This window comes from Oncorhynchus kisutch, unplaced genomic scaffold (genome assembly GCF_002021735.2).
Source record: "Oncorhynchus kisutch isolate 150728-3 unplaced genomic scaffold, Okis_V2 Okis03b-Okis08b_hom, whole genome shotgun sequence".
Classification (NCBI taxonomy): Eukaryota; Metazoa; Chordata; class Actinopteri; order Salmoniformes; family Salmonidae; genus Oncorhynchus; species Oncorhynchus kisutch.
This window is the reverse complement of record NW_022261980.1, coordinates 5,694,323-5,765,939: the sequence shown is the minus strand read 5'-3', so window position 1 is coordinate 5,765,939 and position 71,617 is coordinate 5,694,323. Positions and strand designations below refer to the sequence as shown.

The window sequence follows — 71,617 nt, the reverse complement described above, 5'->3', positions numbered from 1 at the left end:
CAAGAGGTCAAGGATCATATCTAGCAGCCACTCTCTATATTCTGTATGTACGTAGATGTGAACGTTGTCTTGTTTTCCAGGTAGAGAACAGGATGGCGGTGAAGAGATCTTTCTCTAGTGCCATCGTCTACAGCATGAGACTGGCCAAGGGGAAGGTTGACCTGCTGGTGCTGTTTATGGTGGAAAACCACTGTGACGTCTTCAAGGTGTGTGTGCACTCATCTTTTATCAGACTGTGTGTGAATAGGTGAACAGGTAGGCGTGTGTGTGTGTGTGTGCGTGTGTGTGCATGTGTGTGGGTAGGTGGGGGATTAATATGATGTTTTGCACTTGTGTCTGAACTATATAGACTAAAGACATCTGGGTCAGTGTGCTGAGACTGTTGACACAGTCTGTTAATAGACTGTTTACTACTCAAACTGTCTGTTAATAGACTGTTTACCGCTCAAACTGTCTGTTTATAGACTGTTTACTACTCAAACTGTCTGTTTATAGACTGTTTACTACTCAAACTGTCTGTTAATAGACTGTTTACCGCTCAAACTGTCTGTTAATAGACTGTTTACCGCTCAAACTGTCTGTTAATAGACTGTTTACCGCTCAAACTGTCTGTTAATAGACTGTTTACCGCTCAAACTGTCTGTTTATAGACTGTTTACCTCTCAAACTGTCTGTTAATAGACTGTTTACTACTCAAACTGTCTGTTTATAGACTGTTTACCACTCAAACTGTCTGTTAATAGACTGTTTACCGCTCAAACTGTCTGTTAAGACTGTTTACCTCTCAAACTGTCTGTTAGACTGTTTACCGCTCAAACTGTCTGTTAATAGACTGTTTACCTCTCAAACCTTCTGTTAATAGACTGTTTACCTCTCAAACTGTCTGTTAATAGACTGTTTACTACTCAAACTGTCTGTTTATAGACTGTTTACCTCTCAAACTGTCTGTTAATAGACTGTTTACCTCTCAAACTGTCTGTTAATAGACTGTTTACCGCTCAAACTGTCTGTTAATAGACTGTTTACCTCTCAAACTGTCTGTTAATAGACTGTTTACCTCTCAAACTGTCTGTTAATAGACTGTTTACTACTCAAACTGTCTGTTTATAGACTGTTTACCTCTCAAACTGTCTGTTAATAGACTGTTTACTACTCAAACTGTCTGTTAATAGACTGTTTACCTCTCAAACTGTCTGTTAATAGACTGTTTACTACTCAAACTGTCTGTTTATAGACTGTTTACCACTCAAACTGTCTGTTAGTTTGAGCGGTAAACAGTCTATTAACAGACAGTTTGAGCGGTAAACAGTCTAATGTCTGTTAATAGACTGTTTACCGCTCAAACTGTCTGTTAATAGACTGTTTACCGCTCAAACTGTCTGTTAAGACTGTTTACCTCTCAAACTGTCTGTTAATAGACTGTTTACCTCTCAAACTGTCTGTTTATAGACTGTTTACTACTCAAACTGTCTGTTAAGACTGTTTACCTCTCAAACTGTCTGTTAATAGACTGTTTACCGCTCAAACTGTCTGTTAATAGACTGTTTACCACTCAAACTGTCTGTTTATAGACTGTTTACTACTCAAACTGTCTGTTTATAGACTGTTTACCGCTCAAACTGTCTGTTAATAGACTGTTTACTACTCAAACTGTGTGTTAATAGACTGTTTACTACTCAAACTGTCTGTTAATAGACTGTTTACCGCTCAAACTGTCTGTTAATAGACTGTTTACCTCTCAAACTGTCTGTTAATAGACTGTTTACCTCTCAAACTGTCTGTTAATAGACTGTTTACTACTCAAACTGTCTGTTAATAGACTGTTTATTACTCAGTCTGTTTATAGACTGTTTACTACTCAAACTGTCTGTTAATAGACTGTTTATTACTCAGTCTGTTAATAGTCTGTTTACCGCTCAAACAGTGGGATGAACTTTGAGTAGGACTCCATGAAAGACACTGATCTGAAAACTCTTAGAAAAAAAGGTGCTATCTAGAACCTAAAAGGGTTCGTCGGCTGTCCCCATAGGAGAACCCTTTGAAGAACCCTTCTTGGTTCTAGGTAGAACCCTTTTGGTTCCAGGTAGAAACATTTTGTGTTCAATGTAGAACCCTTTCCACAGAGGGTTCTACCTGGAACCAAAAATGGTTCTCCTATGGGGACAGCCGAAGAGCCCTTTTTTGGTGTAAAGTGTGTAATGCCTAGCCAGGCTACCATATCTCTGATAGCTTTAATATTGGAGTCGAGCTCAAACAGTGAGTACAGTTTGTAAACAGAGTTGTGTGTGTGTGAGTTTAAACAGAGGAAGCAGCACTGATCGGTTGGTTTAACTTATATGATCCTCTCCTTTCAGATTCCAGTGTCGTTGCACCAACTTGTGAGCGACAGACTGACCAACATTGTGAAGGGGAAAGACCCACACGTCTTAACATGTATGGGAGCTTTTGGTGTCTGTTTTGTTTGATTGTATGTCTGTCAATCTGTACTAATATCTGACCTTTACCTACCTTCTGTGTTTTGTGTGGTGAATGAAGACATAATGCCCTCTATCTTTCTCTTCACTCAGCCTCTACATATTGCAGGCGAGTTAATGGAAGAGTGTACGTGGAGAGCAAACAGAAGACCACCAAAGAGGAACTATGGGCTCTACTGAAGACAATCCACGAGAACCCCAAACTGTCCAACAAAGAGAAGAGACGCTTGCTGGGACAGTTCTACAAGGGGCATCCTGAGATCTTTGTCCAGTACTTTGGAAGCAGATTGTCAAGTGATGATCTGTAGCTAACTAGGGTGATATTTAAGTGAATAACTAATGTATTATTTGTAAAAAATAATAAAAAGACAAAGGTGATGTAAATGTTGTAAAAATGCAGTGTACTAATAGATTTTATTTACTTCACTCATGTGAAGAGTTGAATGTGAAAGCTTTAATAAAATGTGAGAATGGTTTTTATAAGTTAATGTGGAATTCTCTTCTTTTGACTGTTACAGGGCCAATCATCTCTGATGACATTTTGATAATAGAATTTCATGCTCAAATTGGATGTCAGCCTTATGAAGTAGAGATTGTCTCAGAAAGAAATTAACCCATTTGTCCTGTCTTCCAGTGCAATTGGGACATTCAACAATTTGTTCAGAAATAAGTTCAGAAAATTACAGTCCTAGACAACTTCCCAGAAATATATTTTAAATACACCGTTTAGAGACTACAAGTGTCTGTCAAAATATAATAGATATTATTTGACATTTATACGGTTCCTATGGAAACAGGCTGAACAAAAAGTGTTATTGAGAACTCTAATTGTGTGACAGATGCACATGGCTTCTAGTGTTCTATTCCTCAACAAAACCCCGGGTCTGCTGCCACTTTGGGAGAAGGTCAGAAGACGTTCTGCGTATCCTGTTTCAATGAATGTATTCTTTCTCTGTGGTTACACAATACAGAGATGGTGTGGGGAATAAAGATGAAGGGTTTCAGAATAGGCTGACGTGAGGCCGTCCAGTCTAGTCCACTCTGTCATGTGGTTTGCTCACACAATATCCTTCAAAGTATAACAATGTCCAGAGATTGAGATCAGGCCGGAGGAAATTTGAAATCCACAAATTTGAGTCCTATTTCTTTTCCCACTGTTGTAAACATTCATTGAAATTCATATCCATATTCATAACATCCCTCGAGTTCTTTCTGGTCTCTGTAGCTCAACCAACACAGTAGCTGCCTCAGCAATAGAGAGACTATTGTTACTCAACAGCTGACAGTTACATACCTAGACTCATTCATTCTCTGGGTTTCCATATCCCATATTGTTCCAGAGAAGACAGACTTCTTAGCCTGCATTCCCCAACGCTACATCGTGTTTGTCAAGGCAGCAACAACTTGGCTTCAGGAGAAAGATTGTCAATCAGTATAGGGACTCCTAATTGGTTAAACAGGTTCTGTGATACGGATGTGACTTAATGGCCTAGTTTAGCCTACTAGATCAGGAAAGTGCTTGTCACAGTTTTCAGGGTCCCTAACCGCATCTCACTAAGTTAATTTAGGTTACCAATAACTGTATTTACACATGTAGACACATTACTGGCTGAACTGGTCATTACCCAGAGTTCTAAGAAAACTGCAAAATGTCTGTGTCATCAGTATTCTTAGTGAAATTAGGAATCTGACAAGATATTCCCAGTCCACACAGTATTCATTTAGGTTAAGTTACCAATACTTGTGTTACCTGCTGTTGAAGTATTACTTTTATAAATTGGACATTCACCAGATTTTGAGGAGAGGATATAATGTTGGTGTCCATCACTGTGTCTAGTGAAGTGAGGAATCTGACTAGACCTTCCCAGCCCACAGACAGTACTCAGGGTTTCTCAATGGATGGTCTTGTCCGTTCACAGACAGTACTCAGGGTTTCTCAATGGATGGTCTTGTCCGTTCACAGACAGTACTCAGGGTTTCTCAATGGATGGTCTTGTCCGTTCACAGACAGTACTCAGGGTTTCTCAATGGATGGTCTTGTCCGTTCACAGACAGTACTCAGGGTTTCTCAATGGATGGTCTTGTCCGTTCACAGACAGTACTCAGGGTTTCTCAATGGATGGTCTTGTCCGTTCACAGACTACTCAGGGTTTCTCAATGGATGGTCTTGTCCGTTCACAGACAGTACTCAGGGTTTCTCAATGGATGGTCTTGTCCGTTCACAGACAGTACTCAGGGTTTCTTAATGGATGGTCTTGTCCGTTCACAGACAGTACTCAGGGTTTCTCAACGGATGGTCTTGTCCGTTCACAGACAGTACTCAGGGTTTCTTAACGGATGGTCTTGTCCGTTCACAGACAGTACTCAGGGTTTCTTAACGTATGCTCTTGTCCGTTCAGACAGTACTCAGGGTTTCTTAACGTATGCTCTTGTCCGTTCACAGACAGTACTCAGGGTTTCTTAACGTATGCTCTTGTCCGTTCAGACAGTACTCAGGGTTTCTTAACGTATGCTCTTGTCCATTCACAGACAGTACTCAGGGTTTCTTAACGTATGCTCTTGTCCGTTCAGACAGTACTCAGGGTTTCTTAACGTATGCTCTTGTCCGTTCACAGACAGTACTCAGGGTTTCTTAACGTATGCTCTTGTCCGTTCAGACAGTACTCAGGGTTTCTTAACGTATGCTCTTGTCCGTTCAGACAGTACTCAGGGTTTCATAATGTATGCTCTTGTCCGTTCAGACAGTACTCAGGGTTTCTTAACGTATGCTCTTGTCCATTCACAGACAGTACTCATGGTTTCTTAACGTATGCTCTTGTCCGTTCAGACAGTACTCAGGGTTTCTTAACGTATGCTCTTGTCCGTTCACAGCTGCAGTTAAGGGAGATGCCCGTCATAACCCGACAGCACTTCACCTTTACATATTTAGAAACTTAAACATAAGTCCAGTACAGAATCTTGTTGCCCGTTTTGACTTGAGTCATATTCAGGTCTCGATACATGACTGATTTGTAGAAGCGGAAGAGGCCTGGTCTCATACTCTCTTGATAAAGCTACTGAATTCCACACATTGATGTGGGAATGAGCTCTTTGGGCCAATTGTAAAGAATTAACTAGCAACAGATAAATGAAGCAAAACAAATTCGTAGTCCTCCCGTGACCCATAAGTGGGTCCCAACCAACAGTTTAGGAACTACTAAGATACCGAATGCTGCATAACAATCCAGTTGACATAAGGGTCTGATTAGACAGCAGAGACACACAGTAGCTACAGTGTTTGACACCCGGGTTACACAGCACATCCTGATGTAGAGGATCCACAGTCCTGTTTGAAACTGGACATCTTACAGACTCTTCTGTTTACTTGACTAATTAGCAGTCGCTTCAAAAGAAACTCTTGTAAAAACCATTCAGATGGGGTAGCATACTAATGTAAAAACCATTCAGATGGGGTAGCATACGAATGTAAAAACCATTCAGATGGGGTAGCATACTAATGTAAAAACCATTCAGATGGGGTAGCATACTAATGTAAAAACCATTCAGATGGGGTAGCATACGAATGTAAAAACAATTCAGATGGGGTAGCATACGAATGTAAAAACCATTCAGATGGGGTAGCATACTAATGTAAAAACCATTCAGATGGGGTAGCATGCTAATGTAAAAACCATTCAGATGGGATAGCATACTAATGTAAAAACCATTCAGATGGGGTAGCATACTAATGTAAAAACCATTCAGATGGGGTAGAATACTAATGTAAAAACCATTCAGATGGGGTAGTATACTAATGTAAAAACCATTCAGATGGGGTAGCATGCTAATGTAAAAACCATTCAGATGGGATAGCATACTAATGTAAAAACCATTCAGATGGGGTAGCATACTAATGTAAAAACCATTCAGATGGGGTAGCATACTAATGTAAAAACCATTCAGATGGGGTAGCATACTAATGTAAAAACCATTCAGATGAGGTAGCATACTAATGTAAAAACCATTCAGATGAGGTAGCATACTAATGTAAAAACCATTCAGATGGGGTAGCATGCTAATGTAAAAACCATTCAGATGGGGTAGCATACTAATGTTGTTCTTCAAACGGAAGGGAACGCATGTAAAATAGAGAGGAATAAAGGAGAAAGGAGAGTGGTGGAGAGAGAGGAGTGGAGGAGAGAGGAGTGAAGGAGAGAGAGGAGAGGAGAGAGGAGTGAAGGAGAGAGAGGAGTGGAGGAGAGAGGAGTGAAGGAGAGAGAGGAGTGGAGGAGAGAGCAGTGAAGGAGAGAGTGGAGTGGAGGAGAGAGCAGTGAAGGAGAGAGGAGTGGTGGAGAGAGAGGAGTGGAGGAGAGAGCAGTGAAGGAGAGAGAGGAGTGGAGGAGAGAGGAGTGAAGGAGAGAGAGGAGTGGAGGAGGGAGAGGAGTGGAGGAGAGAGCAGTGAAGGAGAGAGAGGAGTGGAGGAGAGAGGAGTGAAGGAGAGAGGAGAGAGAGGAGTGGAGGAGGGAGAGGAGTGGAGGAGAGAGGAGTGAAGGAGAGAGAGGAGTGGAGGAGGGAGAGGAGTGAAGGAGAGAGAGAGGAGTGGAGGAGGGAGAGGAGTGGAGGAGAGAGCAGTGAAGGAGAGAGAGGAGTGGAGAAGAGAGGAGTGAAGGAGAGAGGAGAGAGAGGAGTGAAGGAGAGAGTGGAGTGAAGGAGTGGAGGAGAGAGAAGTGGAGGAGTGGAGGAGAGAGAGGAGTGGAGGAGGGAGAGGAGTGAAGGAGAGAGTGGAGTGAAGGAGGGAGAGGAGTGAAGGAAAGAGTGGAGTGAAGGAGTGGAGGAGAGAGAAGGAGTGGAGGAGAGAGAGGAGTGAAGGAGAGAAGAGTGAAGGAGAGGAGGAGAGAGGAGTGGAGGAGTGGAGGAGAGAGAAGTGGAGGAGAGAGAGGAGTGAAGGAGAGAAGAGTGAAGGAGAGAGAGGAGTGGAGGAGGGAGAGGAGTGGAGGAGAGAGCAGTGAAGGAGAGAGGAGTGGTGGAGAGAGAGGAGTGGAGGAGAGAGCAGTGAAGGAGAGAGAGGAGTGGAGGAGAGAGGAGTGAAGGAGAGAGAGGAGTGGAGGAGGGAGAGGAGTGGAGGAGAGAGCAGTGAAGGAGAGAGAGGAGTGGAGGAGAGAGGAGTGAAGGAGAGAGGAGAGAGAGGAGTGGAGGAGGGAGAGGAGTGGAGGAGAGAGGAGTGAAGGAGAGAGAGGAGTGGAGGAGGGAGAGGAGTGAAGGAGAGAGAGAGGAGTGGAGGAGGGAGAGGAGTGAAGGAGAGAGAGAGGAGTGGAGGAGGGAGAGGAGTGGAGGAGAGAGCAGTGAAGGAGAGAGAGGAGTGGAGAAGAGAGGAGTGAAGGAGAGAGGAGAGAGAGGAGTGAAGGAGAGAGTGGAGTGAAGGAGTGGAGGAGAGAGAAGTGGAGGAGTGGAGGAGAGAGAGGAGTGGAGGAGGGAGAGGAGTGAAGGAGAGAGTGGAGTGAAGGAGGGAGAGGAGTGAAGGAAAGAGTGGAGTGAAGGAGTGGAGGAGAGAGAAGGAGTGGAGGAGAGAGAGGAGTGAAGGAGAGAAGAGTGAAGGAGAGGAGGAGAGAGGATGGAGGAGTGGAGGAGAGAGAAGTGGAGGAGAGAGAGGAGTGAAGGAGAGAAGAGTGAAGGAGTGGAGGAGAGAGGAGTGGAGGAGAGAGCAGTGAAGGAGAGAGTGGAGTGGAGGAGAGAGCAGTGAAGGAGAGAGGAGTGGTGGAGAGAGAGGAGTGGAGGAGAGAGCAGTGAGGAGAGAGAGGAGTGGAGGAGAGAGGAGTGAAGGAGAGAGAGGAGTGGAGGAGGGAGAGGAGTGGAGGAGAGAGCAGTGAAGGAGAGAGAGGAGTGGAGGAGAGAGCAGTGAAGGAGAGAGTGGAGTGGAGGAGAGAGCAGTGAAGGAGAGAGGAGTGGTGGAGAGAGAGGAGTGGAGGAGAGAGCAGTGAAGGAGAGAGAGGAGTGGAGGAGAGAGGAGTGAAGGAGAGAGAGGAGTGGAGGAGGGAGAGGAGTGGAGGAGAGAGCAGTGAAGGAGAGAGAGGAGTGGAGGAGAGAGGAGTGAAGGAGAGAGGAGAGAGAGGAGTGGAGGAGGGAGAGGAGTGGAGGAGAGAGGAGTGAAGGAGAGAGAGGAGTGGAGGAGGGAGAGGAGTGAAGGAGAGAGAGAGGAGTGGAGGAGGGAGAGGAGTGGAGGAGAGAGCAGTGAAGGAGAGAGAGGAGTGGAGAAGAGAGGAGTGAAGGAGAGAGGAGAGAGAGGAGTGAAGGAGAGAGTGGAGTGAAGGAGTGGAGGAGAGAGAAGTGGAGGAGTGGAGGAGAGAGAGGAGTGGAGGAGGGAGAGGAGTGAAGGAGAGAGTGGAGTGAAGGAGGGAGAGGAGTGAAGGAAAGAGTGGAGTGAAGGAGTGGAGGAGAGAGAAGGAGTGGAGGAGAGAGAGGAGTGAAGGAGAGAAGAGTGAAGGAGAGGAGGAGAGAGGAGTGGAGGAGTGGAGGAGAGAGAAGTGGAGGAGAGAGAGGAGTGAAGGAGAGAAGAGTGAAGGAGTGGAGGAGAGAGGAGTGGAGGAGAGAGAGAGAGGAGAGGAGTGGAGGAGAGAGGAGTGTAGGAGTAGAGTGGAGGGGAGGAGTGGAGGAGAGAGAAGAGTGGAGGAGAGAGAGGAGTGAAGGAGAGGAGTGGAGGAGAGAGAGGAGCGAAGGAGAGAGGAGAGAGAGGAGTGGAGGAGGGAGAGGAGTGGAGGAGAGAGGAGTGAAGGAGAGATAGGAGTGGAGGAGGGAGAGGAGTGAAGGAGAGAGAGAGGAGTGGAGGAGGGAGAGGAGTGGAGGAGAGAGCAGTGAAGGAGAGAGAGGAGTGGAGAAGAGAGGAGTGAAGGAGAGAGGAGAGAGAGGAGTGGAGGAGGGAGAGGAGTGAAGGAGAGAGTGGAGTGAAGGAGTGGAGGAGAGAGAAGTGGAGGAGTGGAGGAGAGAGAGGAGTGGAGGAGGGAGAGGAGTGAAGGAGAGAGTGGAGTGAAGGAGTGGAGGAGAGAGAAGTGGAGGAGTGGAGGAGGGAGAGGAGTGAAGGAAAGAGTGGAGTGAAGGAGTGGAGGAGAGAGAGGAGTGAAGGAGATAAGAGTGAAGGAGAGGAGGAGAGAGGAGTGGAGGAGTGGAGGAGAGAGAAGTGGAGGAGTGGAGGAGAGAGAGGAGTGAAGGAGAGAAAAGTGAAGGAGTGGAGGAGAGAGGAGTGGAGGGAGGAGTGGAGGAGAGAGAGAGGAGAGGAGTGGAGGAGAGAGGAGTGTAGGAGAGGAGGAGAGAGAAGAGTGGAGGAGAGGAGGAGAGAGAAGAGTGGAGGAGAGAGAGGAGTGAAGGAGAGGAGTGGAGGAGAGAGAGGAGCGAATGAGTGGAGGAGAGAGGAGGAGAGAGAGTGGAGGAGAGAAGAGTGAAGGAGAGGAGTGAAGGTGTGGAGGAGAGAGAGGAGTGAAGGAGAGAGAAGAATGAAGGAGTGGAGGAGAGAGGAGTGGAGGAGAGAGAGGAGTGAAGGAGTGAAGGTGTGGAGGATAGAGGAGTGAAGGAGTAGAGGAGAGAGAGGAGTGAAGGAGAGAGGGGTGAAGGAGAGGAGTGGAGGAGAGAGAGGAGTGAAGGAGTAGAGGAGAGAGAAGAGAGAAGGAGTGGAGGAGCTCTCTCACACAGTGGTGTTGGGCAACCTCTGCCTGCCTGCCAGAGAGAAAACTCCCTACTATTAACCTACAGCACAGTCTGCAATTGATTGACTTGGGGCTACAGTAGGTGTCTGGTAAAGGGCTGATTGACTTGGGGCTACAGTAGGTGTCTGGTAAAGGGCTGATTGACTTGGGGCTACAGTAGGTGTCTGGTAAAGGGCTGATTGACTTGGGGCTACAGTAGGTGTCTGGTAAAGGGCTGATTGACTTGGGGCTACAGTAGGTGTCTGGTAAAGGGCTGATTGACTTGGGGCTACAGTAGGTGTCTGGTAAAGGGCTGATTGACTTGGGGCTAGGTGTCTGGTAAAGGGCTGATTGACTTGGGGCTTGGTGTCTGGTAAAGGGCTGATTGACTTGGGGCTTGGTGTCTGGTAAAGGGCTGATTGACTTGGGGCTACAGTAGGTGTCTGGTAAAGGGCTGATTGACTTGGGGCTTGGTGTCTGGTAAAGGGCTGATTGACTTGGGGCTAGGTGTCCAGATGATATGACATTATGGTGTGGAGGGCACATCGTTAGTGTTGTGATCTGTTATGGATCTCTCTCCTATAGAGGACGTTGTCACTGTGAATAGGTTTAATAGAGCCCAGGGTAAGTGAGCTGCCAAACAACTCATTCTCAGTTGATTATCAGCCGTGGTGGAAGCAATTGTGTGCAGGGTGGATAAATATTGATGTACCTGCCTTAATGAACATCAGGAGGATTTCCTCTAGGAAGCATGTTATTGAGTGTGTCTTCCTGTCCTAGGCCATATTAAACTCACCTGTCCTCCAAACCACACAACTAGATTACAGCCAATGCACCATTAAAATGTATTCTCATGTGTATCTATGTGAAATGCACCAACACACACAGCTACGTTCAACAAGCCTATTTTTGATTGGCTAGTTTTACCGTCCATATTGGATTGTTACATATTAGGTTGTGTTAGCAGGAAATAGCAGCAGGTATTTAAATCAGTCCCCTCTCCACATCTTCTCTTCCACACCCTTAACTCATGAGGAATGTGGTCAGTGGAGATTTGGACCGGAGGGAAGAACACTATTTTTAAACTCACTGAACCAACTTCTCCCCTCCCAACACATTAGCCATCACGTTTAAACTTTGGTTTGGATGTTCTCCCAGAATCTATTCAGTTAACACAAATACAGGGCCCTTTAAAGACCCCTAGATGAGCCAGTTCCTGGATTGATCTGGGTGTGATACCGGCCTACAATGCACCCGTACGTAGATCAGTCATAGTTACTAAGTTAATAACAGGCTGGTGGAGGTGGCCAGAGGCAGACCTGTCTCAGCTCTAACAGACAGATGGGAGGTCTTGTGATGGTCTGGTACTGAGCAGGTCTCATCATCAAGGCAGGGAATATGATTAGATAGATGGAGACTGGTTTTATCAGGCTCCTCTGCTGATGCACTGATACACACAGCTGGAAATCTCTGGTCTGGACAGCACCACGCTGAACCCTAGTGGTGACTATTAAATGTGCACAGCCACAGATATATACTGTAGACTTTTACCCCTCAAACATGATTGACCTTGAAATAACATTCAAATAACCTAAGAGAACAGAAGTGATCATTTCAGTAACACACAAGACAGGAGCCAGTTTAGTTTTGGTTCTTCTCTCCTCTTTTTATTGAAAGGAAATGTATTCTCTCAATTTGACTAGAAAAACAGGTGGATTCCATTTGTCCATCACCAGAGGTTCACAAGGCCAAACAGCTGAGTGTCAAATTAAGGGTTGAATTAAAAACTTTGTACAGTATTAGTCACCCAGCTTTAAAAAATAAAACTGTTAAAAAAACACCAACAACAAAAAAAAAAACCACAGGTGTGTTTAGAGGGACCAACGATGGTTGGATATAAAGACTCTTCCAGACAAACTGCAGACGAGTCTGTTTGCCCTAAAAGGTTTGACGTAATGGGGTTACATTCCTGTACAGAGTCCATCCCAAGTGTGCGTGTGTCTGAGTGAGTGTGTGTTCACCGGATCCTCTTCTGCTGGCGAGCGCGGTAGATGTCGTGAACGGGTGGGGCCACAGCGCCCTTGTCCTCCTCTTCATCAGAGTCTGCATTGGGTCTCTTCAGTGACTTGGTCATGGCGTGGTTCTCCATGGAACCGTTCCCTTCTCCGCCGGCATCAGGCTGCCTGCCCGTTATCAACTCTACTGCTGCATCTACAGCTGAGAGAGAGATATTCACATCAACATTAAGTGTGCTATTCAGGCAAAGGAAAATCTAAAGGAGAGCTTGGTGATATCTGACAGTTTCAAAGCTACTTACTCTCTGGTAGTGTACATCTCCTGAAGCTCTCCATCAGTTCATCCACCTGCACAAAGGGCCCCTGCAGAAACACCACAACATCAGCACAACAGCCACATGATGTCACCAACAGTGAGTGGTGGGGTGTTGGTACTGTGAAGTCACCAACAGTGAGTGGTGGGGTGTTGGTACTGTGAAGTCACCAACAGTGAGTGGTGGGGTGTTGGTACTGTGAAGTCACCAACAGTGAGTGGTGGGGTGTTGGTACTGTGAAGTCACCAACAGTCAGTGGTGGGGTGTTGGTACTGTGAAGTCACCAACAGTGAGTGGTGGGGTGTTGGTACTGTGATGTCACCAACAGTGAGTGGTGGGGTGTTGGTACTGTGATGTCACCAACAGTGAGTGGTGGGGTGTTGGTACTATGATGTCACCAACAGTGAGTGGTGGGGTGTTGGTACTGTGATGTCACCAACAGTGAGTGGTGGGGTGTTGGTACTGTGATGTCACCAACAGTGAGTGGTGGGGTGTTGGTACTGTGATGTCACCAACAGTGAGTGGTGGGGTGTTGGTACTGTGAAGTCACCAACAGTGAGTGGTGGGGTGTTGGTACTGTGAAGTCACCAACAGTGAGTGGTGGGGTGTTGGTACTGTGATGTCACCAACAGTGAGTGGTGGGGTGTTGGTACTGTGATGTCACCAACAGTGAGTGGTGGGGTGTTGGTACTGTGATGTCACCAACAGTGAGTGGTGGGGTGTTGGTACTGTGATGTCACCAACAGTGAGTGGCGGGGTGTTGGTACTGTGATGCCACCAACAGTGAGTGGCGGGGTGTTGGTACTGTGATGCCACCAACAGTGAGTTGTGGGGTGTTGGTACTGACCACGAAGCAGGTGGGTGGAGGCAGTAGCTTCATCAGGATGACTGCGGCCGGGGGGACCGGGAACACCCCTCCTGGAACAGGGTGCAGTCCTGGAGCTGTGTGGAGAGACCAGAGCATGTGAGAGGAGCTGGAGTGGAGCCCAACTTGACTGGAGTGTGGAGCGAGATTCCTAAAGGCTGGAGCGTCTTAGGTCAAATCAAATCAAATTTATTTATATAGCCCTTCGTACATCAGCTGATATCTCAAAGTGCTGTACAGAAACCCAGCCTAAAACCCCAAACAGCAAGCAATGCAGGTGTAGAAGCACGGTAAGTTAGGTTAGGTAAGTTACCTACTAGCCAGGTGTGGTAGCTGGTAGGGGTAGAGGAGGGGTTAGGTACCTACTAGAGAGGTCTGGTAGGGGTAGAGGAGGGGTAAGGTACCTACTAGACAGGTCTGGTAGGGGTAGAGGAGGGGTAAGGTACCTACTAGCCAGGTGTGGTAGGGGTAGAGGAGGGTTAAGGTACCTACTAGACAGGTCTGGTAGGGGTAGAGGAGGGGTAAGGTACCTACTGGCCAGGTCTGGTAGCTGGTAGGGGTAGAGGAGGGGTAAGGTACCTACTGGCCAGGTCTGGTAGCTGGTAGGGGTAGAGGAGGGGTAAGGTACCTACTAGACAGGTCTGGTAGCTTGTAGGGGTAGAGGAGGGGTAAGGTACCTTACTAGCCAGGTCTGGTAGCTGGTAGGGGTAGAGGAGGGGGTAAGGTACCTACTAGCCAGGTGTGGTAGCTGGTAGGGGTAGAGGAGGGGGTAAGGTACCTACTAGCCAGGTCTGGTAGCTGGTAGGGGTAGAGGAGGGGGTAAGGTACCTACTAGCCAGGTCTGGTAGATGGTAGGGGTAGAGGAGGAGGTAAGGTACCTACTAGCCAGGTGTGGTAGCTGGTAGAGGTAGAGGAGGGGTAAGGTATCTACTAGTCAGGTGTGGTAGCTGGTAGGGGTAGAGGAGGGGTAAGGTATCTACTAGTCAGGTGTGGTAGCTGGTAGGGGTAGAGGAGGGGGTAAGGTATCTACTAGCCAGTTGTGGTAGCTGGTAGGGGTATAGGAGGGGTAAGGTACCTACTAGTCAGGTCTGGTAGCTGGTAGGGGTAGAGGAGGGGTAAGGTACCTACTGGCCAGGTCTGGTAGCTGGTAGCGGTAGAGGAGGGGGTAAGGTACCTACTAGTCAGGTGTGGTAGCTGGTAGGGGTAGAGGAGGGGGTAAGGTACCTACTAGTCAGGTGTGGTAGCTGGTAGGGGTAGAGGAGGGGGTAAGGTACCTACTAGTCAGGTGTGGTAGCTGGTAGGGGTAGAGGAGGGGGTAAGGTACCTACTAGTCAGGTGTGGTAGCTGGTAGGGGTAAGGTACCTACTAGACAGGTGTGGTAGCTGGTAGGGTATAGGAAGGGGTAAGGTACCTACTAGACAGGTCTGGTACGGGTAGAGGAGGGGTAAGGTACCTACTAGACAGGTCTGGTAGGGGTAGAGGAGGGGTAAGGTACCTTACTAGCCAGGTCTGGTAGCTGGTAGGGGTAGAGGAGGGGGTAAGGTACCTACTAGTCAGGTGTGGTAGCTGGTAGGGGTAGAGGAGGGGGTAAGGTACCTACTAGTCAGGTGTGGTAGCTAGTAGGGGTAGAGGAGGGGGTAAGGTATCTACTAGCCAGTTGTGGTAGCTGGTAGGGGTATAGGAGGGGTAAGGTACCTACTAGTCAGGTCTGGTAGCTGGTAGGGGTAGAGGAGGGGTAAGGTACCTACTGGCCAGGTCTGGTAGCTGGTAGCGGTAGAGGAGGGGGTAAGGTACCTACTAGTCAGGTGTGGTAGCTGGTAGGGGTAGAGGAGGGGGTAAGGTACCTACTAGTCAGGTGTGGTAGCTGGTAGGGGTAGAGGAGGGGGTAAGGTACCTACTAGTCAGGTGTGGTAGCTGGTAGGGGTAGAGGAGGGGGTAAGGTACCTACTAGTCAGGTGTGGTAGCTGGTAGGGGTAAGGTACCTACTAGACAGGTGTGGTAGCTGGTAGGGGTATAGGAAGGGGTAAGGTACCTACTAGACAGGTCTGGTACGGGTAGAGGAGGGGTAAGGTACCTACTAGACAGGTCTGGTAGGGGTAGAGGAGGGGTAAGGTACCTTACTAGCCAGGTCTGGTAGCTGGTAGGGGTAGAGGAGGGGGTAAGGTACCTACTAGTCAGGTGTGGTAGCTGGTAGGGGTAGAGGAGGGGGTAAGGTACCTACTAGTCAGGTGTGGTAGCTGGTAGGGGTATAGGAAGGGGTAAGGTACCTACCAGACAGGTCTGGTAGGGGTAGAGGAGGGGTAAGGTACCTACTAGACAGGTCTGGTAGGGGTAGAGGAGGGGTAAGGTACCTTACTAGCCAGGTCTGGTAGCTGGTAGGGGTAGAGGAGGGGGTAAGGTACCTACTAGCCAGGGCTGGTAGGGGTAGAGGAGGGGGTAAGGTACCTACTAGCCAGGTGTGGTAGCTGGTAGAGGAGGGGGTAAGGTACCTACTAGTCAGGTGTGGTAGCTGGTAGGGGTAGAGGAGGGGGTAAGGTACCTACTAGTCAGGTGTGGTAGCTAGTAGGGGTAGAGGAGGGGGTAAGGTACCTACTAGCCAGGTGTGGTAGCTGGTAGGGGTAGAGGAGGGGGTAAGGTACCTACTAGTCAGGTGTGGTAGCTGGTAGGGGTAGAGGAGGGGGTAAGGTACCTACTAGCCAGGTGTGGTAGCTGGTAGGGGTAGAGGAGGGGGTAAGGTACCTACTAGTCAGGTGTGGTAGCTGGTAGGGGTAGAGGAGGGGGTAAGGTACCTACTAGTCAGGTGTGGTAGCTGGTACGGGTAGAGGAGGGGTAAGGTACATACTAGACAGGTCTGGTAGCTGGTAGGGGTAGAGGAGGGGTATGGTACCTACTAGACAGGTGTTGTAGCTGGTAGAGGTAGAGGAAGGGGTAAGGTACCTACTAGACAGGTCTGGTAGCTGGTAGGGGTAGAGGAGGGGTATGGTACCTACTAGACAGGTGTGGTAGCTGGTAGGGGTAGAGGAAGGGTAAGGTACCTACTAGACAGGTCTGGTACGGGTAGAGGAGGGGTAAGGTACCTACTAGACAGGTCTGGTAGGGGTAGAGGAGGGGTAAGGTACCTTACTAGCCAGGTGTGGTAGCTGGTAGGGGTAGAGGAGGGGGTAAGGTACCTACTAGCCAGGTGTGGTAGCTGGTAGGGGTAGAGGAGGGGGTAAGGTACCTACTAGCCAGGTGTTTGAGTTTATTTTTATTTTTACAGGGACAGTGCACATTAATCAACATTTCAGTAAAAGTGCCGGTTTTAGCCAACCGGCTAATTTTCAACCGCAGTCCCTGGGCAGGTTATTAAAAACAATTACAATATAGACAATAGCAACATAGAACAAGCAAGACATAGCATACAGACAGAGCAACATAGGACAAGCAAGACGTAGCATACAGACAGAGCAGCATAAAACAAAAAGCAGTGTGGTAGCTGGTAGGGGTAGAGGAGGGGGTAAGGTACCTACTAGACAGGTCTGGTAGCTGGTAGGGGTAGAGGAGGGGTAAGGTACCTACTAGACAGGTCTGGTAGCTGGTAGGGGTAGAGGAGGGGGTAAGGTACCTACTAGACAGGTCTGGTAGCTGGTAGGGGTAGAGGAGGGGGTAAGGTACCTACTAGTCAGGTGTGGTAGCTGGTAGGGGTAGAGGAGGGGGTAAGGTACCTACTAGTCAGGTGTGGTAGCTGGTAGGGGTAAGGTACCTACTAGACAGGTGTGGTAGCTGGTAGGGGTATAGGAAGGGGTAAGGTACCTACTAGACAGGTCTGGTACGGGTAGAGGAGGGGTAAGGTACCTACTAGACAGGTCTGGTAGGGGTAGAGGAGGGGTAAGGTACCTTACTAGCCAGGTCTGGTAGCTGGTAGGGGTAGAGGAGGGGGTAAGGTACCTACTAGCCAGGGCTGGTAGGGGTAGAGGAGGGGGTAAGGTACCTACTAGGCAGGGCTGGTAGGGGTAGAGGAGGGGGTAAGGTACCTACTAGCCAGGTGTGGTAGCTGGTAGAGGAGGGGGTAAGGTACCTACTAGTCAGGTGTGGTAGCTGGTAGGGGTAGAGGAGGGGGTAAGGTACCTACTAGTCAGATGTGGTAGCTAGTAGGGGTAGAGGAGGGGGTAAGGTACCTACTAGCCAGGTGTGGTAGCTGGTAGGGGTAGAGGAGGGGGTAAGGTACCTACTAGTCAGGTGTGGTAGCTGGTAGGGGTAGAGGAGGGGGTAAGGTACCTACTAGCCAGGTGTGGTAGCTGGTAGGGGTAGAGGAGGGGGTAAGGTACCTACTAGTCAGGTGTGGTAGCTGGTAGGGGTAGAGGAGGGGGTAAGGTACCTACTAGTCAGGTGTGGTAGCTGGTACGGGTAGAGGAGGGGTAAGGTACATACTAGACAGGTCTGGTAGCTGGTAGGGGTAGAGGAGGGGTATGGTACCTACTAGACAGGTGTTGTAGCTGGTAGAGGTAGAGGAAGGGGTAAGGTACCTACTAGACAGGTCTGGTAGCTGGTAGGGGTAGAGGAGGGGTATGGTACCTACTAGACAGGTGTGGTAGCTGGTAGGGGTAGAGGAAGGGTAAGGTACCTACTAGACAGGTCTGGTACGGGTAGAGGAGGGGTAAGGTACCTACTAGACAGGTCTGGTAGGGGTAGAGGAGGGGTAAGGTACCTTACTAGCCAGGTGTGGTAGCTGGTAGGGGTAGAGGAGGGGGTAAGGTACCTACTAGCCAGGTGTGGTAGCTGGTAGGGGTAGAGGAGGGGGTAAGGTACCTACTAGCCAGGTGTTTGAGTTTATTTTTATTTTTACAGGGACAGTGCACATTAATCAACATTTCAGTAAAAGTGCCGGTTTTAGCCAACCGGCTAATTTTCAACCGCAGTCCCTGGGCAGGTTATTAAAAACAATTACAATATAGACAATAGCAACATAGAACAAGCAAGACATAGCATACAGACAGAGCAACATAGGACAAGCAAGACGTAGCATACAGACAGAGCAGCATAAAACAAAAAGCAGTGTGGTAGCTGGTAGGGGTAGAGGAGGGGGTAAGGTACCTACTAGACAGGTCTGGTAGCTGGTAGGGGTAGAGGAGGGGGTAAGGTACCTACTAGACAGGTCTGGTAGCTGGTAGGGGTAGAGGAGGGGGTAAGGTACCTACTAGACAGGTCTGGTAGCTGGTAGGGGTAGAGGAGGGGGTAAGGTACCTACTAGTCAGGTGTGGTAGCTGGTAGGGGTAGAGGAGGGGGTAAGGTACCTACTAGTCAGGTGTGGTAGCTGGTAGGGGTAAGGTACCTACTAGACAGGTGTGGTAGCTGGTAGGGGTATAGGAAGGGGTAAGGTACCTACTAGACAGGTCTGGTACGGGTAGAGGAGGGGTAAGGTACCTACTAGACAGGTCTGGTAGGGGTAGAGGAGGGGTAAGGTACCTTACTAGCCAGGTCTGGTAGCTGGTAGGGGTAGAGGAGGGGGTAAGGTACCTACTAGCCAGGGCTGGTAGGGGTAGAGGAGGGGGTAAGGTACCTACTAGGCAGGGCTGGTAGGGGTAGAGGAGGGGGTAAGGTACCTACTAGCCAGGTGTGGTAGCTGGTAGAGGAGGGGGTAAGGTACCTACTAGTCAGGTGTGGTAGCTGGTAGGGGTAGAGGAGGGGGTAAGGTACCTACTAGTCAGGTGTGGTAGCTAGTAGGGGTAGAGGAGGGGGTAAGGTACCTACTAGCCAGGTGTGGTAGGTGGTAGGGGTAGAGGAGGGGGTAAGGTACCTACTAGTCAGGTGTGGTAGCTGGTAGGGGTAGAGGAGGGGGTAAGGTACCTACTAGCCAGGTGTGGTAGCTGGTAGGGGTAGAGGAGGGGGTAAGGTACCTACTAGTCAGGTGTGGTAGCTGGTAGGGGTAGAGGAGGGGGTAAGGTACCTACTAGTCAGGTGTGGTAGCTGGTACGGGTAGAGGAGGGGTAAGGTACATACTAGACAGGTCTGGTAGCTGGTAGGGGTAGAGGAGGGGTATGGTACCTACTAGACAGGTGTTGTAGCTGGTAGAGGTAGAGGAAGGGGTAAGGTACCTACTAGACAGGTCTGGTTGCTGGTAGGGGTAGAGGAGGGGTATGGTACCTACTAGACAGGTGTGGTAGCTGGTAGGGGTAGAGGAAGGGTAAGGTACCTACTAGACAGGTCTGGTACGGGTAGAGGAGGGGTAAGGTACCTACTAGACAGGTCTGGTAGGGGTAGAGGAGGGGTAAGGTACCTTACTAGCCAGGTGTGGTAGCTGGTAGGGGTAGAGGAGGGGGTAAGGTACCTACTAGCCAGGTGTGGTAGCTGGTAGGGGTAGAGGAGGGGGTAAGGTACCTACTAGCCAGGTGTTTGAGTTTATTTTTATTTTTACAGGGACAGTGCACATTAATCAACATTTCAGTAAAAGTGCCGGTTTTAGCCAACCGGCTAATTTTCAACCGCAGTCCCTGGGCAGGTTATTAAAAACAATTACAATATAGACAATAGCAACATAGAACAAGCAAGACATAGCATACAGACAGAGCAACATAGGACAAGCAAGACGTAGCATACAGACAGAGCAGCATAAAACAAAAAGCAGTGTGGTAGCTGGTAGGGGTAGAGGAGGGGGTAAGGTACCTACTAGACAGGTCTGGTAGCTGGTAGGGGTAGAGGAGGGGTAAGGTACCTACTAGACAGGTCTGGTAGCTGGTAGGGGTAGAGGAGGGGGTAAGGTACCTACTAGACAGGTCTGGTAGCTGGTAGGGGTAGAGGAGGGGTAAGGTACCTACTAGACAGGTCTGGTAGCTGGTAGGGGTAGAGGAGGGGTAAGGTACCTACTAGACAGGTCTGGTAGCTGGTAGGGGTAGAGGAGGGGTATGGTACCTACTAGACAGGTGTTGTAGCTGGTAGAGGTAGAGGAGGGGTAAGGTACCTACTAGACAGGTGTTGTAGCTGGTAGAGGTAGAGGGTAAGGTACCTACTAGACAGGTGTTGTAGCTGGTAGAGGTAGAGGAGGGGTAAGGTACCTACTAGACAGGTGTTGTAGCTGGTAGAGGTAGAGGAGGGGTAAGGTACCTACTAGCCAGGTGTGGTAGCTGGTAGGGGTAGAGGAGGGGGTAAGGTACCTACTAGACAGGTGTTGTAGCTGGTAGAGGTAGAGGAGGGGGTAAGGTACGTACGGGCCAAGTGTCGTGGTTGGTAGGGGATCATCTGGCTGGTGTCAGGTTTGGGGTACTCTGGTTTGCGGTCGGCCTCGTCCTTTTGCGTGGGAGCCGATGGAGTCACCACCGTCTCTGTCTGGAGCAACGCCGCCAGTTTGGCACGGGACACGTCCTGCACACACACAGGTTTAAATCATAGAATTCTAAACAGATATCCTTTACCCTCACATGATTGAAGAGTTGAACAAGAGAGAAACACACAAATGGTCCAGTTGTTTCATAGCCATAGATTACCAGTTGTACAGACCTTGTATCCGAGGGCTTTGAGCTCGCTGGCAGAACAGGGGTACAGGTCCATGAACTTGTATCTGTCCACCAGCAGGGCTGTCTCCTTGCCTTCGTACTCATCCTTGAAGGCCGTGAAACGCCTGCGCTCCACCTTCAGGATACTGGCCAGGTCCCCGATGTTACTCTCAAAGGCCAAGAAACGTGCCCAGATCTCACTGAGGGAGAGGTGTTGACAAACACACAGGTCCGTTAATAACGCAATAACAGACAGATATCATGTGGATGTTCTATAATAACAGACAGATCTAAATGTGGCTGTTCTATAATAAAACAATAACAGACAGATATCATGTGGATGTTCTATAATAAAACAACAACAGACAGATCTAATGTGGGTTTTCTATAATAACACAACAACAGACAGATCTAATGTGGGTTTTCTATAATAAAACAACAACAGACAGATCTAATGTGGGTGTTCTATAATAAAACAATAACTGACAGATATAATGTGGCTGTTCTATAATAACAGACAGATATCATGTGGATGTTCTATAATAACAGACAGATATAATGTGGCTGTTCTATAACAACACAACAACAGACAGATCTAATGTGGGTTTTCTATAATAAAACAATAACAGACAGATCTAATGTGGGTGTTGTAGGAACATAATTCCTCATACCCAGACTTCTCTGGCGACAGGCTTCCCGAGGTGAGAACACGCTCAAACAGAACTCTGGTGTTGTTGTCCTCTGGAGGGCGGTAGAGAAAGAGGTGAGGCCTTCAAACTCATGAATCTACCACTATGTTTCAGATAATGCCTCAGAAACCGTCTCCTAAATTACAGCATAACACTATCTACACTGAACAAAAATATAAAGTTAACATGTAAAGTGTTGGTCCCATGTTTCATCCCAGAAATGTTCCATACACACAAAAAGATTATTTCTCTCAAATGTTGTGCACATTTGTTTACATCTGTTAGTGAGCATTTCTTCTTTGCCAAGAAAATCCATCCACCTGACGTGTGGCATATCAAGAAGCTGATTAATATAGGATCAGACCCTTTTTTTCAAATTTAGCCTAAAATGACATAGCCAAATCTAACTGACTGTAGCTCAGGACCTGAAGCAATATCCTACAGGGATATGCGACCCTGTAGGAGGTTTTAAATAGCATGGTCATTACACGGGTGCACCTTGTGCTGGGGACAATAACAGGCCACTGTAAAATATACAGTTATGTCACACAACACAATGCCACAGGTGTTTGAAGTTGAGGGGGCATTAAATTAGCATGCTGACTGCAGGAATGTCCATCAGAGGTGTTGCCAGAGAATTTAATGTTAAGTCACCTCCAATATCTTTTTAGTGAATTTGGCAACATGTCCAATAGGCCTCACAATCACAGACCACGTGTAGGGCGTGGTGTGGGCGAGCGGTTTGCTGATGTCAACGTTGTGAACAGAGTGCCCCATGGTGGTTGTGGGGTTATGGTATGGGCAGGCATTAGCTACGGACAACGAACACAACTGCATTTTATCGATGGTAATATGAACGCACAGATATACCGTGATGAAATCCTGGGGCCCATTGTCGTGCCATTAATCCTCAGCCATCACCTCATATTTCAGCATGATAATGCACAGCCCCATGACGCAAGGATGTGTAAACAATTCCTGGAAGCTGAAAATGTCCCAGTTCTTCCATGGCCTGCATATTCACCAGACATGTCACCCATTGAGCATGTTTGGGATGTTCTGGATCGACGTGTACGACAGCGTGTTCCTGTTCCCATCAATATCCAGCAACTTGCTCAGCCATTGAAGAGGAGTGGGACAACAGTTAACCAGCCACAATCTACAGCCTGAACAATTCTATGTTTAGGAGACTTGAGGCAAATGGTGGTCACACCAGATACGGACTGGTTTTCTGATCCACGCCCCCATCTTTTGTTTTTAAGCGATCTGTGACCAACAGATGCATATCTGTATTCCCAGTCATGTAAAATCTATAGATTAGGGCCTAATTTATTTATTTCAATTGACTGATTTCCTTATATTAAAACTGTAACTCAGCTATACTCGGCCTTGTCTCAGGATGGTAAGTTGGTGGTTGAAGATATCCCTCTAGTGGTGTGGGGGCTGTGCTTTGGCAAAGTGGGTGGGGTTTTATCCTGCCTGTTTGGCCCCGTCCAGGGGTTTCATAGGATAGGGCCACAGTGTCTCCCGACCCCTCCTGTCTCAGCCTCCAGTATTTATGCTGCAGTAGTTTATGTGTCGGGGGGCTAGGGTCAGTTTGTTATATCTGGAGTACTTCTCCTGTCCTATCCGGTGTCCTGTGTGAATTTAAATATGCTACTCTAATTCTCTCTTTCTTTTTCTCTCTCTCTCAGAGGACCTAGGCCCTAGGACCATGCCTCAGGACTACCTGGCATGATGACTCCTTGCTGTCCCCAGTCCACATGGCCGTGCTGCTGCTCCAGTTTCAACTGTTCTGTCTGTGATTATTATTATTTGATCATGCTGGTCATTTATGAACATTTGAACATCTTGCCCATGTTCTGTTATAATCTCCACCCGACACAGCCAGAAGAGGACTGGCCACCCCACATAGCCTGGTTCCTCTCTAGGTTTCTTCCTAGGTTTTGGCCTTTCTAAGGAGTTTTTCCTAGCCACCGTGCTTCTACACCTGCATTGCTTGCCGTTTGGGGTTTTAGGCTGGGTTTCTGTACAGAACTTTGAGATATCAGCTGATGTAAGAAGGGCTATATAAATAAATTTGACTTGACTAAAATCTTGGATGTTGGGTTTATATTTTTGTTCAGTATATACACGTCAATGAAATAAAGAAACACACACCAGCGTCTATAGACCGCCTCTGCCTGGGTTTGATCTAGTTTGACTATATGAGTAATTGATAGAGGATGTCACTGGGTCCATGTCATAGAGAGAATAGGATCAGCATGTTGAACAAATACACTGATATTAGATCCCCTGTAGTCTTCAATACCATCGCTTAACAACTATACAATCTCAATGACTGTTGCCATGGCAGCTACCCTTGGTTGTGTTATTGTTACACAAGAGGGTGAATGGCAAGTCTCAATAAATGAATCCGTCACTTGTCACTTACCATTAAGGTGTGAGAGGTAATCGATGTATGCAAGTATATACTCTGGAATGTCTCCATATTTCTTCAAGCCCAGTTCAAATATCTTAAAGGCCACTGATTTGTCCTGTGAGGGAAGGTAACGGAAGACCAGTCAAACATTGAGACACAGAATGTTTCCCCTTATATTCTCTTTGCACTGTTGGCATGGGTGTCAGGCTAAGGCCAGAGAGACACAGGAACACAGATTAAATCATATATGCATTCATCAATTATCAGTTTTTGTCCGTCAAACGCTATTTTCAAGTCGACTGTTTTCGGTTCTCCATCATCCGTCAACCGATGACTCCGTCCCATTGCCTCAATCCCAAATGTTCAGACAATGTTCCGTAGCCTATGTATACCCACCTTACTGCAGTAGTATTCCATCAGTGCTGCAGTCACGTAGACGTGGTGACGCGTGCGCATGTCCTCCCGGGCCTTCTTAAAGATGATGCGGCCTGATTTGATGCCCTCGGCCCGCCTGCCAAACTTCATGTACTGGATGTAGACCAGCGTGGGGTCGATGTCCTCGATGGCCAGCAGACGGTTGTAGATGCTGTGGACCTTTTCATGCTTCAATCGACTCTGAAAAGAGGAGAGATGTGGGTTAGCTCATTCATCAATTAAATGCCTGTCAAACATTTCCTGGACCTCTATTCAACATTCATTTATACTGGTTCACACTCCACAACTTTACTCAACACAAGGATTGCTCCGGAATAATCCAATTAATTAATCTTAATAGGAACGAGACGAGACAAATTAATACGTCTGCAGTGAAAGATGCACTAATCATTTATGGATGACAGTCAATTATACATTTCCTTGGCAACCCTTGACATCTTCATATTATGACCTCATGTTTTGGCAAGTGTTCCGTGACAGATGATTGGTGTTTGTGCAGCTTACCTCCTCGTAGTCAGCGAATGAGAAGTACAGCAGCATGTTCTTCTTCAGTAGAGTACCGATGGCGCGCTCGTAGATGTTAGCTGCTTCGTCACTGAACACCTTAGAGTTGTTCATGTCCTGAGGAGCGGAAGAAAGGGTTCAAGTCTGGCATTTAAAAACCAAACCAACAGTAAGGTCTAAAATAACAAACGTATCTTTTAAAATGTGGAGGAAACCCTGTTCCAATTAGGACACATTGTGCCATCAGTGGCCTCTCTTACCCCCTTCTCTGCCAGTAGTTTACTGGACTGGTCCAGATACTGGGCAGCCTCATACCACACATCAGGGTGATGACCCAGCACCAACAGACACTGCTCATAGGCAAACATCACTGCAACACGGAGCACAATTACAACGTTAGGGCTGCAATGCTAGCAAAACCTCTAGGCAACACTGGATTTCTATCAACTTTTTTTTCAAGTTCACACACCACCAGGAATCACTGTTCCTCCCACCACACACACACACAACCACTAGCTACAGTGGGGGGAAAAAGTATTTAGTCAGCCACCAATTGTGCAAGTTCTCCCACTTAAAAAGATGAGAGGCCTGTAATTTTGATCATAGGTACACTTCGACTATGACAGACAAAATGAGGAGAAAAGAAATCCAGAAAATCACATTGGACTTTTTATGAATTTATTTGCAAATTATGGTGGAAAATAAGTATTTGGTCAATAACAAAAGTTTCTCAATACTTTGTTATATACCCTTTGTTGGCAATGACAGAGGTCAAATGTTTTCTGTAAGTCTTCACAAGGTTTTCACACACGGTTGCTGGTATTTTGGCCCATTCTTCCATGCAGATCTCCTCTAGAGCAGTGATGTTTTGGGGCAACACGGACTTTCAACTCCCTCCAAAGATTTTCTATGGGGTTAAGATTTGGAGACTGGCTAGGCCACTCCAGAACCTTGAAATGCTTCTTACGAAGCCACTCCTTCGTTGCCCAGGCGGTGTGTTTGGGATCATTGTCATGCTGAAAGACCCAGACACGTTTCATCTTCAATGCCCTTGCTGATGGAAGGAGGTTTTCACTCAAAATCTCACGATACATGGCCCCATTCATTCTTTCCTTTACACAGATCAGTTGTCCTGGTCCCTTTGCAGAAAAACAGCCCCAAAGCATGATGTTTCCACCCCCATGCTTCACAGTAGGTATGGTGTTCTTTGGATGCAACTCAGCATTCTTTGTCCTCCAAACACGACGAGTTGAGTTTTTACCAAAAGGTTTTGGTTTCATCTGACCATATGACATTCTCCCAATCTTCTTCTGGATCATCCAAATGCTCTCTAGCAAACTTCAGACGGGCCTGGACATGTACTGGCTTAAGCAGGGGGACATGTCTGGCACTGCAGGATTTGAGTCCCTGACGGCGTAGTGTGTTACTGATGGTAGGCTTTGTTACTTTGCTACCAGCTCTCTGCAGGTCATTCACTAGGTCCCCCTGTGTGGTTCTGGGATTTTTGCTCACCGTTCTTGTGATCATTTTGACCCCATGGGGTGAGATCTTGCATGGAGCCCCAGATCGAGGGAGATTATCAGTGGTCTTGTTTATTTTACACTTTTATTTTACTAGGCAAGTCAGTTAAGAACAAATTCTTATTTTCAATGACGGCCTAGGAACAGTGGGTTAACTGCCTGTTCAGGGGCAGAACGACAGATTTGTACCTTGTCAGCTCGGGGATTCGAACTTGCAACCTTTTCGTTACTAGTCCAACGCTCTAACCACTAGGCTACCCTTCCATTTCCTAATAATTGCCCCACAGTTGATTTCTTCAAACCAAGCTGCTTACCTATTGCAGATTCAGTCTTCCCAGCCTGGTGCAGGTCTACAATTTTGTTTCTGGTGTCCTTTGACAGCTCTTTGGACTTGGCCATAGTGGAGTTTGGAGTGTGACTGTTTGAGGTTGTGGACAGGTGTCTTTTATACTGGTAACAAGTTCAAACAGGTGCCATTAATACAGGTAACGAGTGGAGGACAGAGGAGCCTCTTGAAGAAGAAGTTACAGGTCTGAGAGAGACAGAAATCATGCTTGTTTGTAGGTGACCAAATACTTATTTTCCACCATAATTTGCAAATAAATTCATTAAAAATACTACAATATGATTTTCTGGATTTTTTTCCTTCTCAGTTTTGTCTGTCATAGTTGAAGTGTACCTATGATGAAAATGACAGGCCTCTCATCTTTTTAAGTGGGAGAACATGCACAATTGGTGGCTGACTAAATACTTTTTTGCCCCACTGTAGCTACATGAATCACTGTCCCCCCCCCCCACCACCACCACCAGCTACATGAATCACTGTTCCCCCCCACCACAACCACTAGCTACATGAATCACTGTCTCCCCCCCCCCCACCACCGCCCCCACTAGCTACATGAATCAGTGTCCCCCCCCACCACCACTAGCTATATGAATCAGTGTCCCCCCCCCACCACTAGCTACATGAATCAGTGTCCCCGCCCCACCACTAGCTACATGAATCAGTGTCCCCCCCCCCCCACCACCACCACTAGCTACATGAATCAGTGTCCCCCCCACCACTAGCTACATGAATCAGTGCCCACCCCACCACTAGCTACATAAATCACTGTTCCCCCCCACCACCACCACCACTAGCTACATGAATCACTGTTCCCCCCCCACCACCACCACTAGCTACATGAATCACTGTTCCCCCCCACCACCACCACTAGCTACATTAATCACATTCCCCTCCCCCACCACCACTAGCTACATGAATCACTGTTCCCCCCACCACAACCACTAGCTACATGAATCACTGTTCCCCCCACCACAACCACTAGCTACATGAATCACTGTTCCCCCCCACCACAACCACTAGCTACATGAATCACTGTTACCCCCCACCACAACCACTAGCTACATGAATCCCTGTTCCCCCCCACCACAACCACTAGCTACATGAATCACTGTTCCCCCCCACCACCACCACTAGCTACATGAATCAGTGTCCCCCCCACCACTAGCTACATGAATCAGTGCCCACCCCACCACTAGCTACATAAATCACTGTTCCCCCCCCACCACCACCACCACCACCACCACCACTAGCTACATTAATCACTGTTTCCCCCCCCACCACCACCACTAGCTACATGAATCACTGTTCCCCCCCACCACCACCACTAGCTACATTAATCACATTCCCCTCCCCCACCACCACTAGCTACATGAATCACTGTTCCCCCCCACCACAACCACTAGCTACATGAATCACTGTTCCCCCCACCACAACCACTAGCTACATGAATCACTGTTACCCCCCACCACAACCACTAGCTACATGAATCCCTGTTCCCCCCCACCACAACCACTAGCTACATGAATCACTGTTCCCCCCCCACCACAACCACTAGCTACATGAATCACTGTCCCGTCCCCCCCCCCCCCCCCCCACCACCACCACCACCACCACTAGCTACATGAATCAGTGTCCCCCCCACCACTAGCTACATGAATCACTGTTCCCCCCCACCACAACCACTAGCTACATGAATCACTGCCCCCCCCCCCCCCCCACCACCACCACCACCACCACCACTAGCTACATGAATCAGTGCCCCCCCCACCACTAGCTACATGAATCACTGTTCCCCCCCACCACCACCACTAGCTACATGAATCAGTGTCCCCCCCCACCACTAGCTACATGAATCAGTGCACCCCCCCCCACCACTAGCTACATGAATCACTGTTCCCCTCCCCCACCACCACTAGCTATATGAATCACTGTTCCCCTCCCCCACCACCACTAGCTATATGAATCACTGTTCCCCTCCCCCACCACCACTAGCTATATGAATCACTGTTCCCCTCCCCCACCACAACCACTAGCTACATGAATCACTGTTCCCCCCACCACCACTAGCTATATGAATCACTGTTCCCCTCCCCCACCACAACCACTAGCTACATGAATCACTGTTCCCCCCCACCACCACCACCACTAGCTACATGAATCACTGTCCCCCCCCCCCCCACCACCACCAGCTACATGAATCACTGTTCCCCCCCACCACAACCACTAGCTACATGAATCACTGTCTCCCCCCCCCCCACCACCACCACCACTAGCTACATGAATCAGTGTCCCCCCCCCCCCACCACCACTAGCTATATGAATCAGTGTCCCCCCCCACCACTAGCTACATGAATCAGTGCCCCCCCCCCCACCACTAGCTACATGAATCACTGCCCCCCCCCCCCCCCCCCCCACCACCACTAGCTACATGAATCAGTGCCCCCCCCCCACCACTAGCTACATGAATCAGTGCCCACCCCACCACTAGCTACATGAATCACTGTTCCCCCCCCACCACCACCACCACCACCACCACCACTAGCTACATGAATCACTGTTCCCCCCCACCACCACTAGCTACATGAATCACTGTTCCCCCCCACCACCACCACTAGCTACATGAATCACTGTTCCCCCCCACCACCACCACCACTAGCTACATGAATCACATTCCCCTCCCCCACCACCACTAGCTACATGAATCACTGTTCCCCCCACCACAACCACTAGCTACATGAATCACTGTTCCCCCCCACCACCACTAGCTACATGAATCACTGTTCCCCCCCACCACAACCACTAGCTACATGAATCCCTGTTCCCCCCCACCACAACCACTAGCTACATGAATCCCTGTTCCCCCCCACCACAACCACTAGCTACATGAATCACTGTTCCCCCCCACCACAACCACTAGCTATATGAATCACTGTTCCCCTCCCCCACCACAACCACTAGCTACATGAATCACTGTTCCCCCCCCACCACCACCACCACTAGCTACATGAATCACTGTCCCCCCCCCACCACCACCAGCTACATGAATCACTGTCTCCCCCCCCCACCACCACCACCACTAGCTACATGAATCAGTGTCCCCCCCCACCACCACTAGCTATATGAATCAGTGTCCCCCCCCACCACTAGCTACATGAATCAGTGCCCCCCCCACCACTAGCTACATGAATCACTGCCCCCCCCCCCCACCACCACTAGCTACATGAATCAGTGCCCCCCCCCCACCACTAGCTACATGAATCAGTGCCCACCCCACCACTAGCTACATGAATCACTGTTCCCCCCCCACCACCACCACTAGCTACATGAATCACTGTTCCCCCCCACCACCACTAGCTACATGAATCACTGTTCCCCCCCACCACTAGCTACATGAATCACTGTTCCCCCCCACCACCACCACCACCACCACTAGCTACATGAATCACATTCCCCTCCCCCACCACCACTAGCTACATGAATCACTGTTCCCCCCACCACCACTAGCTACATGAATCACTGTTCCCCCCACCACAACCACTAGCTACATGAATCACTGTTCCCCCCCACCACCACTAGCTACATGAATCACTGTTCCCCCCCACCACAACCACTAGCTACATGAATCCCTGTTCCCCCCCACCACAACCACTAGCTACATGAATCCCTGTTCCCCCCCACCACAACCACTAGCTACATGAATCACTGTTCCCCCCCACCACAACCACTAGCTACATGAATCACTGTCCCCCCCCCCCCACCACCACTAGCTACATGAATCAGTGTGTCCCCCCACCACCACTAGCTACATGAATCAGTGTGTCCCCCCACCACCACTAGCTACATGAATCAGTGCCCCCCCCACCACTAGCTACATGAATCACTGTTCCCCCCCCCCCCACCACCACCACCACTAGCTACATGAATCAGTGTCCCCCCCCACCACTAGCTACATGAATCAGTGCCCCCCCCCCCACCACTAGCTACATGAATCACTGTTCCCCTCCCCCCCCACCACTAGCTACATGAATCACTGTTCCCCCCCCACCACCACCACTAGCTATATGAATCACTGTTCCCCTCCCCCACCACCACTAGCTATATGAATCACTGTTCCCCTCCCCCACCACCACTAGCTATATGAATCACTGTTCCCCTCCCCCACCACCACTAGCTATATGAATCACTGTTCCCCTCCCCCCCACCACTAGCTACATGAATCACTGTTCCCCCCCACCACCACCACAACCACTAGCTACATGAATCACTGTTCCCCTCCCCCACCACCACTAGCTATATGAATCACTGTTCCCCTCCCCCACCACCACTAGCTATATGAATCACTGTTCCCCTCCCCCACTAGCTATATGAATCACTGTTCCCCCCACCACCACTAGCTATATGAATCACTGTTCCCCTCCCCCACCACAACCACTAGCTACATGAATCACTGTTCCCCCCCACCACCACCACCACTAGCTACATTAATCACTGTCCCCCCCCCACCACCAGCTATATGAATCACTGTTCCCCCCCACCACCACCAGCTATATGAATCACTGTCCCCCCCCCCCCCCACCACCACTAGCTATATGAATCACTGCCCCCCCCCCACCACCACTAGCTATATGAATCACTGTTCCCCCCCCACCACCACCACTAGCTACATGAATCAGTGTCCCCCCCCACCACTAGCTACATGAATCAGTGCCCCCCCACCACTAGCTACATGAATCACTGTTCCCCCCCACCACCACCACCACTAGCTACATGAATCACTGTTCCCCCCCCACCACCACCACTAGCTACATGAATCACGTTCCCCTCCCCCACTAGCTACATTAATCACTGTCCCCCCACCACCACTAGCTATATGAATCACTGTTCCCCCCCCCCCACCACTAGCTATATGAATCACTGTCCCCCCCCCACCACCACCACTAGCTATATGAATCACTGTTCCCCCCCACCACCACCACCACCACTAGCTATATGAATCACTGTTCCCCCCACCACCACTAGCTATATGAATCACTGTTCTCCCCACCACACCTCTCTTAGTGATGAGTGTCTGGTCCTCTGTGCGGAGCGGGTTGCTCTTCTCCCATTGGATGTACTTCTTCCACATCTCCACCTGCACCGCCTCCTGGGGGGAGTTCTGTGGGGGCACCGAGGGGGCGTTCCTATCCAGACCCTTCATCACAGTCTCATATTCCTGGAGAGACGGTTTAACATCAGCTCACAATCATTAAATCATCTACCAGACAGTATGAATCCGTTTACCCCATCAGTGTGTTTGTGAGTACCTTACCTTGGCCACTCTCCTAGCGTTCATGTAGTCTCTGCTGCGGTCCTCAATCATCTTCTTGGCCAGATGTACGTTGATGCCCTGTTTGTACACCATGCTACTTAGCACCACTGACAGATGAGACCAATGACACACGAAAACAATGTTCTGCCACCCCTCATGTGGTTCCTTATTCAGCCCTCCATAGGGTCATAGGTCATTGGTCTTACCTCCTCATACTTGCTGTAGTCTCTCCAGAGCTGCTCGATGTTGATCATGGGGTTCACACAGCCCCTCTGGTAGACCCTGCGCACCGCCGTGATTCGCTGGTTTTCAGCGTATGAACCAACCGCCTCACTGGAAGGACACAAGGCCTGGGAATTAGGGACTTCAAGTACTTTTTAATGAAGGAAAACAACAAAGTGTTGTGTTAAGAGCAGTACTTACACTCCTTTGAGGAAGTTGATGTAGTCCACCCATATCTGAGGGGAGAGCAGAACAATTAGAAATCATGGCTTGGAAACCCATTTCAGATCGCACATTTTCAACCAACTTGTTTTAACATTTAATTGCCAATATGCTTTGATTTACCTGGTAGGACATGATCTCCATGCCGATTTTATCCAGCGCAAAGTCATACGCCTGCGCCATCTTCTCTCTGGTGATGGTCAAGCAGGGCTGGGTTAGGACTTGTGTTACATCACAATATCAAGATATGCACTGGGAACATTTGTCAAAATAGGGTGTTGTGTTATCACTGTGAAATGCATTGCTGAATGGTTAAGATTGTGTGTGAGCACACGAAGAGCCCGTCCTCCTCCAATTCCTTTCCTGGGTAACAGGTGAACCTACTTGTAGCTGGGTAGCTTTCCTTTCGTCTCACGGACATAGGAGAGGTAGCATTTCCACAGGTCGATGTGCAGCACTTTCATCAGACATCTCTGAAACAACTACAGCAGGAGGGAAGGGCCTCGTTTCAGTTTCACGTATTCAAAAACATATGTCTACTGAAAATTAACGCTTCAGACAACAGTGTGCACTCAATCATTCCCCACTGTCATACTGAGAAATAGATACGCTGGGTGATTTGTAGTGTGTGTGTCCTTGTATAAAAGGGGAAGTAGGGGATTCCCTCTAGGGAGGGCTGCCTAATAGAAAGTGACCTAAAGCCTACCCTGGCAGGAGAACCAGCGGAACAGAGCTCACTGACAGACAGCAGCCACACTGTACCACAGCTGGAGAAATAAACAGCAGTGTACACGAGGGCTTTGCAACACGCTGCTGCTATAAAAGACGGAACCCACCTTGGTGAAAATGAGAGAGAACTACTTTTCCTTTCAGTTTCAGGGGATGGTTAATAGACAGCACCAACACAGTAAAAACATCTGCACCAGACAGAAAGGTTTGAGCTGATAAGTGTGTAGTGTTGCCTGTGGGTTATCAATACATGTTCTGTGACTTTAACAAGTGGCAATAAACAATGCTTTTCCACTCCTGTGAACTGTAGATTTACTGTTGTACTGCAGTAAAGAATGCTGCTATATTTTATGGGTTAGGCTTGATCCTTGATATATTAGAGGTTACTTAAATGGCTTCTTCAGTTGTTAAGGGCAACACTGGATGAGTCAGAACCATGTTGGTTTCCATCCAGTGACAGGGAGGTGGAATCTCCCTTAGAATCAACCAACCATGGCAGTCTCAGTCCCCTGTAAGGCCAATGGGAGGGGACTTTGGTATGATTGGCACTCACCTTTTCTACCTTGTCATAGTTTTTTGCCTTGATCTGTGGACAGAGTGTAAAGAAGTGTTAATTCAACAGGCAGGTGTTTCAATTGTGTATATGGACAAACAGGCATGCATGCAAACTCCCTCTGACACACACATACAATCCCTTTCAGATCAACAAAGTGAATTTCACACAAGAAAGACCATTTCAAGATCAATTTTGTAAGATATGGGGTTTATTCTCATTGTACATCATGGACCATAGACGAGTCACATGATCAAGCGGTTGTAAGAAAAATGGGTTTTGATGTCTAGACATTGTTCCATGGGGTAAAGAACACATTTTCCCATTTGTGAATACCCAACCTTCCCAATAAACTGTAGACTTAGACATATAAGCTCTTTAAAAACTTTAAAACAGACATTTTCATCAGCATTTAAAAAACAATCATATATTAGCCCCTTCACTACACTGGAAAAGACCACGCTCGTGCCAATCACTAAACATGTTACTGACAGTCAGCCTGGCCAGACATCAAGGTGACTCATTGGCTGACAGTGGCAGGAAAGAGTCTCCACACTGGCAGGCAGCTGATGTTGGGTGGGAGAGGGAGTCCTCAATCAGTTCTGTCCCTACTGCAAGCCCTGTGGACTTCCAACTCTCCCTCTACCAAGGCCTGCCAGCATAGACCAGTGTCAAATAAGCATAATGAGAAACAATCTTTACTGGAGCTACTGGTTGGCCTGGCCCTGACAAAAGGCCTGTGACAGGCACAGGACTCCCAATGCAGCAGCCTAGCTGCTGGCCTGTACTGTAGGCCTTTTGCTGTTGCAATTGCAAGGCTAGTAGCTCCTAAAACTTTGACGACAAAACACACAGTAACAAGAAACATTCAGGTGTTTGAATGTGAGAATACATTTGAACTTGGAATGAATCCTGCCTCAATAATTCTCCATCTGCTTCTTTCCCTCATCGATTCTAAGAGCAATACAGCGTAATGTCACTAAGCCCACAGGTTGGCTTTCAGCTTGTTGTGCAAGCCACTTAACACAATCATTTATTAGAGGGGCTCTCAAATAATCTGTCAACGTTAAATCTTGCCTAGGCCTCGAAGTGTATGGCTTGAATAGAAGTACTTTTTCAGGAATAACAATACGCAGCGCAAGAAAATAACTAATTCAATATGTATACATCTAGAAGTGGGAAGTATCATTGCAAGATTACGATTAACAATTTCACATTTGTTCAAAAATTCAGATCCTAAAGAGAACTAGGCCTGTCTCAAATGTAGCCTATGGAAGTGTTAGACATGAAAAATAACACTAGTTTTACACAGACAACATGAAACAAGATTGGTAAACAATGATTTATTGAAGTAAATCACTAGATAAATCAACATAAAAATACACAGAAGACGTAACTCCAGCCGTGACAGCTGCAGGCATAGAGAAGTACATCCCGTGACATGAGTGACATAGCTTTAGGTAGGCCACATAGATAACATCTCACCTCGAGGGCAGACACGCACACCCACACAATCTGTAGTCAGCAAACATTGTCATTGTATGAATCCACAGCAGCCCATGGCTTTAGCATTCACTAACAATAGTTTTAGCATCTCACTCAGTTATCCTAGCTACAACATGAGAACCAGACCCAGAAGACACTACAAGAGAGACACAAGTCTTCTAAAGCACTTTGTTCTATTTCGGTGCAGCCAAACCAGTCGAGTGGGGAATTAAATATTAATCAATCCATCCAATTGTCTAAAATTGTTTAACTCTCAACCAAATAAAATACATTCTATTAGTAATACGGGCTTTTATCAGGAAGTCACAACAATCCAGGCTTAAAAACCCAAGCCCATCAACACAGAAATACTTCACTATGCAAATGTTTAACACGTCCATATAACTAGCTTCCACAACATTCAAACCTTCTCCAGTTCTTCATGCTACCATCATTTCTCTATCAACTAAGCATTCACATTACAAGCACAACATCACTAGGCCTACCACCTAACTCGCACTCAGCAGCCAAAAAATAAAAAATAAAACATTAACTAGGAAGGTAACAGGCACAATTTCTATGTGGGATAATCAAGAGCACCAGGCCTAATGCATTCTTTAAAATGGGATTAGGTATGGGAATGTTTATGGGGAAAGGAGGTGGTTGTGAACTGGACTGCAGTAACCATCAACACCATAAAGAAAAAGATGCAATAAGTCACAGTAGAGAATTCTGGTCATTTGTTTTATTAAACAGTATGCAATTTAAAAATCACTTTCAACAAACCGCAGGGTACAGTCAAATTGAGTACAACGCAACTTATGCATTTCCTTATTCTTGTGCATGCACAGATCAACCACTTGAGTTCACCAAGGGGAGTGAAACTGTATTGAAACGAAGACAAAAACCACAAAGCAAGTGCGAAATGTGCCACAAAAGGTCAAATGTGACTCAGAACCAAGACAATGGTCCCTTAAGCTGTACCTGAACGTTGGTGTCCTGCAATGTGTGAATTCACAAGTAAAACACCTGAATTTCCAATACTGGATTGTTTCTGTATAACTCACAAGCACACGTTATTTTCTTGAAAGGTTAGTGAAGAGGTCAGACATTCAAACGTATGATTTGTTTTCTACACATCAGATCAAACTAGAATATTGACGTAACCTTTTTCTATACTGCAGTAACAACTACCATATTATTTGACAGGTTGCGGTTAAGCTCAAAAATGTGGTAATTTTTTCCCAAGTTGCTCATGTTGAGGCAAATGAAACTGGGATAAAAAGACTGCGGCAAGTTCGATTTGACTGCAGTCTAGAAATAAATCAAAGGCTACCCAAACTGGAAGGGGGGAAAAAAAACAATTGAATTGTTTTAACGCAAATGACCAACTTTTAACTATGGTACATGGCTATAAACAAATGAAGTCAACAGGTGGTTGAACTTATACAGAATGACCTACAGGCTGTGCTAAACGGTGTTGAATGAGGCCATTCTAACAAGGGTAGCCGTGTATAGAATGGGAGAGCTTCTAGACTTAAAAACAATGTGCCCAACTCCTCACGGATGTGCACGGTGCAAATACCCCAGGGTCTAGACTGATTGTATTGTGACTGGAATACACCAACAAATAAGGTGACGTCTGAACATTAGAGACTATTAGGCAATCTGGTATCAATTAACCCTTAGACAAGGGGTGTCCAAACCCAATCTTGTAGGGCAGCAGTATGTGCAGGCTTTTCCCCTCTAGTCCAGAACCAACACACACGGGTCACATTCTGAAGGCACAATTAACAGTAAAATAAAATACTCTACCAAGATTCAACATGGAATCAGGTGTATTTGCACTGGGCTGGAACAAAAGCCTGCATACTGCCGGACCAAGATGGGACACCATGTACTATAGTCAATTCCTGTAGATGTGAAAGGAAGCTGTGGGTGTAAGAAGGGGGCTCCGTGAAGCATTACCTGTTCATATACTCCCACTCAATCCCTTCAGACCTACAAGTAGTAAGGCATGATTTTAAACTGGGCACATGAGTTGGTCTCCTCCCCAGACTTCTGTTCACCTGCTGTAGACAGCCCAGGGCCCAGATGACTAGTTCGGATCAGAGCTGCGTGTAGTGGGCATCAATTAATGAGGCTTGGTCAGTCATGCTTTTAACTCACACATACTTACCCACTTTATTCCCCTAAATAAGTGGATTACAAGCATCCATTTGTATGTCTAAAACTAATGGCATACTCATGAAATGATGGAGCTTATCTTATGTAGGGATGGGGTTTAAGGCTCATCTAAGATGTAGGCAATATGGTGTGATAAGGGCCAGGGGCAGGAATGGGAGCAGGTACCATCCACAAAAACCCAATGTCATTTTGTAATGTGGGTGACCTACCATTTTAAAAGACATATTGGAGTAATGTGGATTCTTTGCTGGGTCAAAACCAGGGTGAACATCCGCCTACATAAACAGGGACCTACAATAATAATACAGCTTCCGTAGTAAACATAGGTCGCTTGTTGGGGGTAAGGTAGCATAACTGTGCTGGAAAAAAAATGTTAAGTTGAACACATTCACTCATACGGTTTATGATCAAAAACAAAAATGACCTCAAAGAAATGACACAGGAGGCAATAAATAGACACGACAAGTGAATAAAAGGCTAAAGCACTCCAATACCATTAAAAAGTTTTAATGCTGTTGCAGATCAAACATGCAACAAATGCACTTAACCCCATTTAAAGACGTAGAAAATAGTTGTTTTTTCTACTGAGGAACATACAGTGTGCGTCCTGAAAAATAAATGGTTAAGATAGTAACCTAAACCTCTCGTACTTAAAAAAAATACCATTGAGATGAAGTGGACCTATTTGTTGTGTGAAAGTCACATTGTTGATCCTGTTAGGATATGCACTCCCATGCACACATGTAGTTGTGAGAAATTGATAAAAAATATTAACCTCCGCTTCAATGAATAGTTTCCAGAATCTGCCCGAGCTTGGGAACTGGGCCACAAGTCGTTCATACGTCTTCCTTGCTTTGTCTATTGGTTGGTTCTAAAAGGGTAGAATGCATTTATATGTACACTTGTTGACAAACAAGTTGAAACAGTCCTATATGACACATTTGCAATTTTTCTGTTAGATCCCCACCCACCACCCTCTTGAGCCCCACCCTCTCCCTCCCTTGACCCAATCGATTACCCCAGGTAAGAGGAATGCAACCCTGAGTCACTAAACCTGTGCTTCTCGAATCAGAATGCTCCATGCGTCAAGGTCATATGGGTTTTCTTCCAACTTCTTCTCTGCTTTCTTAACCTTCTCCGGGATATACTCAGCTGCCTGCAAGACATGAAAAGATGATTGGGGTTACAGACATGCATACACTGCAACAAGAGGTGGCTTTGGAAAACAAATCAATCAGGGTGCCAATATTAAAGACAATTTGAAGAGTACATTTTAGAATATCTCGTTTATAATTGACCCACTACACTTGTTTCCAGTTTGGACTACTTTATTTAGCCACATAAGAAACCGAGTAGGACAACGGCAGATACGAGGAAATGCTTGCTTGTTTACATGGTTAGCTAGTTGGCTACTAAGGTAGTTCGCTAATCATGTAAACATGTTACACTATTGCACAACTTTTAACACCGCACCGTTAACTCCATAAACTAGCTTTCAACTGTTTAAATGCAATACAACGTGCACCCATTGCTGCATACGCTTGGGCTAGTTAGCTAGCGTAACAAAAAAGCGCGGCCTAAATGTAATGTTACCTAGGTAGCTAACTTCAGCTTGCAACGAAATGAACTAGTGTTTATTCTCAGCAACAGGCCAAAAGCTAACTAGCACACGCTAACTAGTGTTAGCATGACGTTCAGACCATATCAGGTCGTGTTACCTGTACAAGCTAGCTAACGTTAGTTGGTCGACTGACATTAACTTCTGACCAAAATCATTGGCAGGTTACCTAGCTAGCACGTAATTAGCTTAGCCGCAGATCTCTCAAACAATGCAACGTAATTACGTAGTTAACTAAATATTTTCCCTAAAATATTGTCAATAGTGTGTGGTAGCTATGTAGAAAGCGCTTCAAATCCATAAATTCTATATTAAACGGTATCTATGGTGTAGGCCTAGCTAGCTAACGTAAGTGAACCACCATGCAACACGAGTGAAAATGTAACGTAGCTAACTAGCAACCGTTCGCTACAAACAACTGAAATGCTCTACCTGGTCGGCGGTTGCTTCCGTGGACATTACTGGTTACCTTTAGTTTACCTATATTACAAATTTCAACAGTATTTAAACATAGAAATATTGAATTAAAAACAGCTATATCGCATGACTGCACGACGACTCCAGTAGCTATGAACACAGTCTGCCCACTGCTGTGACTGGCCGTTTTCTCAAAATGGCGTGGCTGAATGCTCACTTCCTTATGTTCTGGAGGATGTAGCCCCTACAGACAAAAAAAAATCACATTTGAGGTTGCTTTGTACGGCATTTGAATGTTTTATGTATATATATGTATGGATGAGACCAATATTTAGAGCACAAAAAAGCTATTGAATTAACACATTTTAATCACTAATGTAATATCTTTCATATGATATCTGGGTCATTGAATTATTAACACATTTTAATCACGAATGTAATTACTCTCTTTGATCGTTATGACAAAAACAGTACATTATGAAGACAGGCTAAAACTGCTTCTCCAATAGAAAACCCCGATCACATTTGTCATGTCATGGCGACGTCGACTAGCAAAGACGTCAAATCAAAGGCATTCCTTCGATATAAAGTTGTTTTTGACGAAAATTAAAACGTGTCAGTTTGTAAATTTCATGAATGTTGAGTAATAACATATTCAACCACTTAAAACATTGGTTCGATTATTGATTGTACCTTTAGATTTGGAGAAAATTAACAACTAAGGAATCATTTTTCACTTTTCTCATTGACTTCTCAAACCCCAAACTCCATCCTGGTCTGTTTTGCAAGCGTTACCGGAAGTCTCGCGATGCGTCTTTTTTTATGTATTTATTATATATTTTTTATTAACAGCAAATCAATACAAAAAGTACATGAGGGAATACAAGTATATATATATATATTATATACAATGGACAATCGAGCTAGGGGGTACAATATCACATTACAATTACACAAGGACCTTAAGGGACATACGTACACTAATAAATCTAACCTCTTTTTTGTTAGTAGAGTATTTAATTGTCTTAAAATACAGTTCAATTTCTTTTTGTGGGGAAGAAAATGTTTTTTGTTTGTTTGTAAATGTACATTTGTGTTTATGAAATTTGGCCAAAAGAATAATGAAATGATTTACATAAAAATGTTTCAGCTTATTTCTACCATATGTAAAGAATCCAAGCAGTACATCTCTCCACAATAGTGTAAAATCTTCATAAATGTGTTCAATTATAAATCTACTGATGTCTTGCCACAGTTTTCTTACATTAATAAAATGACAAAAAAGATGTAACACTGTTTCTGGGTGGTCATTACAAAGGAGCAATTTGAGTTGATGTTTTCCTTAAACTTCTTCATATAGTGGTTGGCAGGTTAATATTTATGAATAATTTTAAAAGAAACTTCCTTAATTTTGTTAACAAGTAGGTACGTGTGTGGCAACATCCAAACTTTTTTCCAACATATATGATCAATAAATCCATTCCAATAAGGCATGACATAAGGTATACAACATCCTGCTGAAACAAGGTTCGTATCGATCTGTTGTTGAATGGACCATAAGAGAAACAAATCTTTCCTACTGATGAGTCAACAGGGTCAATAGAAGGTAGGCTCTGAGGGCCAGGTCTTGACACGTTTCTGAATAACAGAGCAACACCTGAGGGAATGGCATCTAAACAATTGCAGGTGTTACAGGGACCTTGTAAAGTGATAAGAATTCCTTATAACTGAGTAAAAGACCAAACTCCATCCTGGTCTGTTTGGTCTGTTTTGCAAGCGTTCTGGCATCTAAACAATTGCAGGTGTTACAGGGACCTTGTAAAGTGATAAGAATTCCTTATAACTGAGTAAAAGACCAAACTCCATCCTGGTCTGTTTGGTCTGTTTTGCAAGCGTTCTGGAATTCTCGCGATGCGCCTCTAGGTTTATAAACGCCGTGGCTATGACGTCTGGGTCCGAAAATGGTCTGCATAGCTAGTTGTTGTAATATATTTATAATATTGTAACGACCCTGGGTTTATAAGCGCGGAAATCGACTCTGCGGACTGCCGCATGAGCATGCTTTTGCGCGCCGGACCTCGGGCTCGAAGGTCGAGGATTCGAGACCTGCTCCCCGCTGTTTCATTACACTGGTGTCAGAAGTGATCGGACCTTGCATCCACGACAGTGCGTGTGCTTGGCTGGTGAGCGCGTTCCTGTAAGACGTAGAGTCGCAAGCTAGCGCGAGGACGCGCTCTCTGAAAGGAGGGAGTAGTGTTACGACCCTGGGTTTATAAGCGCGGAAATCGACTCTGCCGCATGAACATTCTTTTGCGGCACAGTCGATAGCGCGCCGGACCTAGGGCTCGAAGGTCAAGGGTTCGAGACCTGCTCCCTGCTGTTTCATTACAATATAAAAAGAAAACATGAGCTGACGCACACCCAGAATAATAGTTTGTGTGGAGGTGCTGACAAACGGCGAATAAACTATAAACTATCAAGACAAATAATGTCGCACACGCCATGTATAATCTCCCAGCAATTTAATGGGTATTTACCAACGTTTCGACATCACTGTGCCTGAAATACCCATTAAATTGCTGGGATATTATACATGGAATGTGTGACTTTCTTTATTTTGATAGTTTATAGTTTATTCGCCGTTAGTCAGCATCACACAAACTATTATTCTGGGTGTGCGTCAGCTCGTTTTTTTTTTATGTAATATATTTCTAAGACAGCAGAGGGGGACAGAATGCACATCAACACTATGACTAAATAAACAGACCATATCAACCGAGCACAGAGCTCATCATCCGTACACGTTCTGCTATAATAGTAATAAAAAAACATTATCTGCTGTAATTTGCACTCACTGCAGGCATTGCAATGCTCACTTTAGGAATGATTAACGAGAGCAGGTCCATAGGGTGACTACAGGGTGTGAGACGACTGACTCATACTTCACGTTTAACGGCCATGTCAACTGCAAGATAGTATATGTGAAGGAGATCCTTTTTTTAGGCCTATACACAACATAGACCTACACCAAACAGCTGGTCAGGCCATTATGGTACAGACTTCCCACTCAATCCAGGTCTCTGCAGATTTACCTTTTCTTTAAAATGAACATTTATTTGCCTTTGATATTTTATCTTGGCAAGGTTGGGGAGTGACTGTTTACATAATCAGTTACATTTAAACCTATTACAGAAAACTGTAACTAATCAGTTTTGTTACCAGCAAACATATTGTATTCAGATTACAGATACTTTTGAAAAACTAGATGATTACTTCTTGAATTAATTTCAAATTCAGAAAGGAATGTAGGCTATATAATACATTTATGTAGGCTATATAAGGAATTGAATTGGGTGCTATTTTTCGGCCCCTAGGTTTGTCAGTGTGGTGCTACAGTGAAAAAATATGTCAAAATTCCCTGCAAAGACTGGGGAGCTAAAGCCGCTGAACAGCTGGATACAAGGGCTTTATACAGGGCAGCGAGAGGGGAACCCTACAACCCTCCTCACACCTGTTGCCTTTACCAGCTGAGGCCACTAGCTGAGCCAAGCCAGGCCTAGAGTTTGGTTTGTCCCCAACGGTGGGGCTGGAGGCAGGGACAGGAGCTGTCACTGCCAGAGATGGGGGCTGGGATTGACAGTTGCCTCTTGTTGGATTAGGTTGCAGTTGAACCCCAGTTGGCCACCTCAGACAGTGAGGACTCTCTTTGTCAGGCTGGTGCCTCCAGGCTGTTTGTGGATGTGCTGTGTATTTGCTTGTCGCTCCCAGGAAGAAGAAAAAAGTATCTGCAAGATTCCACTTTGTCTTCAGAACATTTCTGTTAACTGCTTTGGGTCTTTGTGGAACTCTGCATTATGACTGTGTGGTTGACATGAATGTTCTGAATTTCTGAAGAAACTGTAGAATACACTTTTAGGGCTAGTGTAACAGTATAACTTTAGACCGTCCCCTCGCCCAAACCAGGGACCCTCTGCACACATCAACAACAGTCACCCACGAAGCATCGTTACTCATCGCTCCACAAAAGCCGCGGCCCTTGCAGAGCAAGGGGAACTACTACTTCAAGGTCTCAGAGCAAGTGACGTCACCAATTGAAACACTATTTAGTGCGCACCACCACTAACTAAGCTAGCGTTTCACATCCGTTACACTAGGATTGTGCTTTGTCTAAGTTTTGGCTCCGTGGTGAATGTACTTACTTAGTCTTGGGTACACCACTGAATCTTCTATTTTTATAGATCTCTTCTTGTCTATGACATGCTAATCATTAACGCAAACAGCAGAGACACAGTTATTAAGGATGAGCTGTAAGTCTAATCAGAAAGATGGGTTGTATATTCAGTCTTATTAAGTTCAATCTTCTTACCTCAAGACAGTGGATCGCCACACTATGATTCAGGGGCTTTCAGCTCCAATCCAAGAGGGACACAATGCTGGATCCTACTGTCCTCCTATCGTCATTTGATATGGAATGAAGTGCCAGGTGACATGGTAATCTTGCACATCATGAATTAGTTAGTTATGTTGATCTAGGCCTAAAAAGTGTTTAGTAGAGTGAACCAGCATACATTGTGGCCTTTGAGTGAGGACAAGACTTGAAGGCCCCCTATAGCCTGGTCATTGCTGTTTAGAAATGAATGAGACTAGGTGTTGTTGATGATACATTTCCCCTACAGGACAACCCCCTTTAGCTGGCAGTGCCCAGCACATGGATGATCGGTCAAGGCTATACTCCGAGATTTTATTTCAAGTGCCAGACCAGATGAGGCAAACAGATGGTTCTGTCATTTTCCAAATATATGTAAAAACAGGCTGGACAACTATGAAGCCATTTGACCAGCTGACAGGAGACTAATCTTTGCCACCAGGAGAAGGCAAACTTTTTAAAGTCTGTTAACCCATTCAACACTAAGTCCATAAAACACTTCCTTTGTCCAATATCAATCAGTGCAACTGTTATGTCAGCTGGAATGCATGATTAAAATAGACATTGGTTAAAGGGAATTGTTATTTCATGTTGCCTCACTTTAGTTTGGTGTAGGGAATCTGCAGAATCTTCAACAGTTTTTTTGTGAATGTCTTTTTATGCTTCATGCAGTTCCTGACAGCTGGACAGAGCAAGATGTCTGAGACAAACATGAACAGTTGCTATGGCAACCATATTGTCCATGTTCCTATACTGTAGTGTTATTGTAAGGCAGCATGTCAGATGTTTGCACATTTATGTCTTTGCCTTTCATTGGTGTATCTGCAGTGGTGTATGAGGAGATACGTTGAGTTGATGTCAATGACATCATGCAGAAAGAGTGGGCTTCGAGCTTTATGACATCATGCAGAAAGAGTGGGCTTCGAGCTTTATGACATCATGCAGAAAGAGTGGGCTTCGAGCTTTATGACATCATGCAGAAAGAGTGGGCTTCGAGCTTTATGACATCATGCAGAAAGAGTGGGCTTCGAGCTTTATGACATCATGCAGAAAGAGTGGGCTTCGAGCTTTATGACATCATGCAGAAAGAGTGGGCTTCGAGCTTTATTTTGTTTTGTTCCCTGAGACCATGTCCAAAACAAGCCCAATTGCAAGCCCACCTGTTTCTTTAGGAGAGAATACCATTTCAGAGTATTTCCAACCCCTGAAACCGTTCTTTCCCTGCAGTGCAACTATATTGATAGTTGTCAATATAACTCATTTGAGCAGTTTCCATTATGTACACTGAATTCCAAATCAGGAACCATCGACAACAGCATGTTCTATAGAAGGACCTTTTGAGAAAGAAGAAGGCAGTTTCCTTGGTAACTTGCATATCAATGATCCCTCCTCCAATGAATACCTTGGAGGAAAATACAGTTGGTGACCATCAACACATTTGTGGATTATTGTACAGTATGACCCGAAGAAGACAACACACATTATTTTACACAACAATTTCCTCTTTAGTTATTGCTTTACCGGTGAAGTTTTATTTAAAAAAATAAGTGTCAACATTTTGCTGGAATTTAGAAATATAAAAAGTATGAACATCTCTATAACATGTCACAGTTGTAAACCAAGAAAGAAATCAGCCAAACATTCACAACTGTACTGAACAAACATGAGAATGGATTTGGAGAACAAGTGACTAATAGTCCCATTGGAATAGAAAGAGATTATAAATATTATGAAACACCTTTAGACAAGCTTCGGAAATATTTTTCTTCTCTATGTATAATCTTTGAACGCATATCAGTATGGACAATTTAGAATTTAATGACGTTTCTGTATTACTTGTCTTGAAGCATATGACTTTAAACAGGCACCTACATTGCAATTTCGTCTGCCATTCATTTGAATGATAAAACAGTTTATGAGAATAAGAATCTAATGTTATTTTGGGAGGAAAATATTTTTGTCTTGACCACTGCATCTCTAAATCCTACGCATGAGTGGCCCTGTTGCCCATTATATACATGTTGACAGCTGCCACATAGTGAACGCGCTTTTCATTGGGCGCGCGCAGCTCGACTATCGATTCGTCTAGTCTAGCTCAATGCCATCAACTCATTTTCACACAGCCTGGGCTAGACAGAGCAGAGGGACGTGTTGGAGACAGACGGAACGGGAAGATCTTTCGGGAAATAGGGCTAACGTACGCCCTTTCAGAGATGGGCTTTCTCGCCCAAAGAGGCAAGAGAATAACTTGAACTGCATAGTTACATCCTGGGCTAAATTGGTGTCATTGAACCTTTATATGCTCAAGTTATTTGAAGTTTAAAATGTGGGAGATGGGGGTGTTGTCGAGAGCGAGGTCTCCCCTCCTGTTGTCCAGGACAAGATGGCAGCAGTGCAGGCTAACTCTGCATGGTATGGGTATATAGCTAAGTCCACAACATGTTCAGAGAAGCCCTGGATTCTACGTATTGGTACTCTATAAGAAGGTAAGCAGTCAGTTCTATTATCTTTGATGTTATTTGGAAGGATAAACATGTAGCAAAAATATTTGGCACATTTTTACCATTACAATTATTAGTTGTATCTACCGTTAGCTATATAAAAACATGAAGGCAAGCCAGCTAGGAAGCTATAGTAGGTTGTATTTCTGGCGTACGCTGTGAATTTGATTTGTCTGTTATAGTTAGTGCTTTTTTTTGTTAGTTGCGGTAGCTATTTAGAAGTTTGTCGACAGGAAGCCCATCCAACGGTACTAGTTAACTGTTGGCTAGCAAGTAAGTGTTGACATGTTCATCAATGTAAAATTAGCCTATAGCTCCAATACTTGTCAGAATATTGACAAGTTCACCATTTGGCAATACCTGTAACGTTTACATATCATTTGAATACCGTAGTAGCTAGCTAGTTAAATCACATCAGGTGTTATTGAAACAGGTCTGTCTCTCTGTGTGAGATTAGGCTAACAATGCATCGTCAAGGTGTTTTTCTAATACAGCCAGTTGGTTTCAGACAGTCAGCTATCTAGTTTCACCCACAGCAACCCCCTCATTAACGTCACCAGCCTTTTGCTGTTTCCAAGCACGGAATTATCTCATGCAGAAGTAGTCAACAGGGTATCGTCTGCCATTTAAGAACAGAGCAGATCAGGGACCAATTTATATTCACTGTCACTGGGAAAATCCGAGGTTGAAATAGATGTGTGTGGGATTAGCATACATGGTAAATTGCAGTTATTTCCTCACTCAGTTTGTTCCCCCTCCTCCAACCCTCTCCTGTACCCGGCTCTATGCCACCTTCAAAACAACCAACCCACTCCTGTACCCGGCTCTATGCCACCTTCAAAACAACCAACCCTCTTCCCCCAAAAACATCCTGATAGACGTTTCTTGATCCTGTGTTGACACACATTCTGAAAAATGACCACTTTAATGACCATTCTTGTTTCATGGCCTAGCATTCTTCTGCCTACTTTACATTGATCCTGCCAGTCTGACATCTTTATCTGTTCTTGCCTCAGTCTGACGTTTAAACTCACCACCACTCACCTTGTAAAAACACAAACATCTCGGTTGAAGGGGCTCTGCTCTGTGACTTCCTTGCCAGCACTTTATTTGTGCTAAGAGAGAAACTAATGAAGGCACTAAACCTAGGCCTGTTGGTAGTGTAAGAGGCATTGGGTGGAGGCTGAATGCTCTTGGCATGGTTTGAGCCAGCCAACCTTTTCTGGGGAGAGTGATAGCTTGAGAGTTTGGACAGGGTGCCCGAACAGTCTTCTTGTCTCTGAGTGAAGTGTTCTCACAATGTGCTATTTCATGCAACAACAAGAGCTAATGAATACCCAGATTAATCATTTAAGGTGATTAGCGTGTTTGGCAACATTAGTCGTTGCTATAAGCCCTGCTGACACATACTTACTCTACCCCCTACTGCGTGCCCCCCAATAAGTCCAAATCAGATGTTTCTTTATTGCATTCATCTGAAAGCAGGGCAGGAGTGGATGCACAACTATCGGGAGAGTGAGAAGGGGATGATGCCTTGCTCACCATCTCGTGGTCTCCTGATTTGAAGCAGCATACTTGATTAAGTTGTGGTACTCGTGATCTTGCGTTGAGTGTGCTTGTTCAACCCCGCTCCTCTATCCTCCCCTTGGGCATTAATGCATGAAGGCTGTTGTTTTTTTACCCTGAGCTCATTCTGGTATGAAGTCAAACAGTGGCTTAAGGAAGTAGACACATGGTGTGGACACAAGGCAGCCTGTGTCTTCAAATCAACATTTATTGGTCGCGTACGCAGATTTGCAGATGTTATCGCAGTCCAATGCTTGTTTCTAGCTCCAACAGGGCAGTAATACCTAGCAATAAAAAATAAACAATACACACACACTCCAGAAAAATGAAGAAATACTAGAATGAGAAATGTCAGAGCACGGGAATATAATATATAGGCCTATACATATTATGGATGGATAGATAGTTCTAGTGTTTTTAGACCCCTTGACTTTTTCCACATTTTGTTATTATAGCCTTATTCTAAAATGGATTAAATTGTTTTTTTTCACCTTCAACTCTACACACAATGCTCCATAATGACAAGGCAACACGTTTTTTTTTTAGACATAAATAAATGACTGAAATATCACATTTAAGTATTCAGACTCTTTAATCAGTACTTCGTTGAAGCGCCTTTGGCAGCGATTACAGTCTCAAGTCTTGTTGGGTATGACGCTACAAGCTTGGTCAGAGAGACCATCGGGTTCTTGTGACCTCCCTGACCAAAGCCCTTCTCCCTGGGTTGCCAGCTCTAAGAAGAGTCTTGGTGGTTCCAAACTTCTTCCATTTAAGAATGATGGAGGCCACTGTGTTCTTGTATGCAGCATTGAAGGTACCCATTTTTTTTGGTACCCTGCCCCAGATCTCCGAGACAGGATTGCGACTGTCTCTGAGCTCTACGAACAATTCCTTCAACCTCATGGTTTGGTTTTTGCTTTGAAATGCACTGTCATCTCTGGGTCCTTATATAGACAGGGATGTGCCTTCATGTCCAATCAATTGACTTTACCACAGGTGGACTCCAATCAAGTTGTAGAAACATCTCAAGGATGATCAATGGAAACAGGATGCACCTGAGCTCAAATTCAAGTCTCATAGCAAAGGGTCTGAATACCTATGTAAAGGTATTTCTGTTTTTTATTTTTAGTAAATTAGCACACAAAAAAACATTTTGCTTTGTCATTATGGGGTGTTGTGTGTAGATTGAGGGGGAAAATGAAATGTAATACATTTTAGAATAAGGCTGTAACGTAACAAAATGTGGAAAAGGGAAGGGGTCTGAATACTTTCCGAAGAGTGTGTGTGTGGACAGTATATGAATAAAAGGTGTGTATAGTAGTAGTTATATAGGATGATCCATTACTAGAATACAGTATATACATTTAAAGTAAGTAAACATTTATTAAAATGACCAGTATTCAATGACTCTATGTACATAGGGCAGCAGTCTCTAATGTGCAAGCTAGAGTAACAGGTGGTCGTCACTGTTCTAGCCAGCTAAGGTTTAGGGTCGGGTACTGGCTCGTGGTGACTGTTTAACAGTCTAATGGCCTGCAGATAGAATGGGGATTCTCATGAAACCGGTTTTAAACATGTCTGTAGGCAATTGAGTTACAAAACCACGATGCATCTGCAAAAATCAACTATCATTCTCAGGATTAAGATGCCTAGTTTTTGACAATGTGTCTTTTTAAATACATTTGTACTTTTTCGCCTGAATTTTGTACATTTTCACGCCAAATTATCATTACTGAAGATGCGTACGGATAACATTTTTGGTCAATTTTTTACAATTTTATTTTAGAAAAATCTAATTTATGTAAATAAACAATGTTTTGCTGTAAATCATAAATTGTATACTAATTCAAGTTGACATTAAACTATAACAATTATTACGTACAAACACAGTGGACATGTCTCATTACGTAACACTTTTTGAAGTTCCTGTTAAAAATTCCAATCAGTTTTTAAATAAATGTTTATTCACCCATGATGCATCATCTAGAGGAGTATTAGAAGTGAAGTTAATTCATTTGCTTATATTCCTCCAGAATAGTTTTTATTCTCAAACACCCCACTTGGCTTTCTCATTACCGAAATGGCTAAAAAGCTCAATTTGGTGAGGTCAAATAAATTTGTTATTTATTTTTTAAATATTTGTATTTTCAGTGTTTCAGGCCTTTTTTATTTTATTTTAAATTTTACCCCTTTTTCTCCCCAATTTTGTGGTATCCAATTGTTTAGTAGCTACTATCTTGTCTCATCGCTACAACTCCCGTACGGGCTCGGGAGAGACGAAGGTTGAAAGTCATGCGTCCTCCGATACACAACCCAACCAAGCCACACTGCTTCTTAACACAGCGCGAAGCCAGCCGCACCAATGTGTCGGAGGAAGTGCGAAGTGACCATTTCAGGTTGTCAGTGATGTGCACTCAGAGAAATTTAAAACTTTTGACCCTCTCCGTTTATGTGGATGGAGGCGTGTTCTCACTACTGTCTCCTGTAGTTCATGATCAGCTGCTTAGTTGTTGAGGTAGAGGTTTATTTTCCTGGCACCACTCTGCCAGAGTTCTCACATCCTCCCTGTAGGCTCTCATCGTTGTTGGTAATCAGGTCTACCACTGTTGTGTCGCCAGCAAACTTGATGATTGAGTTGGGGATGTGCGTGACCACGCTGTCATGAGTAAAGCAGGAGGCTGAGCGTGTTGAGGATCAGCCTGGCGGAGGTGTTGTTGCCTACCTTCACCACTTGGAGTCGGCCTGTCAGGAAATCCAGGACCCAGTTGCACACGGAGAGGTTCAGACCCAGGGCTCTGAGCTTAGTGATGAGCTTGGAGGGTACTATGGTGTTAAAGGCTGAGCTGTAGTCGATGAACAGAATCCTTACATAGGTATTTCTCTTGTCCAGGTGGGATAGGGCAGTGTGCAGAGCAACAGCGATTGTGTCGTTTGTTGAGGCAAAATGTGAATTGTAGTGGGTCTAAGGTGACTGGTGAGGTGGTATGTGAATTGTAATGGGTCTAAGGTGGCTGGTGAGGTGGAGGTGGTATGTGAATTGTAATGGGTCTAAGGTGGCTGGTGAGGTGGAGGTCATATGGTCCTTAATGCATACAGAAGCTCCACACCCATCAGTGTCAACATAAGCTGCTGTAGGTTGAGTGTTTGACTGTTCTCTCCCGTTGAGGCAGATTTATACTGGTCCAGTGTGTCACCGCCCTGTATTGACCTGCCCTGCACTCAATTTGTTGGTCTCCCTTGTCTCTAAGTGAGGCATGCTGTACTCAGTTTGTTGGTCTCCCTTGTCTCTAAGTGAGGCATGCTGTACGCAGTCTGTTGGTCTCCCTTGTCTCTAAGTGAGGCATGCTGTATACAGTCTGTTGGTCTCCCTTGTCTCTAAGTGAGGCACGCTGTACACAGTTTGTTGGTCTCCCTTGTCTCTAAGTGAGGCACGCTGTACACAGTTTGTTGGTCTCCCTTGTCTCTAAGTGAGGCATGCTGTATACAGTTTGTTGGTCTCCCTTGTCTCTAAGTGAGGCATGCTGTATACAGTTTGTTGCACATCAGCGTTTGTTTATCCATTAGCGTTTATCAGCCAGTAGTAGTACATTTTGGAAGGGACTTACTGCTGTGTTTGTGCCACGTGACCACTCAAAACACGCCACGTCATTCTGCTGTGACTGTTGAATGTGACTGTCCATGCGATTGGATAAAGGCCTCTATGTTCTGGAGCACGGGACCTCATGATGCTTTATCTGGGCCCTTAAGGCTGTCTGTTTTAGCAGTCCTCCACTCACAAGACAAGCCCATATGACCATAGTCTTTGAAGAGGCATAGGGCACATGTTGCCCAGACCCTTAGTGGTTCACTTCTAATTACTGAAGAGAGACAGAGTTTGAAAGTCTAGTAGTCCACTCAGACATTTATTTTAAATTCAAATGCAATACTTAAATTCTAATTTAAATTCAAAGAGGATAGATAACCCAACTGTGACTGATGGGCCTAAATAACCCAACTGTGACGGATGGGCCTAAATAACCCAACTGTGACGGATGGGCCTAAATAACCCAACTGTGACGGATGGGCCTAAATAACCCAACTGTGACGGATGGGCCTAAATAACCCAACTGTGACGGATGGGCCTAAATAACCCAACTGTGACGGATGGGCCTAAATAACCCAACTGTGACGGATGGGCCTAAATAACCCAACTGTGACGGATGGGCCTAAATAACCCAACTGTGACTGATGGGCCTAAATAACCCAACTGTGACTGATGGGCCTCAATAACCCAACAACTGTGACTGATGGGCCTCAATAACCCAACAACTGTGACTGATGGGCCTCAATAACCCAACAACTGTGACTGATGGGCCTCAATAACCCAACAACTGTGACTGATGGGCCTAAATAACCCAACAACTGTGACTGATGGGCCTAAATAACCCAACAACTGTGACTGATGGGCCTAAATAACCCAACAACTGTGACTGATGGGCCTAAATAACCCAACAACTGTGACTGATGGGCCAGGGATATATTCTGGGAAGGTATCTGGGTGTCGTTCTCTAGTCACTCAGGGTTGAGATGCTGGACAGTTGTTGATGGACTATCCCCTGAGAGCATTTTCAGCTGAAATGTTCCTCCAGTCTTTTATGAGAGGAATTCTCTGAGACTCCTGCACTGTTTCTTTGCTTTCAGGCCCAGTATCTTATCTCCTTGATCCTGACAAGATGCCTAAAGCCCGAAGGCCTTTACTAATGAAACATCTCTTTATATTGTTTTTTATTGCTTACCACATATAGAAAACGTAAATAAACACTTTATAAGATAGATCCAAATGTAGCCAACTTTTAGAGGAATTTGTTTGATCTTGGGGTTCATTTCTTTTCTAAGTGAAATTACAGCCTCGTTCCTGTTTTTTCTGTTTGCTGCTGAAGGTTTTGGCAATTTTTTTTGTATCTTCCAAGGCACATACATTGAGGAGCCAGGGGTGGGCCAGAGCCAGGGGTGGGCCAGAGCCAGGGGTGGGCCAGAGCCAGGGGTGGGCCAGAGCCAGGGGTGGGCCAGGCACCGCTTGACCTGTAGAGCTGGAGAACCAAATGGACTTTTACTGTGTGACAGAACTGTGTACTACACATTCTCTTCCCCAACCACCAGGTCCACTGACATTTTGGTTGTGCTTGCATAACTGGTGTGCGGGACAAGCTAGAGAGATGTGCTTTGTAAAGGCCTAGATCCCAAATGAATCAAACCTCAAAAAAGCCCATGTGGAGAACATCCCCTAGATTTTCTTAAAGTCGGGGTGTCTTTGCACCCTGTTATTGCCTCAATCCCAACTAAGCCTACTTACAGTCCTTAAACATGGCGATGTGTTTTCCACAATTAGTTTTAATTGTTTTCCACCAGAATGGGCTGTTATAGTTCTCGCGCCCTGCTCCTTTTCACATCTCGGGCAAAACAGTTTCTTTCTCTCCCCTCACTGGGTTATTTGGTCTGAGGACAGGTGTGTTCTTTATTTTTTTATTTTTTTCGACCCCTCAATTTAATGCCCGCCTGGTTCAAAGGTCAACCATGTGCAATTACTTTGAGCTGAAGGCGTAGGCTAGTTGAGAACACCTTTATTTAACCAGGTAGGCAAGTTGAGAACACCTTTATTTAACATACAGTCAATAATACAGTAGAAACAAGTCTATATACGAGGTGAGCAAATGAGGTGAAATAAGGGAGGTAAAGGCAAAAAAAAAGGCCATGATGGCAAAGTAAATACAATATAGCAAGTAAAACCCTGGAATGGTAGATTTGCAGTGGAAGAATGTGCAAAGTAGAAATAAAAATAATGGGGTGCAAAGGAGCTAAATAAATAAATAAATAAAATAAATACAGTAGGGAAAGAGGTAGTTGTTTGGGCTAAATTATAGGTGGGCTATGTACAGGTGCAGTAATCTGTGAGCTGCTCTGACAGTTGGTGCTTAAAGCTAGTGAGGGAGATAAGTGTTTCCAGTTTCAGAGATTTTTGTAGTTCGTTCCAGTCATTGGCAGCAGAGAACTGGAAGGAGAGGCGGCCAAAGAAAGAATTGGTTTTGGGGGTGACTAGAGAGATATACCTGCTGGAGCGTGTGCTACAGGTGGGAGATGCTATGGTGACCAGCGAGCTTGAGATAAGGGGGGACTTTACCTAGCAGGGTCTTGTAGATGACATGGAGCCAGTGGGTTTGGCGACAAGTATGAAGCGAGGGCCAGCCAACGAGAGAGTACAGGTCGCAATGGTGGGTAGTATATGGGTCTTTGGTGACAAAACGGATGGCACTGTGATAGACTGCATCCAATTTGTTGAGTAGGGTATTGGAGGCTATTTTGTAAATGACATCGCCAAAGTCGAGGATTGGTAGGATGGTCAGTTTTACAAGGATATGTTTGGCAGCATGAGTGAAGGATGCTTTGTTGCGAAAATAGGAAGCCAATTCTAGATTTAACTTTGGATTGGAGATGTTTGATGTTGGTCTGGAAGGAGAGTTTACAGTCTAACCAGACACCCAGGTATTTGTAGTTGTCCACGTATTCTAAGTCCGAACCGAGTCATCAGTCGCCTTCTGTCCCAGAAGCATTCACCCCTGTTAAAGGGGGGGAAGGGTGTTTAAGAACGGGAGTATACACTGTCCACTTACAGCTCCGCTAGCTTATCAGTTTGATGTTTCACACAAAAAGCCCATTTAGAGGGAAAATGGTCGCTGCTTGATAGCATTATTGTGTCTCAAAGGCCTGATTCTCAGTGCCCTGTCACCAAACGGCACCATAGGGCCTGATTGTGTAGAGCAGTCGGAGGAATAGGACAGGCCTTATCTGCCTGCTCAGAATAGGGGCTGGAGCGGTGGCTCACAGACCTACCGTTGTTATCAACACAGCCTGTGTGGTGCTTTCCGTTGAGCAGATTTTCTAGAGGAGGCTGGGCCCTCCGCAGTGGTTTGGGACAGCCCTGCATTTCCTGTGGTCGGACTTTACGCATGTTTTCTTCTCTTTTAAATGTCTGCCGGTTTCTTGAAGAAGGATTCTGGAAACTTTATTGTCTGAGTAAGCGGAAGCCAGGGGATTTGAGCAGTTAGCCCGACTGCAGCCAAGGATTGCTGTGTTTTTCCACCACATGGTCTCATTCAGACCGGGGAGACTGGAGGCTTGGCTGCTCATGTGAAACGGTCAGTACTTGGTCTAAACTGACGACGCAGGCGACATCATTTAACACAACTCTGTCAGCTGAGAGGGATTTTACCATCAGTCTATATCAGGCCCAGTGATTGACAGTTCGGCATTAAACTTTGGGATGTTTTTTGCTTGTATTCCTTTACTTTCTGTTAACCTCAACAGATCCACTGTTCTGCCACAGGGGTTGAGAGTTGTTTTGAGGAGCCCGGTTGTGTTTCCTATGTTCTGTGTTTTTTTTTCAAGCAGAGCAGCTATTTGGCTTCTCGCTCCCTCTGTTCCTCTCCCAGTCACTGGTGTTGGTCAGACAGACACTGGGATGGCCGCTGGGTTAATATTTGCAGTGTGGGCTGCTAATCAGGCCAGTAAACTGGACACCACCCTTCCTGGAGCGCTATCCATCTTGCACCAGAGCTACTCCCTCAGGCTCCAGAGCAGTCTCACCCTCCTCCTAGCATCTGTTTGTTTTCTCTTTCCTCCTTCGTTCAGGCAGTAATTGTCTGCCACTGTCAGCGACAGGGCGCAGGGAGTCAAATGTTCTTTTGAGAAATGGAGAGGTTTTTTCTTCTCGTTTTCTTCCAGAAAGCATCACCGACCTGTCTGCTCCTGCCTCGGGGGGCTAAATGAGGAGAGCAGCATCATTTCCTGTAAGCTAGCGCTCTCCTGCCTGAGATCGATGTGATGGCCTATGTAATACTCAGTGGGCCTGTGCAGTCACCTAACCCCTGCAGGTTGTGACTAGCCTCTCCCTTCTTGGCAGAGCAGAGATCATGTATAGTATGGCGGTAGTTTGTCTATGGCTGGAGTTGAATGAGGAAGGAGGGGTAAAGGTTGGTTAACGTTTTAGATAAGGTTATCTGTATCAGGGTTTGACTGTGTCAGTTGCTGAGGTCTAACGTCATCGGCTGGCTATACAGAACATTAGGAGAGTGGAGCGGCCAGTATTGATGTGTTGCTGATTACTGGGCGATTTGGTTGTTTTCCATACTGTAGGAACAGCAGGACATGGTGCACACAATGATGAGTGTTCTCTGTGGTGACACGGCACAACTGCTGAGAGCTCGATGTTCTTCTCTTAGGACCAAGCTGGTTTCTGCCATTCATGACAAGCAACAACCAGAGTTGGGGTGGATTCCATGTGTGTTAATTTCAATTCAGGAATTTAATGGAGCGTTCCTTTGGGACATTACCGTAATGTAAAGGCCAAACTGGGAATATTTCAATTGGATTTGAAATGGCCTATTCAAAATGGAATTGTCTCTACTTTTGTTTGATGACCTGTCTTAATTCTCTGACTGAAAGCCTTGTTGTGGTGCCAACTGATGTGACACCGTCATTCAAAACTAAACACATCCCTTTCTGTTACTTGTTAGATTACGGAATCATTGATTCCACTGTTAGGAACTGGGTTAGTCTCAACTTGTAGGCCTCCGGGACCAAAAGCCATTTCCTGTCCTCACCCTACCACTCCAGTTTGAGCTTGTTCTGAACACTATGTGTATGGAGAAGGGCTACTTGGTCTTATTCTGACCAACCTTACCCTAATCTGTGCCTCATCACATTAGTGCACAATGTGTCAAACTCATTCCACAGTGGGCCTAATATTTTGGGGTTTTCCCTCCTTTGTACTTGATTTTGATGGATTAATGCCACTATTTAGTTAGTCTGTCTAGGTCTTAATTGAAAGGGAACACTAGGCCCTCTGTGGAATGAGTTTGACACCCCTGCATTAGTGCCTGGAAGATAGCAGCACACTATTATTAACAATATTTTGTTAAGCTCTTATTTTGTAAATTCCCTCTCCGATTGGCCTGCTAGCAAGGCCAACCTCTGAATAAAGCTAAAGCCTAAAAGGTGTGTGTAGAAAAGCTGAAACGACAAGCAGTCCAGAAGCTACCCAGTGTTGCCTGCCTAGTCAGTCTAGCGAGTCAGGAATTGGCAGGCTCCCCTTTCTGCGAGCACGTGATTGTAGCCTGTTGAATAGTGCACACTTCTGAAGTTCCCTTTTGCTTTGCACTGCTGCTGCTGAGCACAACCCGGGCAGACTGTATACTGTAGTTCTCCGCCGTCCTCCTAATAACTCCCATGGAGGGAATCATCAGGGTGTGTCTCACTGAACTTCAGAGAGAGGACAACATCTCCTAACATGGAGGAGAATGAGAGTGAAGACAGGTAGGCAATGACTAGGAACGTTAGTTCCGATTCTTGGCTATTGAGCCTCATGTTCCTGCTATCGTTGAAAAGTTGGGGACTTGAGAGCGAGGTGTTTGTTCTCTCATTTGGCACCTGTAATTATAGCTCCTTCCACTAAATCTGGAAGGTGTAATTTGGGAACAATTATTTTCTTCTCATTTTGGAGAGGTGCTGTCTACTCGACAGTGTGCCCCTGTCTGTGACTCACCACCCACAGTCTTGTTATTTGTGAGACAGGGTTGTCTTTTGGAAGCTCTAGCAGTCTAGCGATGGGGCTTTGGGACGAGCATGCTCTGCATCTAAATCCGTCAAGGTGAATGCACCATTGATTTATAGTCAAAGAGCCAACAGGGAAGAGACACTTTGATGTCACTGGACGGGCTCCAGATGAAAGGAAGTAGGTCGTGGGCTCACCAGGCAGGGCACACGGACAGCTATTCTGATAAGGTCACTGTGCCAGGGCGCCCTGCCACCCGCCACAGCTGCCACCTCTCTTTAGACCCCCCCCCCCAAAAAAATCCCACAGAATATGAATAAAAACGTATCACGTTATCCTAGTCCCTCACTAGCCCAAGCCTGAAGACCTCATCCAATTTCCAAATATTTTCCATGGCATTTGCTGGGATGGGGTCGCTTCTTGTTTTTCTTTTTTCTCTCAAAATGAGAGGGGGGTGTGAGGGAGGAGCATTCCTCTCTGAGCTGTGTAATGTGAGAGGAGCTGGCTGGCATGTAGACCTCATGCTAGGGCTCTGCCCCCCCCACTTCTCTCTGAGACTCTCTCTCTCTCTCTCTCTCTCAACCACTCTCTTCGAACACATCGGTTGCCTAGAGACCCGCTGTGGGATGCATGGTAACGGCAGGGAAAGGTCATCCAAACCTTTTTGAGAAGTTAGTCATCCCCTACGGTGGAGGTGGTATGGGGGCTCCAGTGGATGAGGCAGGAATGGTGAGGGTGTTCTAGAACACTCCACCGGAGCATATCTTCTTCCCTCTGCTAGGCGCTTGATTGGTCAGCTTGGTGTCTTTGGCTGTGGTGGGAGTGGGGTTTCTTTCTGTGGAGGTGTTTGGTGTGGGGTTGTAACGGGCTAAAGGTCAGCTGTGATGTCATCCCTAGAGTGATGCAAGTGTCATTATGAGAGCAGTGTGGAAGCCTCTGGTTGTTCTTGCTGAACTCGGCAAGATTGTTGCTTGGTTATATTTGCTAATTCGCTTATCTCCATTCATGATGTTTTAATGGAGGGGCTGTGTTGCTGAATTTTGTGTTGCTATTATGCAATTGCACATGCAAACATTCAGAGTGAGCAGGCTTTGGAAAAAATGTCCCCCTCCCAGTACTTTTCCACCGTTTTCTTGAGAAATGGCACCGTGGTGTAAAGCACAAATGCAGCAGTGAAGCCGTTCAAGCTTCCGTCTTGTTTATGAAGAAGATATTTAGCCTGTATAGTGAAGTTTTTTTACCACAGGGGTGTGTGTGTGTGTGTGTGTGTGTGTGTGTGTGTGTGTGTGTGTGTGTGTGTGCAGCTTGTTCAGAACAACTGGAAAGGTCACCTTTTCTTTTCACTATGCAAATCAATCAGCCAATCGGCAGCCTCCAGTCATTTGTTGACATGGTCTTTTTATATCACTATGCAGACTGGACTTTCTCATCCAGCAGGAATACATGAAAATACACCTACATTTATTTAGGCCCAGTGTCATTTTATTTGGATGACATCCCCTCATAGCCACTTACCTCGTTGACCTAACTGAAATCACATGTCATGTCCGTGGTGAAATGGATTACCATAGGACACTTTGACCTTTCACACTGCTCTTTGCAGTAACGCTATAGTTAGAACCTTTACAGTTGCTGTTTAATATTTTAGATGATGTTGTGTGGGTGTGAGCATCAAAACGACGTTCCCTAAGTAGGTGGATCAAGCTTTGATAATATGCTAACGTTGTCTTTCTTCTCGTTTGAATGTCTCTGTCCAGGTATGGCCTCACAAGTCTGGATCTACCCACCACACATTTATCAAACCCAGACTAGTGCCCTTTGCAGCGTGAAGAAAGTCAAAGTGGAGCCCAGCAGCTGTGTGTACCATGAGAGAGCCCAACCGCGGACTTCTCTGAACGGCAGAACCCTTGGCATAGCGCACCCGATCAGACTCGCTCCCTCCTTTGCGACCCGAGACTTGGCAGTGGGCGACAGAACGCGTGGCGGCGGGCAGGAGTTCCCTGTACAGACGGTGGCCGTGCGTGGGGTACGGAGAAAGCAGAACGGAACAGGAGGAACAGGCCCGGAGGAGGCCCAGCAGCCCCAGGACACAGGGCCCGTCTCCTGGCAGGGCAAGGGGCAGGAGCAGACGGACAGAGACAGGGGAGGCAGCAGTAGTGGAGCGACAGGAGGAGGGGGAAGGGGGGAGGAAGGTAGAGGAGGAGGTAGGAAGGAAGAGACAGAAGGTGACTGGGAAGAGGGTGATTGTGGAGGTTTGAACTTGGCCGACAGCGCTCAGCGATGTGGGCTGAAACGTAAGAGCGAGGAGCTTGATAACCGCGGGAGCACCATGCAGATAGTGGAGGACCTGTCCATGTTGCCAGCCATGATGCAAACGACCAATGGGGGGAATCCAGCTGGGTTGCCCACGGCTGTAGGGGGCGGAGGAGGACCCCCAACCAAACAGGGAGCGGTGGGCGGAGCAGGAGGGGGTGATGGGGACTACCAGCTGGTGCAGCACGAGGTCCTGTGCTCCATGAAGAACACGTACGAGGTGCTGGACTTCCTGGGCCGCGGCACCTTCGGACAGGTGGTAAAGTGCTGGAAGAGGGGTACTGGGGAGGTGGTGGCGGTGAAGATCCTGAAGAACCACCCGTCATACGCGCGCCAGGGCCAGATAGAGGTGGGCATTCTAGCCCGGCTGAGCGGGGAGAACGCGGATGAGCACAACCTGGTGCGGGCCTTCGAGTGCTTCCAGCACCGCAGCCACACATGCCTGGTGTTTGAGATGCTGGAGCAGAACCTCTATGACTTCCTCAAGCAGAACAAGTTCAGCCCGCTGCCACTGAAGGTGATCCGACCCGTGCTGCAGCAGGTGGCCACGGCCCTGAGGAAGTTGAAGACCATGGGCCTGATCCACGCTGACCTAAAGCCGGAGAACATTATGCTGGTGGACCCTGTCAGGCAGCCCTACAGGGTGAAGGTGATAGACTTTGGCTCAGCCAGCCACGTGTCCAAGGCTGTGTGCTCCACATACCTCCAGTCCCGGTACTACAGGTCAGTGTCCACAGAGGTTGGGGATGGAGGGTTACACATTCAATGCTGAGTTGTTTCTGTACAATACAGGCTGTCTATAATAAGTCAGTGAGTCAGCGCAGGAGAGGCCAGGATGATCAAATTCTGACAGTAAATCCTTAAAGTTTAAGAGTAATGACATATCCTCCCAGATATGCTGGAGCTTCTGGTAGGGAGCTGAGATCATCTTGAAATCTAATTGTCTGGTGTCCACATATAGGCAACCATGAGGTAGGGCTGCACAATGGTTTTACATCAATCACAATACGGACATGTTCAATATCCATATCACATGCAATATTTTGAAATGCCACTCAGCCGTGTGTAACATCCGTTTTTCTAGTTTAATCCTGTTTTTCTCCTGCGGCTGCTTTCCACACACAGCAAGGCTTGCCCTCAAGGATCGTAGTTCCTCCTCTTACATCCACTAAGTTTGCGCTCTGTTCTGTTAGGTCAAATGCAGTCAAACCGATTGTTCCAAACAAGAACGATGCTGCGGTCCACTTTACTTTTTAAAATAAATGATTTTTAAATTATTCTAACAGTTTACCCAAGTGTTTGGATTTTTATCACAAGCCAAATCACAATCGCAATAAAAAAATAATCACAATTCTATTTTTTTGCCCATATCGTGCAGCCCTACCATGACAAAAAACGCCCTTCTGAGATCAGACAAGGATATGTTTCCTCTCTTGCCTAACATCCTGCGTGTTCAGGAGCCGCATACCACGACCTGTGAAAAAATGTGACCCCACAGCATTACTGGCAGGGGGTAGCCTGCACACGTCCCCTCAGCCTGGGAAAGGAAACAGTGTTCTGAAAACAGACTGCAACACAATGAGGCGGGGAAAAAATCAATAACTGTCTGTATGAGTTCGTGAACATCTCACACATTGTTATCAGTCCTGGTGAGGCTGGGTTAGGACTGAACCGTTACCAGTCTGTAGGATATGTCAAGATGTCCTGGCGAGGCTGGGTTAGGATTGAACCGTAACCAGTCTGTAGGATATGTCAAGATGTCATGGTGAGGCTGGGTTAGGATTGAGCCGTAACCAGTCTGTAGGATATGTCAAGATGTCCTGGTGAGGCTGGGTTAGGATTGAGCCGTCACCAGTCTGTAGGATATGTCAAGATGTCATGGTGAGGCTGGGTTAGGATTGAGCCGTTACCAGTCTGTAGGATATGTCAAGATGTCATGGTGAGGCTGGGTTAGGATTGAGCCGTCACCAGTCTGTAGGATATGTCAAGATGTCCTGGTGAGGCTGGGTTAGGATTGAACCGTCACCAGTCTGTAGGGTATGTTAAGATGTCCTGGTGAGGCTGGGTTAGGATTGAGCCGTCACCAGTCTGTAGGATATGTAAAGATGTCATGGTGAGGCTGGGTTAGGATTGAACCGTCACCAGTCTGTAGGATATGTCAAGATGTCATGGTGAGGCTGGGTTAGGATTGAACCCTCACCAGTCTGTAGGATATGTCAAGATGTCATGGTGAGCAAGGAACTGGCTGTAGGCAAATATTTGACGTGTCAGGCTTAATGCACAGGCCAAGGCTTAATGCACAGGCCAAGGCTTAATGCACAGGCCAAGGCTTAATGCACAGGCCAAGGCTTAATGCACAGGCCAAGGCTTAATGCACAGGCCAAGGCTTAATGCACAGGCCAAGGCTTAATGCACAGGCCAAGGCTTAATGCACAGGCCAAGGCTTAATGCACAGGCCAAGGCTTAATGCACAGGCCAAGGCTTAATGCACAGGCCAAGGCTTAATGCACAGGCCAAGGCTTAATGCACAGGCCAAGGCTTAATGCACAGGCCAAGGCTTAATGCACAGGCCAAGGCTTAATGCACAGGCCAAGGCTTAATGCACAGGCCAAGGCTTAATGCACAGGCCAAGGCTTAATGCACAGGCCAAGGCTTAATGCACAGGCCAAGGCTTAATGCACAGGCCAAGGCTTAATGCACAGGCCAAGGCTTAATGCACAGGCCAAGGCTTAACGCACAGGCCAAGGCTTAACGCACAGGCCAAGGCTTAATGCACAGGCCAAGGCTTAATGCACAGGCCAAGGCTTAATGCACAGGCCAAGGCTTAATGCACAGGCCAAGGCTTAATGCACAGGCCAAGGCTTAATGCACAGGCCAAGGCTTAATGCACAGGCCAAGGCTTAATGCACAGGCCAAGGCTTAATGCACAGGCCAAGGCTTAATGCACAGGCCAAGGCTTAATGCACAGGCCAAGGCTTAATGCACAGGCCAAGGCTTAATGCACAGGCCAAGGCTTAATGCACAGGCCAAGGCTTAATGCACAGGCCAAGGCTTAATGCACAGGCCAAGGCTTAATGCACAGGCCAAGGCTTAATGCACAGGCCAAGGCTTACACCCGTTTGATGAAATATCTGTGAAGAGCAGAAAGACCCACTGCATCTGTACAGTATAAGTGTTTCCCTTGGAAGGAAATGTGAATGTTGTGTAAAGAGCGTGAGGCCATGTTGCATACAGACCATGCTAACCATTTGAGGATGAACAACGTCTCTCTCAGCCCAACGCCTCCTGAACGTAACTCTGTTACGAACCCTGATGCGTAGCATGGCAGCCTATCTGGTTTGTTTATGCTGACAATAATGTTTCTTCTGCTCTTGGACAGGCCAACGGAAAACTCACCAGAAGAATGACTCTTGGCAGCACCCTATGGGCGCCGGCAGTTTTAGCTTTGAGAAACAGGGCCCTGAAATGATATGAACTGTTACGTAATGGGTTGTGTCAGTCAGTGGTCTGTGGGTTCTACCTCGTAGCTGCTGTGCTGGCAGGCTGTTTGTGTGAGGAGGAGGATGTTTAGTGAAGCCCCATTCAGTACTCAGTTCCTGAGAGGTCTCGTCGGAGGAAGAACACGCAGGATGACTTGTTTTTGTGACCGGAAAATACATTTGTTCTCCTTAAATAGAAAGCACTGTACTGTCTCTCAGAACATCTCATAGGGGCAGCTAGGCCTATTTAGTGATTCACATACATTATATATAGGGGGGATGGTTTGACTGTTAAACAGCACAGAGCTCTGTCTTGTAAAATGTCGTTCTAATGTAATGACTGTAATGGTTCTATCATAGCTGGCTGCACCATATAATGTCTTGCATTAGCCACCGTGAGCTTCCGGCTGCTCTGGTACCAGATCCTGTTCTGTGGTGGTGATGAAGGCTTTAATGCTGAATCCAGTCGGTTTAGGAAGCACCTTTTTACTGAACCTGAAAAGGCCTGAGTATCACAGACTGGGTTTCTCCTTCAATTCATCCACTGTGGTCTGTGAGGTAGAAGAAGTAGCAGCCTATTCTTTTCTCCTTGTTGTGGTAGCACAGGTCTGCCTGGTGGAGGACCTGGCAGCTCTCCTGTTTTCCACTGCCTCAGAAGAGCATCATCAGGCAGCCTTACTACACGAGGATGGATGTTTCTAATTACCCAGTTCTAATTAAAGTCTCTGCTCTGGTTCTGGGGGGAGGAGGGGGAGAGAATGGGCCCGTGGGCACTGCAGCCATGTCCTCAGTAAGTGGGCCTAACACAGGCTAGGCTTCTCTGTTGTCTGGTTTGCTAGTGGTTTGCTATTTGACATGTTTATTGAACAGACCAACACCCAAGAAGGAGGCTGTCATTTTTGCAAGCCGTTGTAAAAGTGACGTTTCAATTGAGTGTGTCTGTGCCACAACAGAGACATGAAGTCCTGTGCGTATTTTAATTTTCACTTTAAAATCCCCTCATCCCGTGTATCTTTCCCAGCCCTGGGTCTTCTGCTGGCTCTCACAGAGACGAGGTCAGCCACTAGGGACTGACTCACACGGCTCAAATTCATGTGCGTCATCTCATTCCAATTCCAACTTTTTGCTGCATGTCTTCTCAAGGCATGTTGGAGAGGCTTGAAGTCAACACCACACACACCAACACTCACACACCCTATAGATATAGCATGTTGTAGACCTATCGTCAGTTCAGAGTAGTTTGTCTGTCTGGTACAGTGTCCAGCATCGTTGTCTGGTAATTCAATAGAGCCACAACAAGCCCATCCACAGCACAGTAACTCAAGTCCACTGACACACCTGGTATCCAGAGGAACCGGGGCAGCCAGACAGCAGTGTCTGTTTGTGTCCCAGAGATCAACAGTCTGTCAGCTTTTCCCTTGGTGAAAATGTCAGGAATGTCCAGGGGAATCTTGGAGAGCTCTAGGGTGTATTCATTACACGGATTCTGTTGCATTTAGTTTACTCCAAACAACAAAAAAAACGTTTTGCAACGAAAACTAGAGTTTCTATTGGACAAATTCTGGTATGTCCCTCCCCGTTTTATTCCGTTTGCTGTGCTTGCTTCTGTTTTGTTCTTAAACAATAAACATTTTCTTTTGCACGACATAATGAATACACCCCTGCTGTGTATCCTGCTCTAAACACACAGAGCTTCCAGGTTTTTAGGGAACATACATGCGTGCTTCCAGAGTTTGATACATTTTCCTAAAGCCCCATGGGAGTTGGAGTATACTGTACTTGTTGTCTGTATTGCAGACTTGGCACCTGGTAGATAATATGTTGTCGTTACGTAGGTGTGGGCGCCTAATCCCCACATGCCCCTGCTGCTCCCTCTCTGATTAAATCTGATGACACAGTCTGTCTGAGCCCATACCAGCATCTTACTGCCCTGGACTAGACTCCAGTTGTCTGTGCGGCATTACTTTGCATTTGGCTGTTAAGGTGATGCAATTGGTTCCCCAGTAAGCTCCTCCCCTGCCCTCAAAAGCAGAGCCCATCATCCTACTCCAGGCAGTTGTCTTTGAGACCCTCCCTGTTGATATCTGATTGGTGTTGACTCCGGTCAGTCATTTCATTTTGAACATCAACTGCCACTTTTGACTTCTGAAAACGTTGTGCAAGTGATGATGCCCCAGGTCAACCTTTTGAATGGGCTTGGTGACGATATCATCACATTCATCACAACGCAGTCATTTAACATACAGTATATATAGAAAATGATATTTAGTGTTTGTGGAATTTACTTCTGCCAGATGCCTTTTATGAAGTTATGTTAAAGACCATTCCGCTTCGTTTTTTGCCCATTTGAAAACCATTTAAAAAAAGACTACAAAAATGTAACTACAATACTACTTCCTGGAAAGCGGTGCGTCTGTATAAACCAGACTGTGGGGTGGAGTGTGCAGAGTCAGTAATGAGACTCCAGTAAGTGTAGCCTCCCTCTCAAGTCTCCTGGGCCTGTGATGTGCTGACTGACTTTTCATGTTATATAACAACTCTCTCATCTTCCATCTTCAATTTCTGCATTTGTCACAGGGGTGGTGTTGCCAGACGTTCTGTGGTATGATTCTCATTTTTATAGGCCCTGTACACATGACTAAAAGTGATGACGTCATTGATCTCTTACTGAGGAAAGTTTGTCTCCTCACAATTCACTGGGCCTGATCATCTGAGGAATGACTGTTGGGCTAGCTGAATGCATAATTCATGTGAGGTGCCAGGCCAGCAGACCACGTATGCGAGGACATATTGGGTGGTAAATTGTGCTGAAAGCCGTGGATCTCATCTTTGAGAGTCTCCCCTGCCCTCGTTTGATTAATGGTAGTCACTGGCTGAGTGAGCGGTTTAATTCCTCTAAGTGAGATGGAAGGAGTCGGGGATTAGTTTGTACTCCTAATGTTATGTCTTAGTGTCCGGTGAGTACCTCTCTTTGGACTGGTTTAGACTCTAAAGCGAGCCTTTTAAATAGTAGTGTTATTACTTGGGAATTTGAGGTTTCTCTCTTTGTCTAATGAACTGATGGGCGATTTAGTTTGATGTATGAACAGAGGATGGAATTTTGATGGTATCTCATTCAATTACGCGTTGCAAGTTCAAACCGAAAGTGAGGTGAATCGATCGGAGAAAGGCTGAACAGGCCTCTTTAAAATGTTCAGCTAAGTTGTATCCATAGGGAACAGATGGATGCTGTTCGTCAGCTAAAGGCAGTTCCTGGAACTGCTCTCGTGGAAGTGAACACCATCGGCTCGTCTGTCAGTGCCAGTATCACGTAGCCTAATCATGTTCTGTGGTATCATCTCAGAGACGGCGAGACCTTCTGTTTGGTTCTCAGACGTTTCAAAAGAAAAGACTGCCACATTTATTTCAAATGAGCCTATTTGCTTGTTGCAGCCTATTCTGTGAGGTGATTCTGTTTCGTAGTTTTTGAGTCAGTCACAACAACAACAAAAAGAAACACTTCCTAAGAGAGGACAGTATTAGGACAGTATTAGGACAGTATTAGGACAGTATTAGGACAGTATTAGGACAGTATTAGGACAGTATTAGGACAGTATTAGGACAGTATTAGGACAGTATTAGGACAGTATTAGGACAGTATTAGGACAGTATTAGGACAGTATTAGGCTGTTATGTCATTTAGATGTGGCCTCGTCTCTTAGTAATGTTTGGGTTGGTGGAAAAGGGAAGGTACTGTAGAATGACTGTCACACGGCAGCTACATGTCTTAGTACAGGGGGATTTACATTTAATTAGAATAATTCATGCTGCCTGAACATATTAAAATGGGAGACTTGGTTCTGGGTTGTCCATTTCCCTCTCTGTATGCAGTGTCTGTAGATTCCTGCTCACTAAGGTGAGATTAGTTGCATTGACCTGACTGGCGTTCTTCAGAACACTAGAAAACCGCATGCTTGTCATAGATGACTTGATTATTCAAATGGCATCTCTGTGCAGCCTAGGCCTGTTACTGCTGCTTCTCTGTAGGTGTGGTATCTCTGTGCAGCCTAGGCCTGTTACTGCTGCTTCTCTGTAGGTGTGGTATCTCTGTGCAGCCTAGGCCTGTTACTGCTGCTTCTCTGTAGGTGTGGTATCTCTGTGCAGCCTAGGCCTGTTACTGCTGCTTCTCTGTAGGTGTGGCATCTCTGTGTAGCCTAGGCCTGTTACTGCTGCTTCTCTGTAGGTGTGGTATCTCTGTGCAGCCTAGGCCTGTTACTGCTGCTTCTCTGTAGGTGTGGTATCTCTGTGCAGCCTAGGCCTGTTACTGCTGCTTCTCTGTAGGTGTGGTATCTCTGTGCAGCCTAGGCCTGTTACTGCTGCTTCTCTGTAGGTGTGGTATCTCTGTGCAGCCTAGGCCTGTTACTGCTGCTTCTCTGTAGGTGTGGTATCTCTGTGTAGCCTAGGCCTGTTACTGCTACTTCTCTGTAGGTGTGGTATCTCTGTGTAGCCTAGGCCTGTTACTGCTGCTTCTCTGTAGGTGTGGTATCTCTGTGTAGCCTAGGCCTGTTACTGCTGCTTCTCTGTAGGTGTGGTATCTCTGTGCAGCCTAGGCCTGTTACTGCTACTTCTCTGTAGGTGTGGTATCTCTGTGCAGCCTAGGCCTGTTACTGCTGCTTCTCTGTAGGTGTGGTATCTCTGTGCAGCCTAGGCCTGTTACTGCTGCTTCTCTGTAGGTGTGGTATCTCTGTGCAGCCTAGGCCTGTTACTGCTACTTCTCTGTAGGTGTGGTATCTCTGTGCAGCCTAGGCCTGTTACTGCTACTTCTCTGTAGGTGTGGTATCTCTGTGCAGCCTAGGCCTGTTACTGCTGCTTCTCTGTAGGTGTGGTATCTCTGTGCAGCCTAGGCCTGTTACTGCTGCTTCTCTGTAGGTGTGGTATCTCTGTGCAGCCTAGGCCTGTTACTGCTACTTCTCTGTAGGTGTGGTATCTCTGTGCAGCCTAGGCCTGTTACTGCTACTTCTCTGTAGGTGTGGTATCTCTGTGCAGCCTAGGCCTGTTACTGCTGCTTCTCTGTAGGTGTGGTATCGTACTTTGGCTGCAGTCCCACAGCTCTTTGTTTGACACAGGTTTAAGGACGGTGTTATGAGAGAAATGAACTGTCTAATTCATCATACAGCACCGCAGAACTTTACAATTTCACAAATGATAAAGAGCCGTACACAAATAAAGAAAAATGTGTTTAATTCACAGTCATACGTGAATGTGAGGTTTTGTGGGTAATGTAGTCCTATGCTTTAGTAGCCATGCATACAGAGTTCATAGCAGTTCCAGTATGAATGGGGAAGCTGCAGCAACGTGTATGTAATAAAAAGGAGTGATGATCTCTCATGGTCTGTCATTTGTCTTCCCTCTAGTTGTCCAACAGTAGCAGGCTAAACATTAGGAGTTTAGTTACAGAATAGGTCTAAGTTTGTTGACAGGTGTGTGTATTTCTGTGTTCAGGGGAGACATCTCTTGAATGAATCATTTAAACAAGAATGCTCAAGCTATATCCAGATGTGTGTACTGAAGAGAAATGAGTTTGCAGTACATTACCACTTTGATGACCATATCTGCTTTCTCTAGTCTGATAGTTCAGTCTGGTTGACTCTCTTGGTGTGCATGTCAGCTGCAGAAGAGTCTCCCACAACATCCTCTGGCTTCAGCTCATCTCTCTGCTCTCTGATACACACACCCTAACACACACAACCCAGCCTGACACACACACACACAACCCAGCCTGACACACACACACACAACCCAGCCTGACACACACACACACACACACACACACAACCCAGCCTGACACACACACACACAACCCAGCCTGACACACACACACACAACCCAGCCTGACACACACACACAACCCAGCCTGACACACACACCCTAACACACACACACACACACACACACACACACCCTAACACACACAGGCCTCCTTTCACTCACTTCTGGTAAATGCACCATATTTGAGGAAGTGTCTCAAAATAGAAACGTCTCACTGTAGCCCTACACTGTACTTTAGTGACTTTTGGCAGGAAGTTAAATACAGTGTGCAGCTGCTCTCTCCTCCATTTGCCAGTTCAACCCATCAAAAGCACAGGTCGCCAAGTCCTTCTCACCAGCCATTTTATCTTCAGATAACATTTTAGAGCAGTATATTGCCTACTGTCAATGGAGGATTACACAGAATGATAAGCCTCGCCCACCAGTGGTACTTTGTGTCTGAAGAGCTGACTTAATGAAGATTTCTATTCAACCTAATGGGGGATGTCATTTCACAAGGCAAGCGGGGCAGTGATATCATGTATGCCACGAACAAAGCACAATATTAATTCAGTTGAACAAATGGAGAAAGTTCCCCTCAACATGCAGTTTGCCGTTTACAATTCCCCCAAAATCAATTGATGACTTTTAGTGGACTTTCCCTCCTTCACTGCATCCAGGTTGTTTGAAATAGAAAAGGGAACTGTTGGTCTGTATCCTGATGTTTATACTGTCAGACCGGTTCTGTACCGGGGTATACTGCAGATGTTTATACTGTCAGACCCGTTCTGTACCTGGGTATACTGTAGATGTTTATACTGTCAGACCCGTTCTGTACCGGGGAATACTGTAGATGTTTATACTGTCAGACCCGTTCTGTACCGGGGTATACTGCAGATGTTTATACTGTCAGACCCGTTCTGTACCGGGGTATACTGTAGATGTTTATACTGTCAGACCCGTTCTGTACCGGGGTATACTGCAGATGTTTATACTGTCAGACCCGTTCTGTACCGGGGTATACTGCAGATGTTTATACTGTCAGACCCGTTCTGTACCTGGGTATACTGTAGATGTTTATACTGTCAGACCCGTTCTGTACCGGGGTATACTGCAGATGTTTATACTGTCAGACCCGTTCTGTACCGGGGTATACTGTAGATGTTTATACTGTCAGACCCGTTCTGTACCGGGGTATACTGTAGATGTTTATACTGTCAGACCCGTTCTGTACCGGGGTATACTGTAGATGTTTATACTGTCAGACCCGTTCTGTACCGGGGTATACTGCAGATGTTTATACTGTCAGACCCGTTCTGTACCGGGGTATACTGCAGATGTTTATACTGTCAGACCCGTTCTGTACCGGGGTATACTGCAGATGTTTATACTGTCAGACCCGTTCTGTACCGGGGTATACTGCAGATGTTTATACTGTCAGACCCGTTCTGTACCGGGGTATACTGCAGATGTTTATACTGTCAGACCCGTTCTGTACCGGGGTATACTGCAGATGTTTATACTGTCAGACCCGTTCTGTACCGGGGTATACTGTAGATGTTTATACTGTCAGACCCGTTCTGTACCTGGGTATACTGTAGATGTTTATACTGTCAGACCCGTTCTGTACCGGGGTATACTGTAGATGTTTATACTGTCAGACCCGTTCTGTACCGGGGTATACTGCAGATGTTTATACTGTCAGACCCGTTCTGTACCGGGGTATACTGCAGATGTTTATACTGTCAGACCCGTTCTGTACCGGGGTATACTGCAGATGTTTATACTGTCAGACCCGTTCTGTACCGGGGTATACTGTAGATGTTTATACTGTCAGACCCGTTCTGTACCGGGGTATACTGTAGATGTTTATACTGTCAGACCCGTTCTGTACCGGGGTATACTGTAGATGTTTATACTGTCAGACCCGTTCTGTACCGGGGTATACTGTAGATGTTTATACTGTCAGACCCGTTCTGTACCGGGGTATACTGCAGATGTTTATACTGTCAGACCCGTTCTGTACCGGGGTATACTGTAGATGTTTATACTGTCAGACCCGTTCTGTACCGGGGTATACTGTAGATGTTTATACTGTCAGACCCGTTCTGTACCGGGGTATACGGCATTACCGCAACTACACACAGGGGCTGATATAAAAAAAACGTCTTAATATATACTTTCTCTTTTTGACGCACGAAACAATTTAGACAACAAGGATCTTGAGGAGGGGATTGAATGTGTCTGCTATAACCAAGAAGCTTGATCTGGTCTTCTAGCCAGTTAGCAAACCAAACGCATAGCTGGAGGCTTGAGCTGGATATCATTTATTTGAAATATCTTAGATATCTTTATAGTTATAAATAGTGGCGTAGCAGGCATTACGCGAGGTGGGGATGCCCCCCCCCCTCCCTTGGCTCTCTCAATGTTGAACAGGCCCTTGGCTCTCTCAATGTTGAACACTATCTTGGCTCTCTCAATGTTGAACAGGCCCTTGGCTCTCTCAATGTTGA

The 71,617-nt window shown here is 46.2% G+C and overlaps 2 protein-coding genes and 1 pseudogene across 7 annotated transcripts in view; 2 read left to right on the top strand and 1 right to left on the bottom strand.

Annotated features, from left to right (window-relative positions):
* The window catches only part of LOC109880367 (DEP domain-containing protein 7), a 22,154-nt gene extending 19,197 nt beyond the window's left edge, over positions 1-2,957 (top strand). For all 5 annotated transcript variants that reach the window (XM_031812872.1, XM_031812870.1, XM_020472579.2 and 2 more), the window contains exons 7-9: positions 81-206; positions 2,355-2,433; positions 2,568-2,957. In XM_031812872.1, the coding sequence (XP_031668732.1) occupies positions 81-206; positions 2,355-2,433; positions 2,568-2,782 (420 nt within the window). In that variant the 3' untranslated portion in view covers positions 2,783-2,957. The remainder of the gene's footprint in view (positions 1-80; positions 207-2,354; positions 2,434-2,567) is intronic.
* An 8,809-nt stretch (positions 2,958-11,766) lies between these two features.
* cstf3 (cleavage stimulation factor, 3' pre-RNA, subunit 3) lies at positions 11,767-39,671 on the bottom strand. The gene is made up of 20 exons (XM_031812561.1): positions 39,462-39,671; positions 38,466-38,567; positions 38,187-38,282; positions 33,740-33,772; positions 32,842-32,939; positions 32,581-32,647; positions 32,437-32,471; positions 32,220-32,346; positions 32,014-32,091; positions 31,755-31,917; positions 25,100-25,209; positions 24,840-24,956; positions 24,297-24,515; positions 23,913-24,015; positions 21,461-21,530; positions 20,794-20,989; positions 20,505-20,658; positions 13,303-13,397; positions 12,444-12,504; positions 11,767-12,343 (listed from the first exon to the last, which is right to left on the bottom strand). The coding sequence occupies exons 1-20, from the start codon at positions 39,486-39,488 to the stop codon at positions 12,144-12,146; spliced, it is 2,151 nt and encodes a 716-aa protein (XP_031668421.1). The 5' UTR covers positions 39,489-39,671; the 3' UTR covers positions 11,767-12,143.
* Positions 39,672-57,132: 17,461 nt separating this feature from the next.
* LOC116359568 (homeodomain-interacting protein kinase 3-like) overlaps positions 57,133-71,617 on the top strand; it is a 55,122-nt pseudogene continuing 40,637 nt past the window's right edge. Inside the window, exons 1-2 of the transcript XR_004206702.1 lie at positions 57,133-57,287; positions 59,283-60,561. The product of XR_004206702.1 is annotated as a homeodomain-interacting protein kinase 3-like (transcript). The remainder of the gene's footprint in view (positions 57,288-59,282; positions 60,562-71,617) is intronic.

What these genes read in the sequence shown, in the direction of transcription:
- cstf3 (XM_031812561.1), bottom strand. Translation starts at nt 39,488, where the DNA reads ATGTCCACGGAAGCAACCGCCGACCAG. An exon ending in ACGCTAGGAGAGTGGCCAAG is followed by an intron (nt 31,918 to 32,013) that starts GTAAGGTACTCA and finishes CCGTCTCTCCAG; the next exon opens with GAATATGAGACTGTGATGAA. An exon ending in GAGATGTACACTACCAGAGA is followed by an intron (nt 12,344 to 12,443) that starts GTAAGTAGCTTT and finishes TCTCTCTCTCAG; the next exon opens with CTGTAGATGCAGCAGTAGAG.